General features: G+C 40.1%; 1 protein-coding gene across 3 annotated transcripts; it reads right to left on the bottom strand.

Moving 5' to 3' along the window:
• Positions 1-18615: 18615 nt before the first annotated feature.
• Positions 18616-50360, bottom strand: ZNF723 (zinc finger protein 723). Of its 3 annotated transcripts, none has more exons than XM_054465202.2 (4): positions 50024-50360; positions 29502-29628; positions 28620-28715; positions 18616-20646 (listed from the first exon to the last, which is right to left on the bottom strand). In XM_054465202.2, exons 1-4 carry the CDS (start codon positions 50051-50053, stop codon positions 19331-19333), a joined length of 1569 nt encoding a protein of 522 aa, XP_054321177.1. In that variant the 5' UTR covers positions 50054-50360; the 3' UTR covers positions 18616-19330. The 3 variants fall into 3 exon arrangements, with proteins under 3 accessions (XP_054321177.1, XP_054321178.1, XP_054321179.1); XM_054465203.2 differs by lacking the exon at positions 50024-50360 and adding an exon at positions 45475-45614; XM_054465204.2 differs by lacking the exons at positions 28620-28715; positions 50024-50360 and adding an exon at positions 45475-45546.
• Between the last annotated feature and the right edge of the window lie 21729 nt (positions 50361-72089).

The raw sequence follows: 72089 nt of genomic DNA, 5'->3' as shown, positions 1-72089 counted from the left end.
TCAGCCTTTTCATAAAGGCTGCAGGATTCTCATCTAGCTTCTGGTCTATCATGGACAGTTTAGAGTAACTAAGAGTATTGGCCTTAGTTCTCCATAGGCCCTTCAATATGCACATTAAAAAGTGTTTGAGTTTCCATTTATCTGTGGCATCACTGGGGATCCAATCAGGATTCTCAAGAGGTACTGTCTCTCTTTCAATTGAGAATAATGTTTCTCATATTTTTTCATTCACTATTTTCTTTTTTGACTAAGGTTCTGTCATGACATGGGAACTTGAGTGGATCCTGAATAAGGGGGATCCTCAGATGGTTCTCCTGGAAGTTGCTTCTCTAATTTTGGAGAATCATTCCTATAGACCTGCTTGATATGACTGCTAATAGAGCTGGGTTGATTTTGCAATGCTTGCAAAGGTCTAGTAAAAATGTCAGGCCCTTGTGCAATAAGCCACTTTTTTTTCCCCCCCCCAAACTCATGAGGTTACAGGAATGCCAATGCTTCTGAATGCACTCAAGAGGAGTGCAGGCCAAAAATGGCTTGTTACCCACCTAGAAAGAAAAGTGAGAGAAAGGCATCCTTTTAGTCTCCTTCCTTTCCCTTGAAGTGGCCCAAGGTGGAGAAAAAGACAGTGGTTTTGACTGTGGTGGGACGCTCTGCTCCTAAAAAATTCACAAAACCAGCAACCCCGTGAGCTATATTTCCAGTTACTATTGGTATTTTCTGATCTTGCCTAACAGGATTACTTTCTTGAACTGTAAAAATTCCTGTGACGTTACGTATGAAGAGAGGCTAGAAGACATGGTGGTCACAGATAGGAAAGGGAGAAAAATTGTGATAGGGAAAGCTTGGAAATCCTGTTGCCAACATCCAATCGAGCAGTCAGAGGCTGGGATCAGTCCAGAAGCCTTCAGGTAAAACCAGGGTGTGGCCCAGAAAAGAAATCCTCAATTACTTTAGGACCTCTTCCAGCCCCATGTGATGGCTAGGTCCTCCATAAATGAAAAGCAGTTTGAAAAATAGCCAACATTTGCAGCAACCTGAGGGCACTGGGGAATTCATTATGTTCTCCCCAGCAAGTCTGTCATGTGAGACTTGAGAATGGCAGCTCACCCTAAAGGTATTCAGCTGGCCATAGGACACCTGGTATTTCTGGTTTTATTTGATTTTAAAATGGAGTGTGAGAGCCTAAAAGGACAAGAGTTGGGGTCTGGTATTTTTTTGTTGTTGTTGTGTTTTGTTTTGTTTTTGTTTTTAGACAGAATCTTGCTCCGTCGCCCAGGCTGGAGTGCAATGGCGTGATCTCGGCTTACTGCAACCTCCACCTCCTAGGTTCAAACGATTCTCCTGCCTCAGTCTCCTGGGTAGCTAGGAGTACAGGCATGCACCACCACGCTTGGCTATTTAGTATTTTTAGTAGAGACAGGGTTTCACCATGTTGGCCAGGCTAGTCTCAAACTCCTGACCTCAAGAGATCTGCCCACCTCAGCCTCCTAAAGTGCTGAAATTACAGGTGTGAGCCAGTGCACCTGGCCAGCATTTGCTTTTATACTTACCCTTCCTATAATCCTGGACAAGCCCCCACAATGAAGCGGTGTCATTCACCTGGGGTAATACCTGAGGTTCATTGCCTCACAGCAATAAAATTAAGAATGCAAACACATGAGGAGTGAGTTTAAGAGCAGAGGTTTAATAGGCAAAAGAAAAACAAAACCTCTCTCTCCTGTAGAGAGGGGCTCTCAAGCAGGTCTTCCAGTTCTGTGGTAAAATGCATGGAGTTTTACAAATGAGCTTGAGGAGGTGATGTTTGATTTACATAGGGCCCAAAAGATTGGTCAGACAAGTTGTGCCATTTACATAGTGCATGAAGAAGCTGGCCACCCCACTTTAATTTTCTACTATACAGATGGGTTTTTTACCTGGCCAGTGCCATGTTTCCTGTTCCTTTATACACGTGGTTCACAAAAAAAGGGAATATGGTGCCTCCATGTTGAAAATGCTTGGCCCCAGGTAGCCTTTTCCCATTGGCACAGCTGCCAACATTCACCCATGCAAGCCTCCAGCTTGCTTATCTATATTTGCAGCTGGATTTTACAGGCTGCTCTTTGTTGAAAAAAAAATCAATTGGGGGCTGCTTCTTGTTAAAAGGGAAGCTTTGCCAAGGGCTCTTTTATCCTCACAATTTGCCTAAATAATTTCTTTTGTGCTCCTGTATCAATAACAGCAGAGCATGGAATGATGATTTCCTGGGCCTGGGGGTGGAGAAGATGTTGGCCATAAGCAGTAAGTATTCCCTACATTTTTTAACCTTAACAAATAAGTTATTCTCCTCTCAGTTTTGATTCACCAAGAAATTGAATCATATTCCGAAAAATAAAAACTGAAGGAATAATATGTTTGTTAAAGCAATACAGGTTTTATACTGAACTTTTTTTTTTTTTTTTTTTGAGATGGAGTCTTGCTGTGTCACCCAGGCTGGAGTGCAGTGGAGCGATCTCTGCTCACTGCAACCTCTGCCTCCCAGGTTCACCCCATTCTCCTGCCTCAGTCTCCCGAGTAGCTGGGACTACAGCTGCCCGCCACCACGTCCGATTAACTTTTTATATTTTTAGTAGAGACGGGGTTTCACCGTGTTAGCCAGAATGGTCTCGATCTCCTGACCTCGTGATTCACCCACCTCAGCCTCCCAAAGTGCTAGGATTACAGGTGTGAGCCACCGTGCCCGGCCTTTTATACTGAAATTTTAGAGGCTTAGCAAGATAATATATTTTCTGCTCATATCACAATTCCTTGAGGGTTTTTTATTTTTCTCGTTAAGAGGACTTCTAAATAATCTTTCAGGGATTATATTTTCTTTAATCTTCTATCTGCATTCTACTTTCTTCAGCCAACAAATGAAAAAAGAGATGCAGACAAGACACATTTGCTTCTTACCCAAACATAACTTTTACTCACTATTAGTCAATGCGGGTAGAGCTGAGAACAGCAGTTTCCTGGAAGGACAATAAAAAACACACTGAAAAACAAGTATAAATCTTTCACCAAAAGCTAGTGTATTTTAAGTAAAATAAGCATGTGCATCAATAATAAAATGCTTGTGGTAAAATATTTCTTTTGTTGATTTCTATTGAGCTCAGGTACTATTTGACTGAAAGCTAGCAAATATCTAGCAGAAAAAATATTATTTGAAATAAGAACATTGTGAATGAAGTTATCCTGTCAAGAGAAGTAAAAATATGAGGATCTCATACTAATAGTTTCATCTACAGTCATACAACATCAAATGCTACTTTTTATTTTTAAAGTATTTCATGTAAGTATTTCACTTGTATTTACTTTTATTTTATATAAGTATTCCATTTATATCAGCTTCCTTCATTATTTCAATGTCCTCTCTACTTTTTATCAGTGGAAAACAGTCCAGCTGGTTTCAGGAAAGCACGTGGTGCCGTTGCTATTTTAAGGGTGATGATGAAGAGCACTTGTTTGGGAGTACTTCTGTGCCAAACACTGTTATTTGGCCCAAAGTACTGGTTTTCTATTTGTCTCTAAATTTAGTAATAAAATACAATTCTCAGCTAAGAAAACTTTATCTTATTCAAATATGTTTTATAAAATTTGATTGAGATTTAAGTGTTTGTGACTTACCCAGAATATTGACATTTTTTATAAATCCAAATTGAGTACTTTAAATAAACAGTCTTTTACTAAAACGTTTTGTGATGCAAAGTAACATTCAAAAAATGTCTTTACAATATGAAAGAAATGTGTTAACCATGTTCCCAGTAATAACTCTGAACACAGCACTCTGTTTCCAGTATTCACCCCTAGTCCCAAAGGAGAAATTGGTATCTCTGTAAACAGGCCCAAGGAGGTGCTGAGTGGCGGTGCACGACACTGCACATCAATGCTTTCCACATGAACCAATTAGGGTTTTAATTTTATTGGATTGTCATTTGCATGGCTAGATACTTACTGAATCTAGTCATGCTATTTTTTGACAGCTAATGGCATCTGTTATCCATTAGTTTTATACAATTATTTGCCTAGCTGAAAAGTAAATCTTTTGTTAATTTACTCTAAATTGAGAAACTAGATTTGCAATCTTTAATCTTTCAATGTTAAAGCAAATCAGAGAAGTGCAATGTGTGTATGTAGAATGCATTTTCCTGCCTATTAAAATTCTTCTTGTATTACCTTGGAAACCCTAAAAAGCCACCTCAAAAATATTCTTTTTAAAATCTCTGGCCAGGCGCAGTGGCTCACGCCTGTAATCCCAGCAGTTTGGGAGGCCGAGGCGGGCGGATCACCTAAGGTCGAGAGTTCGAGACAAGCCTGACCAACATGGAGAAACCCCATCTCTACTAAAAATACAAAAAATTAGCCAGTCGTAGTGGCACATGCTTGTAATCCCAGCTACTCAGGAGGCTGAGGTAGGAGAATCGCTTGAACCCGGGAGGCAGAGGTTGTGGTAAGCCAAGATCACACCATTGCACTCCAGCCTGGGCAACAAGAGCAAAACTCCATCTCAAAAAAAAAAAAAAAAAAAAAAAAAAAAAAAAAAAAAAAACTTTAGCCAAGATTTCAGATATCAAAATGTTCAAAAACTTAATAATTGAGCAAAGCCAAAGTCTTGTGTTTGCATATTGTTAGTAATCTAGCCATTTTAAAAAGCACAGCAATTATGACCACTTATTGGAAAGATGTGGTTTTGATTAATTTTATCCCATTTCAAATGTTTTTGCTAATTGTTCTTTTATGTTAACCTACAAGAAACTATCTGCATAACTTTTCTGGATTCAAGAAACCTTCATATTAGGCTGGGCATAGTGGCTCGCGCCTGTAATCTCAGCAATTTGGGAGGCCAAGGTGGGAGGATCACATAAAGTCAGGAGCTTGTGACCAGCCTGGCAAAAATGTAAAAACTCCACTTCTACTAAAAATACAAAAATTAGCCAGGCATGGTGTTCCACGTCCATAATCCCAGGTATTTGGGAGGCTGAGGCATGAGAATAGTTTGTTTGAACCCGGGAGGTAGAGGTTGCAGTGAGCCAAGATCAAACCACTAAACTCCAGCCTGGGCTATTGTGAGCAAGTTGTTTTTCTCAGTGGCTCTTTTTGTTCCTCTGTAAAATCAGAATAATTATAATACCTATGGTATTAAGTTACTGGGAGAATTAAACTCATTAACATGTATATAGTGTTATGGTTAGTGCTCAGTACAAACCAGCTATTATTAATATTTAGTGCTGAATTACATTAATACATGCTTAACACAGAAATATCCTTTCATAACACAAGTTTTTCAACCAATAATAAATATATATTTAAATTAATTTTTTTAAAAATTTGACATAGATACACAATGGAATACTATCCAGCCTTAAAGACAGGAAAATCCTGACCAGGTGTGGTGGCTCATGCCTGTAATTCCAGCACTTTGGGAGGCCGAGGCAGGAGGATCATGAGGTCAGGAGTTCAAGACCAGCCCGGCCAACATGGTGAAATGCCATCTCTACAAAAAATACAAAAAATTAGGTGGGCATGGTGGTGGGCACCTGTAAATCCCAGCTACTTGGGAGGCCAAGGCAGGGGAATTGCTTGAACCCAGGAGGTGGAGGTTGCAGTGAGCCAAGACCATGCCACTGCACTCCAGCCTGGGTGACAGAGTGAGACTTTGACTCAAAAAAAAAAAAAAAAAAGAGGAAAATCCTATTCTTCAAAAACATATAGATAAATTCAGAAGACATTATGCTAGATGGAAGAAACCTGATACAGAAAGAATAATACTGCATGACCTCATTTATATGTAGAATCTAATAAATTTTAACTCACAAAAGTAGAAAGTGGAGCAATGGTTACCAGTTGTTCCAGTGGTGTGGTGGGAAGAAAATAGGGAGTCGTTGGTCAGGCTTGGTGGTACATGCTTATAATCCCAGCTATCCGGGAGGCTGGGGCAGGATAATCAGTTGAACACGGAAGAGGGAGGTTGCACTGAGCCGAGATTGCACCAATGCACTCCAGCCTGGGCAACAGAGCAAGACTCCATCTCAAAAAAAAAAAAAGAAAAGAAAGGAAGAAAAAAAGAAAGAAGGAAAGAAAGAAAGAAGGAAAGAAGAAAAGAACAGAAAGAAAGAGAAAGAAAGAAAGGAAGGAAGGAAGGAAAGAGGGAGTTGATCAAAGGGCACAAAGTTTCAAATAGACAGGTTAAATAGCTTTTGAGATCTATTGTACAGCAGTGTGACTATAGTAAACTATAATGTATTGTATATTTCGAAATGACTAAGAGTAAATTTCAAATATCTCACCACAAAAATGATAGTTGAGTTGATATGTTATTTAACTCGACTTTTTGATTCCATATTATATACATATATAAAACTTCATATTGTTCCCCATAAATGTATACAACTCTGATTTGTCAATCAAAAATATTAACACTTTTTTAAAACCAAAGACAGAAAAAAGCTTTAAGAAATTCGGCCAGAGAAGAAAGTGCTTGTTCATCTTAAAATTTTCAGGAAACACATACACACACACATATGTGAATATATAAGAATTTGCCAAGGATAGTATTAGAAACATTCAACTACTATATAGCCTCAGACTGACTGAGTAGAATGAACATAGGTTACAGTCCACTGATGTGGTCACCTGGTTTTTAGGCTTAACATTGATCACAATCTAACAGAATTGACAAACAAGAGCTAAAATTTCTGTACACTTGCTATATGTTGGATGCTCTTCTGGGACATTATTTGTATCACTTGCTCTAATTTTAACAAAACCTTAGGATTTAGGCACCATTATTCTCACTGTACAGCTGAAGAATCAAGCACATAGAGGTGAAGAAACTGTATTCAGGTTGTACAGCCCATAAATAGCAGAACTGAGATGCAGTGAAGAACCACTTGATGTCGAGTTTAACTCTTAATCATTATACCCAACACACTCTTATCCAATGCTTGTTTTTATTTCTAACTTAACATTTTGGCTTTGAATTTTCTAATTTAGTAGAAATAAAGACGAATTTACAAACCACTTCTTTTTACACTTAGATAGTATGTAGAACTTGATTTTTGGTTTAAAGTACTCATTACGAAGCCTAAGATAGACACTTTGGTAAATGGATTCTAACAATGATAGCTATCCCTCTCATGACTTAAAAGAGCCATTAATTTTACTTTTGAAATAATTTGAATTTTTAAATTAAAAGCTAGGATGAGGCCGAGTGAGGTGGCCCACGCCTGTAATCCCAACACTTTGGGAGGCCAAGGTGAGCAGATCACCTAAGGTTGGGAGTTCAAGACCAGCCTGACCAACATGGAGAAACCCCATCTCTACTAAAAATACAAATTAGCCAGGCATGGTGGCACATGCCTGTAATCCCAGCTACTCAGGAGGCTGAGGCAGAAGAATCGCCTGAACCCGGGAGGTGGAGGTTGCAGTGAGCCAAGATCGCACCATTGCACTCCAGCCTGGGCAATAAAAGCAAAACTCTGTCTCAAAAAAAATTTTTTTAAATAAAAATAAAAGCTAGGATGAGCCTATTATCATATAGAAAATTTGTTGTCTCCATGTACATCATCATCCATTAAGTGGTCCACAGTTTCTGAAAGTTTCAGAAACACTAATATAAGAATACTGTTTTTGAATAAAGTATTTTTTGAATAATTTAAGGATATTAGGGTTTTTTTGGTGACTAAAATGAAATAGATTGGAATTACTGAACAGTCACTTAAAATGTGGTTTTAAATCTTATTTAATGAACAAATGTGAAGTTTCTTTTAAACTTATTTTAAAAAATTAATTTTATTGACTTTTTTTTTTTCCTTTTTGAGACTGAGTCTTGCTCTTTCACCCAGGCTGGAGTGCAATGGTGCAATCTCGGCTCACTGCAACCTCCGCCTCCTGGGTTCAAGTGATTCTTCTGCCTCAGCCTCCTAAGTAGCTGGGATTACAGGCACCCGCCACTACATCCGGCTAATTTTTGTATTGTTAGTAGAGACAGGGTTTCACTATGTCAGTCAGGCTGGTCTCGAACTCCTGACCTCAGGGGATCCACCTGCCTCGGCCTCCCAAAGTGCTGGAATTACAGGCGTGAGATACCGTGCCCAGCCACTTTTTCTCTTCTATTAGAAAAAAATATTAAAATTTCTGCTACTGCAAGCCTATGAATTTTGTACAAATCTAAGCAGCACTAATTTTAAAAGATCGGGGCTGGGCACGGCGGCTCACACCTGTCATCCCAACACTTTGGGAGGCTAAGGCGGGCAGATCACCTGAGGTCAGGAGTTTGAGACCAGCCTGGCCAACATGGTGAAACCCTGTCTCTAGTAAAAATACAAAAATTATCTGGGTATGGTGGCACATTCCCGTAATCCCAGCTGCTTGGGAGGCTGAGGTAGGAGACTTGCTTGAAGCTGGGAGGTAGAGGTTGCAGTGAGCCAAGATTTGTTTCATTGCACTCCAACCTGGGTAACAAGAATGAAACTTTGTCTCAAAAAAAAAAAATCTGTATCCTTAGGATTATAAAAATCTATTCTCTATCTACTATTAGAAGATAAATAACTACTTTCCAGAAAACCCAATAGGGCAATTGTGACTCACCATCATAAGCTATTACAATTTTAATATTATCATTTAGATAAAACTTTTAGGTATCTTCATGTTCAAGTTGTTTAATTTATAATAATTCAGAAACTACAAATTTTTATAAACTATAAAAAACTAAATATACAAAGTATCAATTTGTTTCTATATTTTGAAATACTTTGGCATTATTTATTGTTGACCTAACACTACATTTCAGATGGTGTGGTTGTAGAAACTAGAAATGTCATGGTCAACTCTGCTTTATTTCCTGTCTTCTAATTTCACACAAACACAGCAGCACGAGGTAGGCCAGAAATGCTACACATTCATTGCAAACACACTAGTACTTTTCTAGGAAAAATATTTGTGTGAGCATATTAACATAAAATTCATGGCTTTTTAAGTACAGACTTATATAGGAGATAATAAAGACAAAAATTTAAACACTGCAATAGATTAAGAAAAGTACTCTGAAAACACCTTCTGACCCATTATTTCTATTTCTTGTGATGGAGTAAGCATTTGCAGCAGTGTGGTCTTAAATAAACCACAGTCTCTGTTTCATTATTCTTAGGCTATGGACATTAGACTTTTGTGCATTTTTTTAGAAAAATGTTTTCTTTTCCTAATAAAGGAATTAACCATGATTTTCACAACCTCACATTTTGTAAAAAACTTTTTAATGTGATTAAACCACTTACCATTTTTCCCCCAAAAGAGTAGACTAACAAATTAACTCTGTAGTCTAATGTACAGTTGATACATAAAAAATAAAGATGTAGAGTCTTTTATTTTATCTGCATACTTGGGAATAAAACACTTCGTGAGCTATAACCCAAGAGCTTTCAGAGAGACTAGCTTATAGAGTGTGGGGAGACCTGGTATAAAAACATTTACCCCTACGCCCTAAGGGGCAAATAATTCTCTCACCCCTAATCCCAACTACTAATTCAGAACTGGAGAAATGTAACATGCCATTATACCACAAAACATTTTATTATTTTTATCTTAGATGCAGGTGGTACATGTGCAGATTTGTAACCTGTATACATCAGGATGTTGAGGCTTGCACATTTAATAATTCCCTTGCCCACATAGTGTACATCATACCCTATAGTTTTTCAAGGTTTTTGCCACTGTAAATAGTGCTGCAATAAACATGTAAGTACAGGTGTCATTTTAGTAAAATACTTTGTTTTCCTTTGGGTAGATACCCAAAAAAGGGGTTAATGGGTCAAATGGCAATTCTATTTTTAGTTATTTAAAAAATCTAGAAACTGTTTCACCGTGGCTGAATTTGCATTTTCACCAACAGTTTATAAAGATTTTCTTCTCTCCAAAATTTTCCATCTCTCTGATTAGAGATCTTGTGCAATTTTCTGCATGTTTATTGGCAGCTTTTATGTCTTCCTTTGAGAAGTATTTATATCAGTTGTCTACTTTCTTATTAAATTTCTTATAGATTCCATGTATTAATCCTTTGCGGTATGCAGTATACAAATAATTTATTCCACACTGTAGGCTCTATGTTTACTTTGTTGATAGCTTTTTACTTTGCAAAAGCTCCTTAGTTTACTTAGGTGCCATTTAAAAATTTTTATTTTTGTTGCATTCACTTTTAAGGTGTTAGTCATAAATTATTTCTAGAGGCCAGTGTCTAGAAATGTACTTTCTAGATGTTCTTCTAGGATTTTTGTAGCTTGAAGACTCACAGTTATTAATCTATCTTGTTATATTTATGATATGAGGTAGGGATTCAATTTTCTTCTGCATATGACTAGCCAGTTTTCCCACTACCATTTATTGCATAGGAAGTTATTTTTCCTTTATTTCTGTATACTTTTTCAATAATAAGTTGGAGTAGTGTAGCTTTATTTCAGGGCTCTCTCATCTTTTCCATTGCTCTATATGTATATTTTTGTACCAGAACCATGTTATACTGATTACTGTAGCTTATAGTACACTTTAAAGATAAGTAATGGAAGGTCTCCAGGTTTGTCCTTTTTATCTAAAGTTGCCTTAACTATTTGAATTCTTTTATTCTTCCATATATATTTTAATTTTTTTTTTTTTTTTAGGAGTCTCACTCTGTCATCCAGTCTGGAGTGTGCAGTGGCATTCTCGGCTCATTGCAACCTCCGTCTCCCGGGTTCAAGTAATCCTCCCATCAGCCTCCCGAGTAGCTAGGATTACAGGCATGCATCACCATACCTGGCTTTTTTTTTTTTTTTTAAACTCTTAGAGATAGGGGTTCACCATCTTGGCCAGGCTGGTCTTGAATTCCTACCTTAAGTGATCTGCCCACCTCAGCCTCCCAAAGTGCTGGGATTACAGGCATGAGCCACTGCATGCAGCCTTCTTTTCTTAATTCTATTTTTAAAAAGTCATTGATAGTTTGATAGAAATAGCACTTAATCTGTAGTTTGCTTTATGCAGCATGAACATTTTAAGTGTTGATTCTTCAAATTCATGAGCATGAAATGCTTTTCCATTTATTTGCTTTGTCTCTGTTTTTTTCAGCAGTTTTACGTTCTCCTTGTAGAGATATTTCACTTCTTTGATTTAATACATTTCTATGTATATTGTTTTTACTTTGTGGCTACTGTAAATAGAACTATGTTCTTGATTTTTTTTTCTCAGCTTGAATGTTACTGGTGTACAGAAATGCTACTCATTTCTGTATATTAATTTTGTATCCTCAGACTTTGCTTTAGTCTTTTTTTAGGCAGAGGGGTCTTCTGGTCTAATCTTTAAAGGTTTTAGAAAAAGAATTATATCATCAGTGCAGAAAACTTGCATTCCTTTTCTTTCTTTTTTGGATTGCTCTTGCTAGGACTTCCAGAATCATGTTGAATAGGACGGTTTAGAGTGAATATTCTTGTATTATTTTTATTTTTAGAGAGAATGCATCCAGCTTTTTCCTGTTCGGTATGATGTTGGCTGAGGATTTGTCATAGATGTCTCTTATTATTTTGAGGTATGTTTCTTGAATGCCTGGCTTTTTGCGAATATGTTCATGAGTCAATATTTAATTTTCTTGAATGCTATTTCTGCATATATTGTGATATATACTTTTTTGCTTAAAATTACCTTCACATGGTGAATTACACTTATTGACTTGCATATGATGAAACATTCTTGCATTCATAGAATAAAGCTCATATGACTGTGGCAAAGTAACTTTATTTCCTTATGAACTCAGCTTCCTAGTATTTCATGGAGGATATTTGTTTCTATGTTCACCAGGAATATAGGCCTGTAGTTGTTTTTGTTGTTCTGTCTTCACTAGATTTTGAGAGCAACATGATACTAATTTTATGTAATAAGTTAGGGTGGAATCCCACCATGATTTTTTTTTGGAATACAATTAGTATGATTAGGACCAGCTCATCTTTGCATATGTGGTAAAATTTTCTGCGGATTCCTCTGATCCAGGGCTTTTTGTGGTTGGTAGGGTTTTTTTTATTACTAATTCATTATACATTTTATGCATTTTTGCTCTCAAGACTTCTGTTTATTCCTGATTCAAACTTGGAAGTTGTATGTATTCAGTTTATCTATTTTCTCTAAATTTTGTACTTTGAATGCATAGAGGTGTTCATACAAGTCTCTGAGAATGTTTGGTATTTAAGTAGAATTAGTTGTGATTTCACAACTCTACTAATAGATGCAGAATAAAAGTTTGACAAAATTCAACATTCCCTCATAATACATCTCTGAAAAAATTAGGTATAGCAGCATTGCACCTCAAGCTGATAAATGGTATATGAAACAAAAAAATGCACAGCTAACAACATACTAAATAAACAAAACAAGTTTAAGATTTTATTCTAAGAGCTAGAACAAGGCAAGAATGTGCACTTTTTTTAGTCTTACTAAATATAACAGAGAAGAGAATAAAACCAAAGGCATCCAAATTGGAAAAAGTAAGTTAAATTATCCCTGTTTAATAATCTTTTATTTCTATACATAATCTTAAGTATAGAAAAGCCTAAGACTTTACTAAAAGCTATTATAATAAACAAATTCATTAAACTCACAGAATACAAAAGCAATATCTAAAATTCAGTAGCATTTCTATACAGTAATAAATATATCAAAATGAAATTTAAAAACAATCCCATCTACAAAAACTCTAGTAACTATACTTTGAAATACATTTAACCAAAAAGTTGAAAGACCTGTACATTATAATCTAAAGAACATTAAAGGAAGAAACGAAATACATTTTACACAAATGTAAAGGTGACAACTTCTTAGGGAAAGAACAGTATTTTCAATAAATGGTTAAGGAAACTTTACACCCACATACAGAGCAATGAGATCCTAATCTCACACCATATATAAAAATCAACTCAAAATAAATTAGGTTCTTAAATGTAAGGCCTGAAATTCTAAAATTAGTACAAAAAATATAGAGTGAAAGCATAACATTGATTTGGGCAGTGAATTTTTTTATTTAACATCAAAATCCCAGATAACCAAAGGAAAAATGGATTACTCAGATTACTTTTAATTAAAAAGCTGCTGCATAGAATCTGATAAAACAGAATGAAATAACTAAAAAACAGACAAAATATTTGCAAATCATACACGACAAGAGCTTAATATCAAAAATATGTAAGAAACTCAAGACCGGGCACAGTGGCTCATGCCTGTAATCCCAGCACTTTGAGAGGCTGAGGCCAAGGCCGAGGACATGGTGAAACCCTGTCTCTACTAAATATACAAAAATTAGCTGGGCATGGTGGCGCGTGCCTGTAATCCCAGCTACTTGGGAGGCTGAGGCAGAAGAATCGCTTGAACTAGGGTGTCGGAGATTGCAGTAAGCCGAAATCACGCCACTGCACTCCAGCCTGGCAACAGAGCAACACTCCATCTCAAAAAAAAAAAAAAATCTCAAATAACTATACAACAAACAAATAACTACTAAAAATGAGCAAAAACCTTAAATATATTTCAAGACATATACATGTCCAACAAATATATTTTAAAAATGCTCAATGTCAATTATTATCAGAGAAAGGCATGCCAAAAAAACCTACAAGATATCAGCTCACTACTGTTAAAATGATTTTTATTAAAAATAAAAAAAGTGACCAAGCGCAGTGGCTCATGCCTGTAATCCCAACACTTTGGGAGGCCGAGGCGGGTGGATCACCTAAGGTCAGGAGTTCAAGACCAGCCTGACCAACATGGAGAAACCCTGTCTCTACTAAAAATACAAAATTAGCCAGGCGTGGTGGCGCATGCCTGTAATCCCAGCTACTCGGGAGGCTGAGGCAGGACAATCACTTGAACCTGGGAGGCGGAGGTGGCGGTGAGCCAAGATTGTGCCATTGCACTCCAGCCTGGGCAACAAGTGCGAGACTCCGTCTCAAAAAAATAAAAATAAAAATAAAGTGTTGGCATAGATGTGAAGAAAAGGGGATGCTTGCACACTGTTGGTTTTAATGTAAATGAGGACAGCCATTATGAAAAACAAAAGAGATCTCACAAAAAAACATAAGATCAAAACTATTATATAATACAAGAATTCAATACTGGACATATATCCACAACAAATAAAATCAGGATGAAGAAACATTTGCACTTCTATGTTGTTTGCAGCACTCCTCACAATAGCCAAAATAGAGTCAACAGTTTGACATCTAATGAGTAAATAAAAACAATGTGGTATACACACATAATTGAATACTATTCATTTTTTAAAAAAGAAAATTCTATTACTTTCAGTAACATGAATTAACCTGGAGAACATTATATTACTTTAAATAAGCCAGGCACAGAATGAATACTATCTTATGATATCACTTACACATTAATTCTTTTTTTTTTTAAGACAGAGTTTTTCTCGTTTCCCAGGCTGGATTGCAATGGTGCGATCTCGGCTCACTGCAACCTCCACCCCTTGGGTTCAAGCAATTCTCCTGCCTCAGCCTCCCAAGTAGCTGGGATTATAGGTGCCCACCACCATGCCTGGCTAATTTTTTTGTATTTTTAGTAGAGACAGGGTTTCACCATGTTGGCCAGGCTGGTGTCAAACTCTTGTCCTCAAGTGATTCACCTGCCTCGGCTTCCCAGTGTGCTGGGATTACAAGCGTGAGCCACCATGCCTGGCCTCACTTACACAACAATTCTAAAAAACAATCTCATTGCTGTAGAGAATAAAATGGTGAATACCAGATGCCAACGTGTTTAGAAGAAATGGGGAGTTGGAAAGAAAAGAATATATAATTATACTTGAATAGGAGGAATAAGTCCAGAAGATTTATTGTACAGCACAGTGACTACAGTTCATTAGAATGTATTTCTATTTTTGAAAAATGTTAAGACAATGCCATGTGATCTCACAACAAAAATGTTAACTACATGAGGTAAAGCATTAATTACCTAGAATTAAGCATGTGATGATATATATGTACTTAAAAATATTGTATTGCAGAATACACATTTTATCTGTCAACTTGAAAAATATATTTTTAGCTTGGCATGGTGACTCATGCCTATAATCCCAGTGCTTTGAGAGGCCAAAGTGGGCAGATCACTTGAGGTCAGGAGTTCAAGAGCAGCCTGGCTAACAGGGTGAAACTGTGTCTCTACCAAAAATACAAAAATTAGCAAGGAGTGGTGGTGCATGCCTGTAGTCCCAGCTACTCAGAAGACTGAGGCAGGAGAATCACTTAAACCTAGGAGGTGGAGGCTGCACTGCACTCCAGCCTGGGGGACAGATTGAAACCATCTCAAAAAAAAAAAAAAAAAAAGAATATATATATATATATATATATATATATATAAAAAATTAAATGGGTGCAGTGGCTCACACCTATAATTCCAGCAATTTGGGAGGCCAAGGTGGGTGAATTGCTTGAGGTCAAGAGTTCAAGACCAGCCTGACCAACATGAAGAAACCCCATCTCTATGAAAAATAGAAAAAGTAGCCGGGCATGGTGCCACCAACCGGTAATCCCAGCTACTCGAGAGGTTGAGGCATGAGAATTGCTTGAACCTGAAATGTAGAAGTTTTAGTGAGCTGAGACTATGCCACTGCACTTCAGCCTGGGTGACAGAGCAAGAATCTTGTCTAAAAATTACATATATATATATATATATATATGTTATATGTATATGTTATATATATATAACATGTTATATGTATAGACACACACACATATAACAATGTTTCAAATACTGTCTGTCATAAACAGATGAATAGTATCAAAAATAGTTTTTGTCATTTAGTTTGTCAGCCATGACCATAGGAACTCTGATATTTATTTATTTTATTTATTTATTTAGAGACAGAGTGGAATACAATGGCACGATCTTGGCTCAATGCAACCTCTGCCTCCCGGATTCAAGGGATTCTTCTGCCTCAGCCTCCCAAGTAGCTGGGACTACAGGTGCCCACCACCATACCCAGTTTTCTATTTTTGGTAAAGATGGGGTTTTGCCATGTTGGCCAGGCTGGTCTCGAACTCCTGACCTCAGGTGATCCACCCACTTCAGCCTTCCAAAGTGCTGGGGATTACAGGCGTGAGCCACCATGCCCAGCTTAGAAACTCTAATATTTAACAGCATTTTCTGGACCCAGCAGAGTGTATGGGAAGAGCCAATGTATGTTAGGGCTTTTACTTCGAGCATAGGGTACCTGGAGTTTCTGTTGTTGATGGTAATAGTATGAAAAACACTAAAAGGTGGAGTTGTTGCTTATGGTCCCATGACTAGCCACTCTGTGAACACAGTAAACTCGTTTTTTATGCAAAATAATGGGAAATATTTTAATCCAAAAGCAGCCATGTTTCCCAAAAGTTTTCCAGAGAAAATGACCAGGGAGTTGACTACAGTTAGGTGAAAAAGAGTAAAAACTGCAGACTAGGAAAAAAAGTAAGAAATTCCTCCAAATTGTAATCAACATGAAAATAAATTACATCAAATTTCAAATCCAGAGATCATTTTATTATTTTGCCAACTTTAACATTCACACTTAAAAGCGGAAGATACTGTATAGAAACATAAGTTATGCTATAAGTATATTATAAAAATTAAATTTGAAATTGTTCACTTGCAATCAACTTGCTCAAAAATAAAATTTCTAAGATACATATTTTAGCACACTATATTTTTCACTCTTTGTGAGAATCTAATAAGGTTTTTCGTTTATAAACAAACAAAACCGTGCTAACTTATTCTTCTCACTGATATATGATATATTCTATGTTAACTGATACATTCTTGTGGAAAGTGTATGTCTTTTATTTTAATTAATCTGAAAGTTATATTGATAAGCAAACTCTCTAGTTAAAACCAATTTTTCAATGCATTAAAAAGTACCAACTTTCTCATCAGAACCTACAAAGTACCATGTGAAATGATATGGCATGGAGATAACAGTGAGAAAACTGTAGCCATAACAGAGCAAGAAGAAAAAGGGCTGTGATGCATACATAGTTAGAATACACATAAAAAGTGAAAAGAAATCAAGATAATCAGGAAATTAAAGCAGCAGAATTTCTCTTTAAATTCAGCAAGATTCAGCTTTGCAGCCTGAAAAAGTGTCCTCTCCACATGAAAAAAACAATGTTATATCTTCAGCATTGATATTTTATTTTGTTTTTTTGTTTGTTTTTTTGAGACAAAAGTCTCACTCTGTCGCCCAGGCTGGAGTGCAATGGCGTGATCTCGGCTCACTGCAACCTCTGCTCCCGCATTCAAGCAATTCTCATGTCTCAGCCTTCCAAGTAGCTGGAGTTACAGGCACCCACCATCATGCCTGACTAATTTTTGTATTTTTGTAGTGCTGGGGTTTCACCATGTTAGCCAGGCTGGTCTTGAACTCCTGACCTCAGGCGATCTACCCACCTCGACCTCCCAAAGTGTTGGGATTACAGGCATGAGCCACCATGCCCAGCCGATATTTTTTATTTCTTTTTTTTTCTTTGAGACGGAGTCTCACTCTGTCACCCAGGCTGGAGTGCAGCAGCGCCATCTGGGCTTACTGCAAGCTCCGCCTCCTGGATTCACACCATTCTCATGCCTCAGCATCCTGAGTAGCTGGGACTACAGGCATCCATTACCACACCTGGCTAATTTTTTGTATTTTTAGTGGAGATGGGGTTTCACTGTGTTAGCCAGGATAGTCTCAATCTCCTGATCTTGTGATCTGCCCACCTCAAACTTCCAAAGTGCTGGGATTATAGGTGTGAGCCACCGCACCTGGCCCAATGGTATTTTTTATTTCTGAATCAAAGTTACAAACTAATTTTAGCATAAATATTTCTGCATTATGGAGCATCTGTTAGACAGCAAGCACTGTCATGTTTGTTTGATATATTTATATACAAAAACATCCTCAAAACTTATGAAGTTTCCCTAGTACTTACCTGAACAAATTGACTAAATAAATAAATGTACTTATGTCAATTATTAGAAAATTTTTTAAAAATAACTAAATAAAAGTTGGCTTGGCTGGGTGCGGTGACTCACGCCTATAATCCCAGCACTTTGGAAGGCCAAGGTGAGCAGATCATTTGAGGTCAGGAGCTCGAGACCAGCCTTGCCAACATGATGATACCCTGTCTCTACTAAAAATACAAAAATTAGCCAGGCGTGGTGGCAGATGCCTGTAATCCCAGCTACTCAGGAGGCTGAGGGAGGAGAATCACTTGAACCCAGGAGGTGGAGGCTGCAATGAGCCAAGATTGTACCATTGCACTCCAGCCTGGGTGATAAGAGTGAAACTCCATCTTAAAAAAAAAAAAAAAAGTTGGCTTATATAAGTTTCTGCACTTAAAAGAACAAAATGGAATGTTCTAACACTAAATAAAACTTAATACACTAATGGAATTACCTTTGAAAATTATTTTGTGTGCACTAGTAAATTTCATAAAAACAATTACTATAATCACTGACCAGCTAGTATAATGAATACTTTATAATCTATAAAACAAAACGAAATAAGAATCAAGAAAATTATAGGTCTAGTATGAGTACCAGAAAAGTAAAAACAGAATTTGCATGAAGAGATTCTTAACTGTAAGCCATAAGAATTTACAGCAATAAATTTAATACATTTTAAAGGCTTATATTTTCTGGAAGATCTTTTGACAGTAATTGCACCTTTAATGCTTGTATTAGCTCTCTGATGTTAAAATGTGAGCAGTTATTAATGGCTTCGTCATATTCTTTATATTTGTAAAATTTGTCTAAAATATAATTTCCTGTGCACTACAGTGTGAGCATTAGTCAAAAGTTTTGCCACATTCTTCACACTTGTAGGAGTTTTCTCCAGTATAAAGTATCTTACCTACAATCAAGTGAGACAACCATTTAAAGGCTTTGTCATATTCTTCACATTTCTACGAGTTCTCACCAGCACTTTTTTTTTTTTTTTTTTTTTTTTTTTGAGACAGAGTCTCGTCCTGTTGCCCAGGCTGGAGTACAATGGCGTGATCTCGGCTCACTGCAACCTCCACCTCCCGGGTTCAAGCGATTCTCCTGCCTCAGCCTCCCAAGTAGCTGGGATTACAGGTGCCCACCACTACACCCGGCTAAATTTTTTGTATTTTTAGGAGAGACGTTGATTCATCATGTTAGTCAGGTTGGTCTCGAACTCCTGACCTCAGGTGATCTGCCCGCTTCGGCCTCCCAAAGTGCTGGGATTACAAGCGTAAGCCACCGCACCCGGCCACCAGCATTTCTTTTATGTTTAAAAAAGTCTGAGATTTCGTAAAAAGCATTGTCACATCTTTAAGGTTTGTGATTTCTCTTTAGTATGAATTATCTTATGTCTGTTAAGAATTGAGGACTTGTTAAAGGCTTTGCCACATTCTTCACATTTGTAAGGCTTCTCTCTACCATGAATTATCTTATGTTTATTAAGGGTTGAATATTGGTTAAAAGCTTTGCCACATTCTTCACATTTGTAGGGTTTCTCTTCAGTATGAATTATCTTATGTTTAGTGAGGGTTGAGGATTGGCTAAAACCTTTGCCACATTGTTTACATTTGTAAGGTCTTTCTCCAGTATGAATTATCTTATGTGTAGTAAGGGCTGAGGATTGGTTAAAGGCTTTGCCACATTCTTCACATTTGTAGGGTTTCTCTCCAGTATGAATTCTCTTATGTGTAGTAAGGTGTACAGATACTTTAAAAGCTTTGCCACATTCTTCACATTTGTAGGGTTTCTCTCCAGTGTGAATTCTCTTATGTGTAGTAATGTGTGAGGACTGGCTGAAGGCTTTGCCACATTCTTCACATTTGTAGAGTTTCTCTCCAGTATGAATTCTCTTATGTGTAGCAAGGTGTGAGGGCTGGTTAAAGGCTTTGCCACATTCTTCACATTTGTAGGGTTTCTCTCCAGTATGAATTCTCTTATGATTATTAAGGCTTGAGAACACATTAAAGGCTTTGCCACATTCTTTACATTTGTAGGGTTTCTCTCCAGTATGAATTCTCTTATGATTATTAAGGCTTGAGAACATATTAAAGGCTTTGCCACATTCTTCACATTTGTAGGGTTTCTCTCCAGTATGAATTCTCTTATGATTATTAAGGCTTGAGGACACATTAAAGGCTTTGCCACATTCTTCACATTTGTAGGGTTTCTCTCCAGTATGAATTCTCTTATGATTATTAAGCTTTGAGGGCACATTAAAGGCTTTGCCACATTCTTCACATTTGTAGCAATTCACTCTAGTATGATTTCTTTCATGTTTAGTTAGGTGTGAAAGCATGCAAAATGATTTGCCACATTCTTTACATTTGAAAGAATTATTTCCAGTATGTCTTATCTTATGGCTATTTGAACTTGAAAATTTATGAAAGACTTTTACATATTTATCACATTGAAATATTTTGCCCGGGGTAGTTGTCAAACATTGCTTAAGTTCATCATAACCTCCTTTGTGCATCTTACACTCATCCACACTTTCACAGCCTTTTCTTAATTGTAAATTGTCATTTCCATATTTTCCATAGCTTCTCAGTATTACTTTTTTGAAAGAATCTTTTATGCCCTGCTCTGGCCAAAGGTCTTGGACAAAATGAGAACACACAACTGAAAAAAACAGAAATAACAAATTACTTCACTTACTAGACTCAGATGGATATACTTTACAAATCTAAGCTATAAAATTATACAAACTACATAAGCAAGACGGCATAGCAAAATACCATAGGCCGTAATTACTTCATAGACATATAAATGTAACAAAAACATACAGACCAAAATACATTTGTGGAAAATGTATAAATGAGTTAAGTATGTGCAGTGCCACAAAGAGCCTCATAGAATGAAAAGTTTATTGCATCTACCCAAAACAGCTCTTCCTGCTCCCCAATATAGCAAAGAGCCTTTACAAGTAAATTGTAAGCTCCTGAATTCTTTTTTAAAAGACAAGTAAAATACTGGCACATACATCTTTATTTCTGTCTTTGAGGGGCTTTTCCAGACACTTGGTTTCTGTTTCCAATGACATAAAGTGCTAAAAGAACTGGTCATATACTTTGAAGTGACACTTTGAGTTTGCTGAGACTAAACGTAAATGTTACAGCAGCAGAGAAACTGCAGTACCACAGGCAGGGAACAGGTGTAGCAAGTGATGAATATAAAGAAACATGAATAAACTCCTTTAACTAGAAAGTAAAAACTAAATTCAGACAAGACACATCATAAGAACCTGTTTGATAGACTCCCAAAATCTCTAACCAAGACAATTGTTTTCAGACTATGCCATAAATTATGTAACAGGTAGCTTTTAATAATGTCCAAATCTCAAAGATTACAAGGTATACAAATTGATAGGGCACTACAATCCCATCAAATATATTATAAAGTTTTCAGAAAGAAATTATAAAAAAGATGTTTATATTAATTTTAAAAATTGAAAATAAATTGAATAATACTCAATGAGTGAAATGGAAACAGACAACTACAGAAAAACAGAAAAAGGAGGGTAACAAAAGTATGAAATATCAAAAAAACAGAAATTGTGGAGGTAAAAAATACAAAAAGAAATTATAACTAAAAAATTCTGGCCAGGCACAGTGGCTCATGTCTATAATCCCAGCACTTCAGGAGGCCAAGGTGGGCAGATCACGAGGTCAGGAGATAAAGACCATACTGTCTAACATGGTGAAACCTCATCTCTACTAAAAATACAAAAAATTAGCTGGGTGTGGTGGCAAGCACCTGTAGTCCCAGCTACTCAGGAGGCTGAGGCAGGAGAATTGCTTGAACCTGGGAGGTGGAAGTTGCAGTGAGCCAAGACCATGCCATTGCACTCCAGCCTGGGAGACAGAGCAAGACTCTGTCTCAAAAAACAAAAACAAACAAACAAAAACATTCTAAAAGAAAGATAAAATAAAAATGAAGAAGCTCAACAAACAAACTAGGAAACACACAAAGATAATTATAACAAACACATATATAAGCACACTTTTAAAAGTCACAGACAGACAAAAAGAGAATCTTGGAAACTGCAAGAAAAAAGTGATGTATCACTTACAAGCAGGCTTTCAGATAACCACTGAACTGTCAACAAAAATTTTGGAGGCCAGAAGAGAACTGTGTGATATAGTCAAAGTCCTGAAAAAATAGCTATCAAGTGAGAATAATACCATCAGCAAATCTGTCCTGCCAAAAATAAAACAAAAAAACCTTCCAAAGTAATCAAATTCTGAAAAAGTATATTGGCACTGCATGTGCCCTATGCATAAAAGATACTGAAAGCAGTTTCTTCCATTGAAAATAATATGATTCAAGAAAATAACAGGCCAGGTGTGGTGACTCACACCTGTAGTACCAGCACTTTGGGAGACCAAGGCAGATGGATCACCTTAGGTCAGGAGTTCAAGATCAGCCTGGCCAACATGGCAAAACCCCATCTCCACTAAAAATACAAAAATTAGACATGTGTGGTGGTGTGTGTCTATAATTCCAGCTATTCAGGAGGCTGAGGAAGGAGAATCACTTGAACCTGGGAGGTGGAGGTTGCAGTGAGCCAAGACTGCACCACTGTACTCCAGCCTGGGTGACAGAGAGAGACTCCATCTCAAAAAAAAAAAAGAAAATAACACATAATCATATAACAATACATTATTTTCTAGGAAAGATATGCACATACATAAAAATGAAATTTCCTACCATTGTTATAATGGTGCAGAAAACATTTGTAATTGTTCTATACAATTTAAAGAATTCCAGAGAATAATATACAAATAAAAAATTTGAGGAAGAATTTTTTTTTTTTTTGAGATGGAGTTTCAATCTTGTTGCCCAGGCTGGAGTGCAATGGCACAATCTCAGCTCACTGCGACCTCCGCCTTCTGGGTTCAAGCGATTCTCTTGCCTCAGCCTACAGAGTAGCTGGGATTACAGGCATGTGCCACCATGCCTGGGAACTTTCATATTTTTAGTAGAGACAGGGTTTCTCCATGTTGGTCAGGCTGGACTCGAACTCCCGACCTCAAGTGATCTGCCCACCTCAACCTCCCAAAGTGATGGGATTACAGGTGTAAACCACCAAGCACAGCCAAAGAAACATTTTTGTATTCAGCTGAAGTTCATTTTTTACTAGATTAAAATATATTCTTATATCTTTTAGAAGTTTTGTGTAATCCCCAAGGTACCACAAAGAATATATGTTTAGATGAACAAAACAAAATAAGAAGTAAAAGCATATTAATACAAAAATGAAACAGATACAAAAGAGGGCAGAAAGAGAGAAAATGAGGGACAAAGATATAAGAATCAAATAAAACAATAAAAAATTAAGTTTTTCTGTTTCAGAAAATTATTTAAATATATATACAATTAATTTTCCAATCAAAAGACATATTTTCAATAAAAGGATTTATTTAAAAAATCTTAAAACCCAAAATCCAGCTTACTTTCCTGCAAGAGTCAGCTGAGATTTAATGATTAAAAAAGACGGAAAGTGGCAAGACGGACATAGACATTCTATGCAGATATTAACCAAATGAGAGAAGAAGAGGTCAAAATAATATTACATAAGCTATATCTGAAGTCAAAAACTGTCATATTTTATAAAATGTATTCTAAGTCAAAACTATACGGAGACAAAGAAGGAAATTAACAATAATAGAGTCATTTACTGTAAACATAACAAATGTGTGTGTGTGTGTGTGTATCTCACATTTGGCTTTCAAATATATAAAGCAAATATTGACAGAATTAAAGAAACACATAGAGAGCAATATAATTATAATAGGATATTCTAATACCCCACTTTCTATAATAAAAATAAAACAAGATAGAATATTAGTAAGGAAAGAGAAAATCTGAAGAGAGTATAAAACATTTATTTCTAAAAGAAGTATAAAGAACACTCCTCAACAACATCAGGATACACACCCTTCTCAACAGTTCATATGGCCAGTTGCGATGACTCAAGCCTGTAATCCTAGCACTTTGGGAGGCCAAGGCAGGTGGATCACCTGAGGTTAGGAGTTCGAGACCAGCCTGGCCAACATGGTGAAACCCTGTCTCTACTAAAAATACAAAAATTAGCTGGGCATGGTTCAGGTGCCTTTAATTCCAGCTACTTGGGAGGCTGAGGCAGGTTCACCTGGGAGGAGGAGGTTGCACTGAGCCAAGATCAGGACATTGCACTCCAGCCTGGGAGACAGAGCAAGGCTCCGTCTCAAATAAATAAATAAATAAATAAATAAATAAATAAATACTCACACAATCTTACAAGATTCTCCTTGAAAAAAGTCTTAACAAATTTCTTAAAACAAAATTTTTATGCATTACTTTATATGACCAAAATGGAATGAGGGTATAAAACAATAATAGAAAAAAACCTGAAAACTTTATAAATATATAAAAATTAAACAGCACACTCTTGAGAATGCATCTATTCAAAAACTGAATATTTTGAAGATGTCCATGCTGCTCAATGTAATCTACAGATTTAATGATATTTAACTAAATTTCTAACTGCATTTTTGAAAAAATGTAAACAGCAATACCAAAAGTATATGCAATCTCAAGAGAAAATAAAATACTCAACAATCTTCAAAAAAAGAAACAATGTTGAAGGCATTACAGTTCCTGATTTCAAAACACATTACAAGCTACAGAATTAAAACAATTTACTATGAATATAAAGGTTAAAAAGTAGAATAATAAAAGAGAATGCAGCACATATATAAACTGTCATATATACGGTTATATAAAGAGCTATTTGCATATCTATAATTATTGCACTGTTTTTACTGAAAGCCAATAACTAAAAGCAATGCAAATTTCTGTCACCAAATCATTCAGTAGAAATAATTTGAAATATAAAAATACTGGAATATCACTCAGGATTTATAAGCAGAAAATATTCTTAACAACTATAAAGATAAAGCTTGATGATATTATGCAAAATGAAATGAGCCAGTCACACAAAGTCAGAGATAGAATGAGATATATGTAGCAGTTACACTGTTAAAAACAGAAAACAGAGTGGCATTTGAAAAGCACCAAGAAATGAAAAAAATTGGTAGCTGTTCAATGTGTCTTGAGATTTAGCTTTGTGAGATAAACACTCTAGGGATATGTTGCATAGCATTGTCAATACCATTAATATGACTAAACTGAATATTTTAAAACATTTGACTGTAAAGATTCTGTGTTTTTGACAAGTAAAAATGAACAATAATACCTAATAAAGTTCTGATAAGTTTTTAAATTATTGTCAAGTCCAAAATTTTTCCCCACACAGAAATAATATGGATTCACAAATAGATGCTAAAACTAGTAAAATGTTTATGACTGCTTACCTAGAAAAGATTAAACAACCATTCACAACAAACCTACACAAAAAATATACAGTCATAAAAGATACAGAGATAATATTTATACAGGGAAACAAACATAAAGATAACTATATTGGAAACAGATATATGAATGACTAATATTTGATCTTGCTCTATCCATTCTTAAATTGTACAGACTTTAATACTGTCATATAAAATTATAATATAAACTAAAACATCAAAACACAATTAACTGCTATGAGGTGGCATATTCTAAAATATATAACACAGAAACAAAATTGTAAAACAACACTAAACATGCAATGTAAAGCTTATTGGACAGTATAAAGTAGATCAATATATTTATGAAAGAAATCTTAAAAGAAGATTATAAAGAAAAAGTAATACAGAGATTACTTGAAGAAACAAAAACTGAGAACTTTACCAATTTTGATTTTATAAAAAAAATTCTAGCTGGGCGCAGTGGCTCACACCTGTAATCCCAGCACTTTGGAAGGCTGAAGGGGGCAGATCACCTGAGGTCAGGAGTTTGAGACCAGCCTGACCAACATGGAGAAACCCCATCATGACTAAAAATACAAAATTTTAGGTGGGCGTGGTGGCGAATGCCTGTAATCCCAGCTACTCCGCAGGAGAATCGCTTGAACCCAGGAGGCGGAGGTAGCAGTGAGCCCAGATTGCACCATTGCACTCCAGCCTAGGCAACAAGAGCAAAACTCCGTCTCAAAAAAAAAAGTCTAACAAGTAATACTTTATTCAAAATTATTTTACTTCAAAAACAAGACAAAAATAAAGACTTTCCAAAATGAAAAGTGACGGAGTTCATCACCACTAACACAGTCCTATAACAAATGCTACATGGTGACCAGGCACAGTGGCTCATGCCTGTAATCTGATAGCATTAGGAGGCTAAGACAGTCAGATAACTTGAGACCAGGAGTTCAAGATTAGTCTGAGCAACACAATGAGACTGCATATAAATAAAAAGAAATCCTAAAATGAGTCCATTATGTTGAAAAATAAAATCATGCTGGACAGCATCATGAAAATGTATATAGGCTGGGCGCGGTGGCTCACGCCTGTAATCCCAGCACTTTAGGGGGCTGAGGCAGGCAGATCACCTGACATCAGGAATTCAAGACAAGCCTGACCAACATGCTGAAACCCCGTCTCTACTAAAAATAGAAAAATTAGTTGGGTGTGGTGGCTCGTGCCTGTAATCTCAGCTACTCAGGAGGCTGAGGCAAGAGAATTCCTTGAACCCATGAGGCGGTGATTGCAGTGAGCCAAGATCGTGCCACTGCGCTCCAGCCTGGGCGACAGAGCAAGACTCCATCTCAAGAAAACATAGTAATAAAATAAATAAATAAATAAATAGCTCTCTGTTAAATGTAAATATAGAGACACATATAGAATTCTATTACAATGATGGTGCATAAAACCCCTAAACTTCTTCTGTAAATACAAAAAACAAGACTTAAATCTGCCTACATTTGTTAATAGATACACAATATAAGATAATATTTATAATATCAATAACAAACTGGAAAATATCAAGGTATAGGTTTTGTATTCAATTGAAGTTATGATATTAAAATGTATTGTTTTAACTTTAAGATGTTTTATGTAATCTCCATTTTTCAAAATGATCACATTATATTTCAGGATGACTGCATTGTATTTGTAGAAAGTATGTGAAACAGAATACAAAATAATCAAGGCATGTCACAACAAAATTAAACAAAAATTAAGGCAGTAAAACAGGAAATGAGAAAAAACATATCTACAAAAAACAATAATAAACTGTTAATAGTAACTTCATATCTCTAAGCAATTATTTTAAATATAAATTAAACAACTTAATAAAAAGAAATGTAGCTGGGCACGGTGGCTCATGCCTAATTCAGCTAGTGGGGAAGCTGAGACAGGAGAATCACTTGAACCCAGGAGGCAGAGGTTGCAGTTAGCCAAGATCATGCCATTGCACTCCAGCCTGGGCGGCAAGTGCAAAACTCCATCTCAGTAAAAAGAAAAAAATAAAAAGACCAAGCGCCTGTGATCCCAGCACTTTGGGAGGCCAAGGTGGGCAGATCACCTGATGTCAGGAGTTCGAGACTAGCCTGGCCTACATGGTGAAACCCCATCTCTACTAAAAATACAAAAATTAGCTGGGCATGGTGTCACGTGCCTGTAATCCCAGCTACTCGGGAGGCTGAGGCAGGAGAATCACTTGAACCCGGGAGGCGGAGGTTGCAGTGAGCCAAGATGGTGCCATTATACTCCAGCCTGGGCAACAAGAGCGAAACTCCATCTCAAAAAAAACCTCCAGTGCTATCTTTTATATAGTAATGTAAAATACAATCCTAAAATTTATATAAAACTTCAATAAACTTTGAATAGCCAAAGCAATCTTGACAAAAAAGAACAAACCAGGAGGATGTCATACTTAATATAATAATTCCAAACTGTATTTCAAGACTATACTAATAAAAACAGGATGAATTATGCAGAAAAATGAAAAAACAAATGGAACAGAAACCACTACTCTCACATATTTTAAACATGATAAAACAAGAAAACATGAAAAATAGTTTAACATAGGTTTTTGGTTTTTTTTTTACTTTTGAGACGGACTTTCATTCTTCTCACACAAGCTGGAGTGCAATGGCACGACATCAGCTCACTGTCACCTCTGCTTCCTTAATTCAAGCCATTCTCCTGACTCAGCCTCCCAAATAGCTGGGATTACAGGAGTGCGCCACCATGACCAACAAATTTTTGTATTTTTGGTAGAGAAGGGGTTTCACCATGTTGGCCAGGCTGGTCTCGAACTCCTGACCTCAGGTGATCCACCCGCCTCGGCCTCCCAAAGTGCTGGGTTTACTGGCGTGAGACATTTGCCCAGCCTAACAGAGTTTTATAAAATTATGCAGATATTTATAGTTCCTCTGAAAATATGAAAAAGTAGATTGTGCAGTCCCTTATATGCCATGAAGAAGACTTTGGCTGTCACTATAAACTTCAAGGAAGATCACAAAAGGGAAAGTAGAATCCTTAGAGAATTTAATAGCATAATGCAGAAGATGCCCCTATGTGAGAGTAAAATTTTTTAAACTCTCAGGCTTTCCTGAAACTATTTTCTTTGGAACACAGCTTCCCAAAATCTATTTTAAGGACTGGCTTTCTCCTTGACCTTTGGACCTCTTATCTGTGTTGTCCATTGTGTTCACTCTCACCTACCTGGGGGCTTGGCTACCATCTTGTGTCTCTTCATATTCCAGGGCTCTTTTCCTTGCTCCAGACAGGTGATTAAATCTGGCTTAGACACACCAACACCTGTTTTATTAAAAATAAATAACATGTATGTTCCTCATATTCTTCAAATAATGTGCTCAGTAAAGAGAACATAATAGAATATTCTAGTATATTAATCCCAAAACACTAATTTATAACAGTAATTTCTAAATATTTAGAAAATGGGCTGGGTGCGGTGACTCATGCCTGTAATCCCAGCACTTTGGGAGGCCAAGGAGGGTGGATCACTTGAGGTCAGAAGTTCGAGACCAGGCTGGCCAACATGGTGAAACCCCATCTCTACTAAAAATACAAAAATTAGCTGGGCTTGGTGGCACACGCCTGTACTCCCAGCGACTCAGAAAGCTGAGGCTGGAGAATCTCTTGAACCTGGGAGGTGAGGATTGCAGTGAGCCAAAATCGCACCATTGTACTCCAGCCTGGGCAATAGCAACATTCCATCTCATAAATAAATAAATAAATAAAATAATTTCACTACTCAGTACCACTGAATCAAAAGCTGGTGGTGACAATTAGATGTTAAGGTGTGGGCAACAATATTTTATGTCACTAAATTTTGAAATGATCACTAATGTAGAGTAAAAACTACAGGTCTGCTCAGGAATGTGAAAAGTTCAGATCAAGGTGAATTTCAAGATGTTTATCTTGAAGAAATTCTTTTCTACACTGACAAATTCCCAAGATTTTCTTCAAAACAGTGATATGAAACTCACTTATGCAAAGCATCAGTTACCAAAAAACATTCTACAACACCAAAAAAAGAAACATTTACAGTATCTGAGGATTGTGTATTGAAGTTATTCTCACCCAGGAAGACCAGGTTTCTGTAGTTCTCTAACATCACATCCCTATATAAATTCTGCTGTGCAGTGTCCAGGAATTGCCACTCCTCCAGAGAAAATTTTATTGCCACATCTGTGAATGTCAATGGTCCCTGAAAAAAAAAAAACACACACACACATACACACACATTTACCGGGTGGCCAAGGGCAGAATTTTTAATTTGACTGAAGGTGAAATGAGAGAGTAAAGAGAACAGGTTCTGACTTATAGGAATGACTGAAATCCTCCAATAATTTTTTTTTTTTTTTAAGACAGTCTTGCACTTGTTGCCCAGGCTGGAGTACAATGGTGCGATTTCGGCTGACTGCAACCTCTGCCTCCTGGGTTCAAGTGATTCTCTTGCCTCAGCCTCCCAAGTAGCTGGGATTACAAGACACCCGCCACCACGCCCAGCTAATTTTTGTATTTTTAGTAGAGATGGGGTTTCACCATATTGGCCAGGCTGGTCTCGAACTCCTGACCTCGGATGATCCATCCGCCTTGGCCTCCCAAAGTGCTGGGATTACAGGCGTGAGACACCACGCCTGGCCGAAAATAATTTTCAACACAGAAATATTCTCTTATGTATTCTCTAACTCTGAAAAAAGAGTGGAATAAGATCCACAACATCAGTGTATATATACTTTTCTGGATAATAAAGTATAAAATTAAAGGCATTAACAAAAGCATGTATATTTTTGAGTGCTATATTAAAATCATAGAGAATGAGTTCTGTGTATTTTTGACATGGAAAAGACATGTTGAGTTAGAAGGTACCTAGCAAATTTTAATGTGTACAATAAACTGGAGATCTTGTAATGGAGATTTTTTTTTTTCCAGAACATCTGGAATAAAGTCTGAGTTTCTGAATTTCTAACAAGCTCACCAATAGTGCCAATGATTTTGGCCTAAGAAGAATATTTTATCAAACATCTAGTATATGGAAGAACCTGTGTTTTTTCCAGTTTTTCTGGACTATAAAAGAAGATGAAACTCTTCATTTTCCAAGGACAGATATATGCAAAGAAACTCTAAGAAAGAGCAGCTGCCAAATTAAATTTGATAGTTTACACACATCAGCTGCATAAAGACACTTTAAAAAAAAAAAAAAAAAAAGGCCTTTACAAAAATTAGCCTGGCATGGCAGTGGGCGCCTGTAGTCCCAGCAACTTGCAAGGCTGAGGCAGGAGAATCGCTTGAACCTAGGAGGCGGAGGTTACAGTGAGTCGAGATCACACCACTGCATTCCAAGCTGGGCAACAGAGTGAGGCCCTGTCTCCAAAACAATAATAATAAAATAAAATAACAAAGAAAAAAATTAATTCTATAGTAAAAAAAAAAAAATCTGTCAGAGAGTGCTTATCCAAGTGAATCATAAACATCAACCGCAGTAGGAAAAATTTTTATGATGTGCTGATACACACATAACACAGCATCACTGCTGAAATATTGTTCCCAAAAAGTAAATTATAGGCTGGCCAGGGGCAGTGGCTCATGCCTGTAATCCCAGCACGGCATCAAGAGCAAAACTCCACCTCAAAAAAAAAAAAAAAAAAAAAAAAAGGAAATTATAGGCTGAATGCAACCATACAGAAACATCAGTTTTATGCAAAATTCAAGATACAGATATTTCCCATTTTCCGTCATTTTTAGTAGTGATTTTAAGGAGTCTTTTTTGAGCACCGTAGAGAGCAGTAATCTCCTGATAATTATCTTTCGAACTTTCTGGGTAATAAATCTCATTGTTTTTTCTTGAGACAGAGTCTCATTGTGTCACCCAGGCTGGAGGGCAGTGGGGCAATCTTGCCTCAGTGCAACCTCCGCCTCCCGGGTTCAAGCGATTCTCCTGCCTCAGCCTATCGAGTAGCTGGGATTACAGGCATGCGCCACCATGCCCGGCTAATTTTTGTATTTTTAGAAGAGACGAGGTTTCGCCATGTTGGCCAGGCTGCTCTTGAACTCCTGACCTCAGGTGATCCACCCTGCTCAGCCTCCCAAACTGCCGGGATTACAGGTGGGAGCCACCGCACCCGGCCCTCATCTTGTTTAAATAAGCATTTCCTTAATCCCGTTCTGCATGGTGCTAATGGGGAACACAAATGGAGCCTCAACAGTACCTGTTCTCCATCTTTACTAAGGATTCCAGCTTTTCCCCAACAGGAATCTTGAGTTATCCCCACCCTCCCATGTTCAACAGCCACAAAGGAAGCATTTTTAATACTGCAGATCATAAATTAATGGTGAGAATCCTCCATGGCATATAAAAAGCCATGATGTGGAGAATTTAGAAAAGGCTCTAAAAAGAAATATTTTTCAGAGACCCTTGACTATCAATAAAATTTTCAAAAGTAGTTAAAACAAACTCATTAGGGAGGAAAAACACAAGAGAAGTAAAGGTTTGCAAGTACTAAATGCATGGAAATCCACGAGGCAGAGTGGATGCAGTTCTTGATCTGAGATGTGTTTAGATAAAAAAAAAAAAGGCATATTTTTTTCCCTATCTCCTCCTTCTCTGGGATTCCTTTTCGGTTGAGATTCTCTGGACAAATTACACCCGCATCTTGAGAACATGCCTTTAAAGGTGTCAGCACCACCTGTTTACCTGCTACCACCACACCCACAGGCAGAAGTACCAAGACCCGCTGAAAAAGTCCACCCATTTCTGTCCTTTATAACATGAAAAATTCGGGAACAATGAGTTTCCCCATGAAGAAGAAATATAAGTTTCTCCTTTCCTCTCTTTAGGTGCCCTCCCCTGCTACAGACACCAATAATCTCTGCTACAGTAATAAAAATATGGGCCACACTGCCCTGTCCATACCAAACCCAAACAGAACAGGCCCTATAATCACCCTGTAGTAAACAGGTGAAAATGAACTCTCATGAGTGTATCTTCAACCCCTCATAAGTGATTCTGGCCTCACCTTAGAATCACACAAGGCTCTTAATTAAAACAACATGGATGTGTCCAACAATAAAAAGAACCTGTGGAAAGGGCACGAACAAAGATATTTCTGTGAATTGGCAATGTAATTTGAGTATCCATATCTAAGTAATCCACATTAATTACAATGGCAGAAACTGTAATAACTTTTGCACCAAATTAATAGAACCCTGGGTTTATAACCACTTAGCTAAGCATTGTCTCTCAAGCTCTAACAAGCTTATAAACCACTCAGTAATTTTAGTCCCTCTTTATGTAATGTGATTCTGCAGGTTTTCAAAGGGTACATGAATGTTTTTGTTTTGTTTTGTTTTGTTTTTGAGACGGTCTCGCTCTGTCACCCAGGCTGGAGTGCAGTGGCGTGATCTCGGCTCACTGCACCCTCCGCCTCCTGGGTTCACACCATTCTCCTGCCTCAGCCTCCCAAGTAGCTGGGACTACAGGCGCCTGCCACCATGCCCGGCTAATTTTTTTTCTATTTTTAGTAGAGATGAGGTTTCACCGTGTTAGCCAGGATGGTCTCGATCTCCTGACCTCATGATCTGCCCACCTCGGCTTCCCAAATGGGATTACAGGCATGAGCCACCACACCTGGCCATGAATGTGTGTTTTAAATAAGTCCCCTGTCAATGCTGATGATGCTCCCCGTGGGCTCATTATTAGCATTAGTTAGAGAAAGCAGGCACAGCACAGAGTCCCTTACACTCCGTACTCTTGTCACAACACAATCACTTCTGGCACAAATGAAGACAACTAATCTCCATCCTAAAGCATCAAATTCTTTGCCAGTTCTTTAAAGTTTACAGAGACAATAAAAGGTAGCAGTGCCTGAATAAGCCTACATTTGGAAAACAACACATACACACGTACTAATGCAATGTTTAAGCAGGTACTATGTGCTCAAGAGTATGTTGCAGAACACTAATACAAATAATACATTATGTGATTTAATCCTCATAACACACTGCGATTTGGTACTAAGTATTTAATAACTCCCAGCATTAGGTTAAGGGCCCAGCACGTGTATTTCATCTTCTATTTCTGTTCTTGGTTTTTTAAAGAAAATGTATAGAATAAAAGCTAAATGTAGACAAATTACCTGAATAGAGAAAAGTTTAACGCAGTTTAGAGAAATTTTATTGTGTTTATATTTTTTTGTGTGTGACTAGTGGAGCAACTACTGAATCTGCAGGAATAGAAAACAAGATGCTAAATGGAATCTGCAAGCACTGATTTAATAGAAAATTTAAAAATTAAGATCTTAAAATACATACTTTATTTTTCCCTTTATCTCCTTTGGGGTTCAGAAAATTGTAAGCACCAGCTTTAGAAAGGCAGCAGGATTCACCAGCCAAAACCCTCATCTCTTCTAATCAGTTCTGTGAGGTAAGACTCCAGAGTGGGGCCAGATCTAAATAAGACGCCAAATAGAGTGAATCTGAACAGAACTGGGGCAGGGAGTGGACCTTATGTAGAATTCTGTTCTCTGTGCCACTGGGGTATTTCCAGTTCTATTTTCCTAAACTTGCCTAAGAGAAACTTAAATCTCAGAGTTTGTATAATTTTTTTTAGCCACTGCCCTGTCAATTATATAATGCATACTAATAAGCAATTTAAATAAATGTCTTAAGGTTCTCTAGGGTAATTATTAGAAGATAAATATGTATTCTTAGCAGGTAATAGAAACGCATATAATAATAGCAACTCTTCTGTTCATAAATATCTCTTCAGGTGATGACATAAGAAGTCACTACAATATAAAGAAAGGGGCCCAAATAAAGGCAAATGTTTTTGCACACATCTGTTCAATGAATCAACCATATGATGCTTAATTCAACCCTTTATTCAGTTGCTAGTCTAGTCTAAAATTTCCTGGATGGTTCCTGGATGACTGCTTCATCTATTTTTCTAATGGCCATATAAAATAAAAGCAATTCGTTTATTTGTTTGAGTCTCCAGACATCCTGGTTGTTTTTCACACAAGTATCTGAAAACTGGAGAAACATTCATCTGGGTACTCACCAAAGTCATCTCTTGTGTGAGGGGAGGAGCAAACACAGGATGACTCAATTTTTTACACTGAGACAGAAGCAGAATTAACCACTTTTGTTACCCTGGCACAATTCTGCTCTGGATATCCTCAGATGTCTCAAAGACACCCAGCTGATTGTGAGAATTCCCAGTGACCCTGGGCTGATGGCCCAATGATAAAACAGACAGGAGAGACTCAGGCTAATTCTAAACAAAAAATTAAACTGCCCTGGGGAAGCTCCAGAACCTGGATCACCTGTCCTGATTATCCAGCTCCTAGGTAAGAGGAAGAACAGGAATATTCTACTCCAGTCCCACATTTTAGAGACAGGTGTAGTTGTGGTTATGGCTCTGGATACATTATCACCTTTCTATAACTCTGAAGATGCTTGTTCACACTTACGTATTCTGCCATCAGATTCTATTTACACCTGGTGCCCCTCACATAACTGTAGCAGGTCACTGGACAAGATCTGAGGAGCTGAAAGAATCACATTCTCAAAGAGGAACTTTAAGATGTCTATGTTGACATCTGACAATGCAGAAAATGTCTCGTTAGTTTTCTCTACATTCTCAATTCAAAGTCTGGCCTTATCTTGTAAATTCCAGGAAGAGAATACACCTTATTTGCAGATTCTAGGTCGGATCAACCTGGCTCTTCATTCTTGGGTGTTACAGCAAGCAGAGTACAATCAAAGGAAAGATCCCCTTATATAGGCTGCTTTAGCACATTCTGAAAGATATGTCTACCTAAAAGAAAAAAAGCTAAGGCAACATGAATGTAAGTAGACAGTTTATTTGGGCAAAGCCTGAGGATTGTAACCTGGGAGCAAATCTTCAAGTTGCCTGTCATCTACACTTTGATTAGGAGCAGTTACAAGTTGATCTGAAAAGGCAAAAAGAGAGGGGGAGAGAGATGGTTGATATAAAGTTGTTTACCAGAAATTTTTATTGTATTTACAGAAATGACATTGATTATTGATTGGATATACATCATTAAAATTTAGAGTATGGGTTATAGTGTCCAGTGTGTCATTATTAATTTATAACTAGTGGCAACAGTTAACAGTTTTAAGAGATTAAAAAAAACTCTTAGTTCAGGACCAGGCGCAGTGGCTCATGCCTGTAATTTTCCAGCACTTTGGAAGGCCGAGGCGGGTCGATCACCTGAGGTCAGGAGTTCAACACCAGCCTGGCCAACATGGTGAAACCCCTTCTTTACTAAAAATACAAAAATTAGCCAGCTGTTATGGCACATGCCTGTAATCCCAGCTACTTGGGAAGCTGAGGCAGGAGAATCGCTTGAACCCGGGAGGTGGAGGTCCCAGTGAGCAAAGATTGCATCACTGCACTCCGGCCTTGGGGACAGAGCAAGACTCCATCTCAAAAAAACAACAACAACAAAAAACATAGTTCAAAGGTGGGAGAAAGACAAAATTGTGTTCTCATTTTAATGTCTCTCTGAGTTTGACAACTAAAAGGACTTGCATTCCTCAGATGAAAGGTTTGTTTTTTTTTTTTGGTTCCCAGATCTCAAGACCTAGATTCAGAATTTGGAGCTGCAGCAGGTGTTACTTGCATATTTGTGGGTATTTTAGCAACAGGAGGAAGGAGAAAGCGGAGATTCTCATGTCTACATGTCTACTCAACACTCACATGTTACTCTGATTGGGTTTCTGGTCCCCCTGGCCTCTGAATCAGTTTCAGGTCTGAAGACCCAACAGTCACTGAAAGAGGTGAAATGGTTGATTGCTACCCTGTGAAGTTTGTACAAATCTGTGAGTTGACTGGAAGGCTGAGAGGAAAAGTCTCCTCTAGAGTAAAGCTGGGTTGGCATCCTATGAGTTTATATAATGTCTGGTAATTCTAGACAGTGTGTGGAAAACATAATTAAAAGAAAATTTTTCTCCAGCCCCAGAAAAACTCCAAAATGATAGAACAGAAAGAAAACTGTTTTATTACACAATTTAACCTGAATGTGACACACATCACAGTCAATCTGCTCAAGAGATCGTCAAGACAGAAAGTCACCACAGTTAGTCCACAAGTGGAAAAATTTACAGCACCATGTCATATGTAGTTCATCCTAAATTCACCTGGCAATTGGCAAGGCCATTGGTGTATGCTTATTGGTTATATTCAATGACAAAATAAACTTTTCACATCTTCATAACAGGAGGTAATTCTGCAAGATGAAGCCAGGTGCCTGCTGAAGGTAGGCTCCCACTCTCCTACAGAAATGGTTGAATAGGGTGTTATCTTTTTGGCTATTTATATTTTAAAGCAATGGCTCTTTAACTCCTTTAGCACTGGGCTAGAGCACCCTGCCTGCCCTCTCCTGATGGCCAGTGTCCTCTCTTGACGCCTACCATCTGCCACTGACGCACAGTCCACAACACAAAGCTCATAGCTGGCAGCTCATATCTTACATGAAACCCAATTGCCACAGCAGCACTCCAGTGTCACATCAGACAATGAAGCCTGAGCTGCAGGAGGAGAGCCTGCAGGCCTCCTGGGTGAAATTGCACCTTCACAATAATGGGAATGGGAGCACTGTTTCAGCCTCAGCTTCTGTTTATAATGGTGACATGAAAAAAATACTGCTGGATTTCCAGCATGAGTCCGGATAAAGATAGGTCTAAGAGTTCTCCCTGTGACAGCCCACCTCATTCATAGATACCATGGGATACTAACAGGGCTTCTGAAACAGAAACCCAAAGGATTCGAGCAAAAAACAGCTCTCTATCTGAGCAAGATTATATCAAGAGAAAATAAAAGTTAAAAGCATCTTTAAAAACAAAACTCAGATTAGATATAATATTGATCAAGTCCACCAGAAAATATTCCTCTAAGAAAAAAATTTCTCTTTAAATACCCAAAGTGCACAACTATTCTCAGCGTGAGAAACATGAGCATTATAAAGAAATGGGACAGGCCAGGTGCGGTGGCTCATACCTATAATCCCAGCACTTTGGGACGCTGAGGCAGGTGGATCACCTGAGGTTAGGAGTTCGAGACCAGTCTGACCAACATGGTGAAACCCTGCCTATACTAAAAATAAAAAATTAGCCAGGAATGGTGGCGCATGCCTGTTATCCCAGCTTCTTGGGAGGCTGAGGCAGGAGAATCACTTGAACCCAGGAGGCAGAGGTTGCAGTGAGCCCAGATCATACCATTGCACTCCAGCCTGGGCAATGAGCGAAACTCCGTCTCAAAAAAAAAAGAAAAAAGAAAATATTAAAAACAATTGCAACAAAAGCAAAAATTGACAAATGAGACCTAACTAAACCAAAGAGCTTCTTCAGAGCAAAGGAAACCATCAAGAGAGTAAACAGACAACCTACAGAATAGAATAATATATTTGCAAACTATGCTGCTGACAAACAACTAATATCCACAATCCATAAAATACTTAAATAAATTTACAAGGAAAAACAAACAACCTTATTAAAAAGGAAGCAAAGAAGATGAACGGATGCTTTTCAAAAGGAGGCATATGTGTGGCTAACAAGCATATGAAAAAAAAATACTCATTAATCATTAGAGAAATGCAAAGAAAATACACAATGAGATACCTTCTCACACAAGCCAAAATGGCTATAATTAAAACATCAAAAAATTACACATGCAGGGCCAAGCGCGGTGGCTCATGCCTGTAATCCTAGCACTTTGGGAGGCCGAGATGGGTGGATCACTTGAGGCCAGGAGTTCGAGAGCAGCCTGGCCAACATGGTGAAACCCCATCTCTACTAAAAATAAACAATATTAGACGGGCATGGTGGCAAATGCCTGTAATCCCAGCTGTTCAGGAGGCTAAGACATGAGAATCGCTTGAACCTGGGAAGCAGGAGGTGGAGATTGCAGTCAGCCGAGATCGTGCCACTGCACTCCAGCCTGGGCAACAGAGTGAGACTCTGTCTCAAAAAAAAAAAAAAAAACAAAAACACAACAGATGCTGGCAAGGTTGTGGAGATAAAGGAGTGCTTATACGCTGCTGGTGGGAGTGTAAATTAGTTCAGCCATTGTGAAAAGCAATTTGGTGATTCCTCAGAGAACTAAAAACAGAATTAGCATTTGACCCAACACCCTCATAATTGGGTATATGCCCAAAGAAATATAAGTTATTCTGCCATAAAAACACATGCACATTCATGGTCACTGCAGAACTATTCACAATAGCAAAGACATGGAATCAACCTGAATCCTTATCAATGGTAAACTGGATAAAGAAAATATAATACAGAAGGGCGGTGGCTCATGCCTGTAATCACAGCAATTTAAGAGGCCGAGGCAGGCAGACTGCCTGAGTTCAAGAGTTTGTGAACAGCCAAGGCAACATGAAGAAACCCCATTTCTACAAAGTATACTAAAGGAAAATCAGCCAGGTGTGGTGGTGTGCACCTGTAGTCCCAGCTACATAGGGGGCTGAGGTAAGAGGATTGCTTGGACCCAGGATGTTGAGGCTGAAGTGAGCCAAGATCACACCGCTACCCTCCAGCCTACATGACAGAGTGAGACTCTGCCTCTCCTTAAAATAAAATGAGAAGAAGGCCGAGCGTGGTGGCTCATGCCTGTAATCCCAGCATTTTGGGAGGCCGAGGAGGGCAGTTCACCTAAGGTAAGGAGTTCGAGACCAGCCTGGCCAACATGGAGAAACCCTGTCTCTACTAAAAATACAAAATTAGCCAGGCATAGTGGCGCATGCCTGTAAGCCCAGCTACTCAGGAGGCTGAGGCAAGAGAATCATTTGAACCCAGGAAGCAGAGGTTGCAGTGAGCAGAGATCGTGCCATTGCACTCCAGCCTGGGCAACAAGAGTGAAACTCCATCTCAAAAAATAATAATAAAATAAGAAGAAAATAAAGTAAAATATTTATATGAAAAGAAAAATATAGTATATAAATATGGAATACTGTGTGGCCATAAAAAAGAACAAGATCATGTTTTTTGCAGCAACATGGATGGAACTGTGACCCATTATCCTTAGAAAACTAATGCTGAAAGAGAAAAGCAAATGCATGTTCTTTTTTTTTTTTTTTTTTGAGACTTTGTCACCCGAGCTGGAATGCAATGGCTAGATCTCGGCTCACCACAACCTCCACCTCCCGGGTTCAAGCGATTCTCCAGCCTCAGCCTCCTGAGTAGCTGGGATTACAGGCGTGTGTCACCACGCCCGGCTAATTTTTGTATTTTTAGTAGAGACGGGATTTTACCATGTTGGTCTCCAACTCCTGACCTCGTGATCCACTCGCCTCAGCCTCCCAAAGTGCTGGGATTACAAGTGTGAGCCACCGTGCCCGGCTCCATGTTCTCATTTCTAAGTAAGAGCTAAATAATAAGAACCCATGGACTCAAAGGGGAAAACAACAGACACTGAGGCCTACCTGGGGGTGGAGAGTGAGAGAACAAAGAAGATTAAAAAACAAAAATCTGTTTGGTGTTATGCTTAGTACCTCAGTGACAAAATAATTTACATCAAACTTCCATGACACAATTTTACCTATATAGTAAACCTGCACGTGTACCCCAAAACAAAAATAAGAGTTAAAAGAAATGAACTCAATGGGTGGGGAAGAGTGCAGTGTAGGCAGGACTGGCTTGTGCTGCTTATTTCTGGGTCCACGCAGGCAGATGAGATTATGAAGAGGTGGCCCAGAACCCCAAGCTGGTGGAGAAAAGAGGTTGCTGCTGCAGATTCAGTGTCTGGGGGTAGGGATATGCCAAAAATTTGTAGACAATTTTGTGGGATTTTGGCAAAAAACACTAGGATCAAAAATGCCGTGGTTAAATTTTTGAGGGTGGTGCCTAGTCCTGGAAGGAGTGTGCACATGTCAACGTCCAGTGGGCATGATTGTGAGTGGGTGGGAATCCTGTGGTGGCAGCTGTGGAAAAATGGGGTCTGTCATCAGAACTCCTTTTCTCTAAGTTTTCAGTCCTCTCTCACCCTAAGAGGAGATCTGGGATCACAGAACAATGAGCAGTGTGACGGCCTGTGTACAGGAAAGCAGAGCCTCTCCTTTCCACACACCTAGAGTTTTATTCCAGGCCAGGCCTCCATATTTTTTCTGGCACCAGATTGTTTGTTAACACCAAACAATTCTTCAACACCAACTCACTGTCTAACATTTGAATTCTGAAACCACCCAGAGTCAGCACAGACCTTGGTTCAGGGCTCAGTCCCACAATATTGTCCTTACTGCAGATGCCAGTCACAAACTCCATGGGCTCATCTATATTTCTTTCTTTCTTTCTTTTCTTTTTTCTTTTTTTTTTTTTTTTGAGCCAGAGTCTCGCTCTGTAGCCCAGGCTGGAGTGCAGTGGCGCGATCTCGGCTCACTGCAACCTCTGCCTCCAGGGTTCAAGTGATTCTCCTGCCTCAGCTTCCCAAGTAGCTGGGATTACAGCCACACACCACCACGCCCAGCTAATTTTTGTATTTTTAGTAGAGACAGGGTTTCACCATGTTGGCCAGGCTCGTCTTGAATTCCTGACTTCAAGGGATCTGCCTGCCTCAGCCTCCCAAAATGCTGGGATTACAGGCATAAGCAATTGTGCCATCCCCATGTGTGTTTCTGAGCTACTGTTTAAAAATTGGGGACTTCCGTAATCTCCCTTGATAGAGCTACTCACAGACCTCAGTAAAACACTGTAGTTATGCTGACCAGTTTATAATAAAAGATACAACCCAGGAAATGTCAAATGGAAGAAAGATGAAGCATAAAGATAATCCTGGTAAATAGCTACAATTAATAAAATTCTCTATCCTTTTTGTGCTTACCTATCACAGCCAGACATAGACTCTGCAAATCTTTTTCTCATAGAAAAATCGGCTGAATTTGTCTTCAGTGGTCAAAATAGAATACTTGTTAATCAAACTTCACTTAAGTTTATCTTCTTCCCACAGCTCCTGAACTTTGAGCTATTCTCAGTCTGAGCCAACATAAACCCCATTTTATGTCCCTTCTAAGAACATGCTGACTTCAGGATAAAATATTCTCCATCTAGAATCTGATTTTTCACCCTCCATTTGCCATTCCCCTATCACCTTCTTTCTAATCTTATTTGCTCCTTCCTATGAAAGAAAGCCCTTGTCTGCCTATCCTCTGCAATCCTTAAATATCTTATGGTTGGTACTTCCTCTTGCTGCAATACTCCTTTAGAATTTAATTTTTTTTACATAAATCTCACTTTGTTTTATTTCTAAAAGTCTAGAAACTGCCTCAAAGCAAGAATAACTTTATCTTCAGTGAGATCCTTTCAGTCCCATTCCATCTCAACCTTAACTGCGTCAGCCTGAGGGTCCCCAGCTTTCCAGGGCTCTGTAGCTTCTCTCGGAATAAAAGCTTCTTCCATGGCCGGGGTGAGCAGGATGGGAAATCCCCAGGAAGAACTAACGGTGCCTTTAATAACCTCCTTTTGCAGGCTCAATATTAGCCTTAGCTTGGAGTCCCTGGGCTCAAGCTTCAATTTTTATGTCAGAGTTATTTACTCAGTTTTTAAAACTAAGTGTTTGAAACATCTAGCAAAATTACTGAAACAGTGTTCATATGAGGGAAAAAAAATTTAAGGTGCTTACATTTCATACCTCAACAAGAAAACCCAAAGTATCTATTCCTTTCAGACAATAAATGTATTATTTTATTATTTGCACTAAAAATTATGTAGTAAACAATTGGTCATATGGGAACATTCCTAAGAGGTACCAAGTTTCATCTTGTAATATTTAGCATTAAAATCAGAAATCAAGATCACAGGCTATAGAACAAAAATATTCACGTCAGAAATTTACCATACAAAAAGAAAAACTGTTGTTTTCATGAATCTATGCAACTCATCAATTATCTACCACATTTTCTTGTGGAAATGTATTTATTTTCTACAGCCAAAATAAAAGAGAGATTTCCCTATTATTTTCCTTGATAGCATTACAAAATCTAAGCCTTGGAATTCTGTTTGAAATTACCCATAAAAACACACCTGAGAACTTTCCTAAACTCATTCTGGGAAAAACAAACAAAAACAAACAAACAAACAAAAAACGGTAAATGAGAACTCTTAACAAATGGAATATATTTTGAAATCCACCTATTTTATGCCCTTTGTAAACATTTTCTTTTTAACCTTTCAAGCTCTACTAATAAAATGCAATTTTCAGTTAAGAAACTGAAGTCAATATAAGTGCACAAATCTCAAGGTGGCAAACCCAACACTTTGGGATGCTGAAGTGGGTGGATTACCTGAGGTCAGGAGTTCAGGACCAGCCTGGCCAACGTGGTGAAACCCCGTCTCTGCTAAAAAATACAAAAATTAGCTGGGTGTGGTGGCAGGCGCCTGTAATCCCAGCTACTCGGGAGGCTTAGAAAGGAGAACTGCTTGAACCTGGAAGGCAGAGGATGCAGTAAACCGAGATCTTGCCATTGCACTCCAGCCTGAGTGACAAGAGAGAAACTCTGTCTCAAAAAAAAAACCAACCAACAAACAAAAAAAACCACACACACAGATGTGTCTCAGTCATGTGTCAAGTCAGGTCATCCAATCACTTAGATTCTCCCACCCCACCCTGCTCAGTTAAATGCTCAATGACCCTCTCAGGAGACACTGCACTATGCCCCAGTGAGTGCCTCAAGTGCAATTTACTGTGCAAATTCTTGCACTTTCTCACTGGGGTCAGGTTTTTTTCCTGTCTTTGGGGATACTACTTTTTTTTTTCACAAATCTTAGAGAATCCAGGTGGCAGAAATTATTTCTGTTTTGCTCTCAATACCAGCATCTGATTGGCTGACCAGCAACGTGTCTCCAAGAAATGGAAGATGGGTTAGGTGAAGACAATCTTAATGTCTAAATGTTAGCTTTTCAAAGGAAGAGTATGCCAGGAGATGCCTCTCAGCCCCAGGGCATCAACCTCCTCCCTGGAGAGGCTATACTCCATACCTCAGGTTGTCCTATGGCAGAAAACGACCCAGGAGCTGATATTACCTAGACACTCTAGCAGACATAGACATAGTGAGTATCTTCGTTTATTCACAGAGAGTACTAAAATCCAAGATGAGAAAAACACTAAATGGTGGCTGCGGACACAAAACCCCATAAAGTTTCCAAAAAAAAAAATGACCCCAAAACGTTCTCATAAGATCTCTGTGCCTAGGGAAGATAAAGAGAAAGACACACAAAGATTTATTTACAATACATTGCAAGGGGATTATCCTTTGCATTCTTCTAAAGGAAAAGACTTAAAAATAGAAAACGAATCTCTTTAAATGTTCCATCCAATGCACTGTAAAAAAAAATCATTAATTAAAATACTTTATCAAGAATGTACACCAGGCTGGGCGCAGTGGCTCACGCCTGCAATCCCAGCACTTTGGGAGGCTAAGGCGGGCAGATCACCTGAACTCAGGTGTTCGATACCAGCCTGGCCAACATGGTGAAACCCCGTCTCCACTAAAAATACAAAAATTAGCCGAGCGTGGTGGTGTATGCTTCTAATCCCAGCTACCTGGGAGGCTGAGGCAGGAAAATCACTTGAGCCTGGGAGGCGGAGGTTGCGGTGAGCCACGGCACTCCAGCCTGGGCAACAGAAGGAGACTCGAAAAAAAAAAAAAAAAAAGTACACTAAAAAACAAATAGCGGCTGGGCACTGTGGCTCACGCCTGTAATCCCCGCACTTTGGGAGGCCGAGGCGGGTGGATCACCTGAGGTCAGGAGTTCAAGACCAGCCTGCCCAACATGGACTCTACAAAACCCCGTCTCTACAAAAAATAGCCAAGCGTGGTGGTACGCGCCTATAATCCAGCTACTCGGGAGGCTGAGGCAGGAGAATCGCTTGAACCCGGGAGGTGGAGGTTGCAGTGAGCCGAGATCGTGCCATTGCACTCCAGCCTGGGCGACAGAGCGAGACTCCGTTTCAAAAAAAAAGTTAATAATCTGACTTACGGAGGAAAAGTTAGCGTTTGGAATTGGAATTGTCAGAAGGAGCTGGAAATTTAGTATTTTACTTTAAGCCAGTTAGGCTAGAGCAAAGGAGGATTGGGGGGTACATTTGAGACCCTTCTTGAAAAACATGTAAAAAAATGCAGGACATAGCCAGAAGCGGTGGCTCACGCATGTACTCCCAGCACTTTGGGAGGCCGAGGCGGGCGGATCACGAGGTCAGTTCGAAACCATCCTGGCCAACATGGTGAAACCCCGTCTCTACCAAAAATACAAAAATTAGCCGGGTGCGGTGGCAGGCGCCTGTAATCCCAGCTACTCGAGAAGCTGAGGCAGAAGAATCGCTTGAAACAGGAAGGCGGAGACTGCAGTGAGCCGAAAAAAATTACTACATTAGAAGAAACGAAATTCAGTCTTAACCAAATATAAACAGCTAATTAAGCTCTGATTACATAATCAGGAAATTTGTAGGCTCAAGGTGGAAACTAGGAAACTACGTAACTGTACCTGATTACAGAATTTGGGTTTTTTCATCATGCATCTTATAAAAGTCTTTTCTTCAAGCCCCTCTAATGGACCACAAACTACAACCCATAGGGGTGCTCTATAATTTTTGAACAACTCTTTAAATTCTTTAATATTTTTGCGATTACTCCCATAAATATTTAAAAGGAGAAAAGAGGAACTAGGAACCCCACGGACCAAAGTTGTTTACATTCAGAAACTCCTCACCCGAGTCAGGATTCTCCCCTGACGACCCTCCCCTGGTCCCTGCACAATCTGGGAGAGACTCGGCGCTGCGGGTGCAGAGCTGCCCAGAGAGGGCTCCAGGCCCGGGCACCGTCACTGCCAGGGAAGAGACAAGACGCTCGGGCCCGGCTGTCAGTACAGCCGCCATCTTATCGCTGAAGGGGTCTGAGGCCGAGCCAGGCTAGAACTCCGGGCACAGATTGTGGGGCTGACTGCAGGGAGGCCTGAGTCCCGCCACAGCCACTTCCCACTGGTTCCAACCAGCCCGTCCCCTCTCTCGGGATGTCAGACCCGGCACTCTCACCATTTCTAGGCTTCCAGGGAGTCCTGGCGTCTTAGCTGTGGATCTCCCAATGCGTGTAGGTCAGGAGGCCACAGAGACCAGGAACTCAAAAGGCCGCGCCAAATCCCGGAAGCTGCCCTGTCCGCTCTAGCTGCGGGTCTGATTGGACGGCTCTTAGTCAAGCATCCCTGATTGGATGCCGTTTAAGGCCCCGCCCATTCAGGCCTGGAGTGACAGAAGATGTAATCAGATGCTGGGTTCAATGAAGAAAGAGTGACAGCCTAAGCTGCAGCCTTTTCAGGCAGGGCCTCCTCCCTGAAATGAGCGAGGCCCACCCCAGAGGGGATTTGCCATTAACTTTGTGTATAAGGTCATACGCATTTATAAATAATGTACTATATGGCTATTCATAAAGGAAAAGAATATAATAACAGTTATTTTAAAATTTCGGCTTTTGTGACCTTCCTGGCTTCAGTTCTTTAAAGAGGCAGCCTAAGATTTTATTTATTTATTTATTTATTTATTTATTTTTTGAGACAGAGTCTCGCTCTTGTTGCCCAGGCTGGAGTGCCATGGCACTATCTCGGCTCACCGCAACCTCTGCCTCCCGGATTCAAGCGATTCTCCTGCCTCAGCCTCCTGAGTAGCTGGGATTACAGGCGCCTGCCACCATGACCGGCTAATTTTTGGACTTTTAGTGGAGACGGGGTTTCACCCTGTTGGCCAGACTGGTCTCAAACTCCTGACCTCAGGTGATTCGCCTGCCCCGGCTTCCCAAAGTGCTGGGATTACAGGCGTGAGCCATCGCGCCCAGCCAAGATTTTTTTTTAAAAAGGCAATCCTCTGAAATAAAATGTGAGCCACATGTGAGTTTTAATTTTTTTTTTTTTTGATACGGAGTCTCGCTCTGTTACCCAGGCTGGAGTGCATTCGAACAGTCTCGCCTCACTGCAACCTCCGCCTCCCAGTCTCAAGTGATTCTCCTGCCTCAGCCTCCTGAGTAGCTTGGATTACAGGCACCCGCCACCACACCCAACTAATTTTTATATTCTTATTAGAGACAGGGTTTCACCATGTTGGCCACGCTGGTCTCGAACTCCTGACCTCAGGTGATCCGCCCGCCTCGGCCTCCCAAAATACTGGGATTGCAGGCGTGAGTCACTGCACCCGGCTATTGCCAAACTTTAAAAAGAAAAAGGTAGTATTCAGGACCATTTCAGCCGTTCACCAAATTAGCACACTGTCAGTTCATAGGTTTCTACTGTCCTGAGCAAACAAGGTCAGTCAGATTTAAGCTTTGTAAAACAGATTCTGTATCTCAATGGGAGCAGCTGTAAAAGCACCTGGCAATGGGCATGGATATAGGAGGAATGAGAAATTGCTATGGCTGGGCACAGTGGCTCACGCCTGTAATCCCAGCACTCTGGGAGGCCGAGGTAGGTGAATCACCTGAGGTCAGGAGTTCAAGACCAGCCTGGCCAACATGGCGAAACCCCGTCTCTAAGAAAAATACAAAAATTAGCTGGACATGGTGGTGCACACCTATAATCCCAGCTACTCAGGAGGCTGAAGCAGGAGAATTGCTTCAACCCAGCAGGCAGAGGTTGCAGTGAGCCAAGATCGCACCACTACACTCCAGCCTAGGCGACAGAATGAGACTCCATCTCAAAAAGAAAAAAGAAAAAAAGAAAAATTGCTGCAATTTTTACAATCAATATTATTCTGCCTTTTTTGCATATGTGGTTTATACAACTCTTTTACATCAAGAAAGTTGTCCAAAGACCCACACCTGCTAAGTGGCTGGGCTGAAACTCAGAATAAACTGAATTTGTTGATTTATGCTCCCCCATAGATCAAACTATTGGCTTCTGCAGACCCATGACATACTGGAGAATTATACTTTTACACTAGAAGCTGGATTTTTTTTTTTTTTAGATTTGTGCCCATGTAGTACTCTTTATTATTGAGAATAATCCTGTCAAGAAATTGCAGAAGCACATGGTGCCTCACACTTGTAATCCTAGCACTTTGGGAGGCTGAGTTGAAAGAATCACTTGGGTTCAGGAGTTCAAGTACAGCCTGGGCAACATAGTAAGATCCTATGTCTATGAAAACAATTTTTAAAAATTAGCCAGGCATGATGTTGCATGCCTGTAGTCCCAGGTTGCTGAACCAGGAGGATTGTGTGAGCCAAGACAATTAAGGCTACAATGAGAAATAATTGGTTACACCATCACACTCTAGCCAGGATAAAAGAGTGAGACACTGTCTCAAAAAAATTGCAGGAGCATTTTGAACAGACATAGAATAATTTGAAAGAAAAGCTGAGAGATGAGTTTAGAAAGTCAAAGCCCAAGAATATTATTTATTTTTCATCATAGACATAATTTCAAAACTTGTAAAAGAAAAAAAAAACTTTAGAGAAATTAAATTTAACAGGCTTAAATTGAGCAAAAAATGATTTGCAAATCAGATACCCTGTGGATCCAGAGTAGGCTCAGAGATACTCCAGCATAGCCACATGGTGGAAAAAGCAAAGTGACATACGGAAAATGCAAGGCATGTACAGAAAGAGCCAGATTGATTACAGCTTAGAATTTGCCTGATTTGAACATGATTTGAACAGTTGACATTCTTATATTTGCCAATACAATGTGGCTGGTACAAGAATGGGTACAGTCTATTTATATATCAAGTTAGGTTTCAGTTTAGTATGTAAAAAAAACCTATTGAAAAAAATTAAATGTGAAAGTGGCAGCATTAGAATATAATTAATTTAACAATTTCTCCCTTTTGGTCATCTTCTCAATTTTGAGAGATATATCAAAACTTTAGACATTGATATCACTCTGTTGTCATCAAAAATGTACTTATTGGCCAGGCATGGTGGCTCACGCCTGTAATCACTTTGGGAGGCCGAGGCAGACAGATCACCTGAGGTCAGGAGTTCAAGACCAGCCTGGCCAACATGGTAAAACCCCGTCTCTACAAAAATACAAAAATTAGCCAGGCACGATAGCAGGTGCCTGTAATCCCAGCTACTCTGGAAGCTAAGGCAGGAGAATCGCTTGAACCCAGGAGGCAGATGTTGTAGTGCACGGAAATCTCGCCACTGCACTCCAGCCTGGGCCACAGAGCAAGACTGCATCTCAAAAAAAAAAAAAGAGTACTTACGTAGTGTCAAATCCTACTGTAAAATAGCAGAACTGTGTTTTTTTTTTTAAAGTGGAAACGTGGGCTTCCGGTTATTTTATTATGTTTGTTTGTTTGTTTGTTATTGAGATGAAATTTCACTCTGTCACCCAGGCTGGAGTGCAATGGCACAATCTCAACTCACTGCAACCTCCGCCTCCCAGGTTCAAACGATTCTCCTTCCTCAGCCTCCCAAGTAGCTGTGATTACAGGCACCTGCCACCATGCCCGGCTAATTTTTGTATTTTTAGTAGAGACGGAGTTTCACCATGTTGGCCAGACTGGTCTCAAACTCCTGACCTCAGGTGATCCACCCGCCTCAGCCTCCCAAAGTGCTAGGATTACAGGTGTGAGCCACCACGCCCGGCCCGGGAGACTACTATTTTGACTAGCAGGAGGATAATGCCAAAAGTTGAAACAGGCTGGGCACGGTGGCTCACAACTGTAATCCTAACACTTTGGGAGGCTGAGGCAGGCAGATTACCTGAGGTCAGGAGTTCAAGACCAGCCTGGCCAACAGGGTGAAATTCTGTCTCTACTAAAAATACTAAAAATTAGCCAGGTGCAGTAATGCGTACCTGTAATCCCAGCCACTCTGGAGGCTGAGGCAGGAGAATCGCTTGAACCCAGGAGGTGGAGGTTGTGGTAAGCCAAGATCATGCCACTGCTCTCCAGCCTGGGCTACAGAGCAAGACTTTGTCTCAAACAAACAAACAAACAAACAAAAAAATAGTTGATACCATGCTTCCTAGCCAAGGTCCCCATGAACAACCAACTAAAATTAAATAGATTAAATAATTAGCTAGATAATGATCTACTCATTTCAACCAAGCAGCCTGTTCATTAATCCCCTACAACTGCATCTCTGTAATGCCCAATGTATTCTACCATGTGCAACTACAAGTATTAGCAACTGCACAAGTAGTTCTCTGTTTATCCAGTAAGTAATCAAAAGAAATTCTATTATTTAGCACAACTTTAGTTAGAACATTTAATACCTATTGTGTAACCACAGCCTTTACATTAGAATCTGCTATAGAGCCCTATTTTGGGGGATAAATTCCTAACCATTGCTTCATTTATGCTAAGCCATGGAAAAAATGATCTAATAAATGATGCCCATTCAGAAGAGTAATGGCCTGCTGGCAATGCTCTTTAACCTATTCTGAAGAAGTTATTTTTGACTTATGAAGTAGGTTAAAAGCAGTGGATCAATATTCTGTTTCTGATATTATGAGGCAACAAATGTTTCTTTAAAACTTCTCACTCACATTAGCCCTTCATCTTTTACCTATCAAGGTGAAAGTTTTGTTATATATAAGTTGGCAGCAAAATTCTCTACATATAAGTATACCCCATAAGTGCACACAAGAGATACCTTTTTTATTTCTGTTGTTCGTAGAGCCATTAGAAAACTGTGAATGAACTCTTATTGGCTGGATCCAGGTATGACGGTTATCACCATTCCTGTGAGCTGAGTTCATACACGAGTCCACATTGGACTGGTGGCTGTATCCGCATATGATAGTCACCATTCCAACTGTGGACGGTGTTCATGAGTCAGATTCAGGATCTTACCAGTGGGCTGTGTCCATGTGAGAGAGTGACAGTTATATCTGTTGCCTGGGTGTGCATATAAGAGTCACAATCTCACCTCTGTGCTGACCCCTGTTATAATACTCTCTGTACACTCGACTGCTTTATGTAATATGAGTAAATGATGTAGTCCTTTTTGATATTTATACAATTAGGAAACACAGGACATTACTGGTTGCCCTAATGTTGGCTATGAAAGTTACAATCTCTCCTATTAGCTGAGTCCAGGTACAAGAGTCATCCTCATCCCTGTTAGCCGGGCATAGGTATATGTCACAATTCCACCTGGGAGCAGAGACCAGGCTAGAGCATCACATCCCCTGGGCACTGGACCAGAAATATGTCACAGTTCCCCTATGGGCAGGACCCAGGCAAGAGAGTCACATCACCTAAATGCTGAGCCTAGTGAAATGTCACAATGACCCCTGTGGGCAAAGCTCAAAAACAGAATCACATTACCTGGATGCTCAGCCCAGTGATATGATCCAAGCTTTCCTGTGGGTAAAGCACAGGCAGAAGAAGAGAGTCACATCATCTAGGTGATGAACCCAAAGATATGTCAAAATGTCCTCTGTGAGCAAGGCTAAGGCAGGAGAGTCACATCACCTAGGTGCTAGACTCAGCAATATGTCGTAATTTGCTCTATAAGCAGGGCCTGGGCAGGAGAGGAGAGTCACATTATCTAGGTGCTAGGTCCAGTTATATGTCACAATACCCTCCTGTGAACACTGCCCATGCAGTAAAATCACATTATCATAATGTTGGACACTGCAATATGTCACCATGCCCCTGTATGCAGAAGCCAAACCGGAGAGGATATTCACTTCACCTGGGTGCTGGGCCCAGTGATATGTCACAATCCCTAATGTGGGCAGGGCCCAGACATGGGAGGAGAGTCATATCACCTAGGTGTTGGGCCCAGTGATATGACACAATGTTCCCAGCGTGTAGGAACCAGGCAGGAGAAAAGAATCACATCACTAATGTGCTGGGCCCAGCAATATGTCAAAATCTCCTTTGAGGGCAGCACCCAGGAAAGAAAGTTACATCACCTAGATTCTTGACTCAATTCATGTCACAACACCATCTAAGGGCTTGGCCTACACAGACGAGTAGAATTACTCAAATGCTAGGCAAATGGGTCTGTAAAAATCACACATTCATGAAGCTTCTGTGGTTAGATTTATAATTCTGCACATGTCTCAGCTTTAGGTATGAGAGTCAACACCTCCTGTGAGTTATGTGCAAGTACAGGACTCATCATTTCAGTGATATATTGGATCCGTGCATGAGAGTCCCAATCCCACCCAAGAACTGTGTCCTGGTATGAAAGTCACAGGCTCACGGGCATGTTGAATTCTTTCTCAAGAGTCACTACCCCACCTGTGGATGGGATCCATGTATGAGAGTCACAATTTTAACTTTCGATTGCCTCTCAGTGTCAGATTCAGAACCTCAAGGTAATCAGTGTTCCTGTGGGAGGGTGACAACTTTTACTTTTGGGTGGGTGTGCATATAAGAATCACAATGTCACCTCTGTGATTGGTACTGTTATGACACTCCGTGTACCACTCAAAGGCTTTGTATAATATTCCTGAGAGTCACAATCTGCTCTGAGACTCTTGTGCTGTTATGACCCATGATTGTACCCTTGCCCTAAGCACAGGTCTTAGAGTCAACCTCTCTCTAATTTGCTGCATCCGGGTATTAGAGTCATCATTACACCTGTCAGCTGGGTTCAAAAGTGAATTACCATCCTACCTGTGGCTAGATCCACATATACCAGTCACAGTTCCAACTGTGAACAGCATTTACATGTGAGATTTGGGACCTTAACTGTAGGCTAAAAACATGTGTGTGGATAAAAATTCTAACTATTGGCTGGGTGTGCATTTGAGAGTCAAAATTTTACCTGTGTGCTGGGCTTTGTTATGACACTCTCTGCACCAGCTGAAAGCTTTATACAATTTGCATGAGTATTGTAATTTTCTCTGACCTTTCATGCAAGTAACAAACGAAGACTTTACCTGTTGCCCAAAGCCTAGCAGACAGAATCAATATTTCTCCTGTTTTGTGTGTTGAAGTATGACTGTCATCATTGTACCAGTGACCACATCCCAGGCGTATGTCACAATCCCACCTGTAGCTAGGAACCAGGCAGAAGGGTCACATCACTTGGATGCTAGGACAGGAATATCTCAATCTGCACTATGAGCAGGATCAAGAAAGAAGAGACTCACACCAACTGGGTTCTGGGCCTAGCGATATTCCACAATCTTTCATGATGCAGGTCCCAAGCAGAAGAGGACAGTCACATTACTTAGAAGATGGGCCCAGTAATATGTAACAATGCCCACTGTGGGCAAGGCCCAGGCAAGAGAGGATTGTTGCATTATCCTGGTTTCAGCAATATGTTGTAATTCCCACGGTTAGCAGGGCTTAGCAAAAGAAGTGAGTCACAAAATTTATGTGCTAGTTTAAGCAATAGTTTAAAATTCCTTCTGTTGGCAGAGGCCAGGCAGCAGAGAAGACTCAAATTACCTAGGTGCCAGTTATGCATAAATTTTATAAACCTCTGTGACCTTTCTAAACGTAGGTGATCCAGGACTCTACCCACTGTCCAAAGTCTAGCTAAGAGAGTCAAAATTACTCTTATTGACTGGGTTCCCATATAAGCTTGACTATAATGTCTAAGAGCTTGAAAATACATATGTCTAAATTTAACCTGTGTGAATGGACCAGGCAAGGGATTCAGATCACCTGAATGCTGCACCAAAAATATGTCAATGTCCACTCTATGGGCAGGGCTGTGGCAGTAAAGTCACATAACCTGGGTACTGGGCCCAGGATTATTTCACAGTGCCTTCTGTGGGCAGGGTTCAGGCAGGAAAGTCACATTATCTGCATGCAGGACACAGCAATATGTCACAATCCACCCTGTGTAAAGGGCCCAGGCAGGAGAGAATATATAACCTAGGCAATGGGTCCAGCAATATGTCACAATTCTCCCTGAGGACAGGGTCTATGCAGGAGAGTAAAATACCTTAGAAGCTTGCACCAGGCATGTGTCACAATTCCATTTTGAGACTTTACGCAGGTAGGGTAGTCAAATCACTCAGGTGCTGGACCAAGGTATATGTTACAATCACGCCTGCAAGCAGGTCCAGAAATGAGATTCAAAATTCCATACATTTTCTGGGTCCAAGTATGAAAGTCAAGACCTCCTTTAAGTTTGGTCCAAGTACATGAGTCACAATCTTAATGGTGGACTGTATTCCTGCATGAAGACACAATTTCAAATGCAAACTGAGTCTCAATATCTGAATCACAGCTTCACAGCTGTGCTGAATCCTGTTCATTGAGTCACCATTCTACCTATGGGCCAGATCCATGTATGAGAGTCACAATCCCAACTTTTGACTACCTGCACGTGGGAGATTCACAGCCTCAACAGTGGATGGTTTCCATTTAGGAGGGTGACAATGTTTAGTGTTGGCTGAGTGTGCATAGGAGAGTCACAGTTTTACCTGTGTTCTCAAAAGTGGGCTCTGTTCATATGTGAGGGTGACAATTCTAATGGTTCACAGAGTGTGCATATGAGAAACACCGTATCACTTGTGTGCCATGCTGGGCCATATGATGACACTTTCTGTACCATCCAACTGCTTTATACCATAAGCAAGAGAGTGGTAATTTGATATTATTTTTATGCAAACAGGAGACCCAGGATCTTACCTGTTTCTCTAAGCCTAGCTAGAAGAGACAGTATATCTCTTATTGGATGGTTTGAGGTATTAGAGTCATTATTGCATCTATGATCTGAACAAAGACATATGTCACAATCCCACCTGTGGATAGGAAGGAAGCAGGAGAGTCACATTACCTGGGTCTTGAGTCAGGAATATATTACAATATTCTCTGAGAGAAGGGACCAGGAAGAAGAGTCACATCATCTGGTTTTCTGCCAGGGATATGTGACTATCCTCTAATGAAAGCAGGGCACAGGCAGCAGAGTCAAATCACTTGGGTGCGGAGTCCAGTGATATGTCACAATTCTCCCTGTGAACAAGGCCTAGGCAGGAGAGACATACCACCTGGTTTGGGGGCCCATCAGTATTTCACAATCTTTCCTATGGGCAGCGTGCAAGCAGAAAAGGGTCACATCTTTTAAGTGACACGTGCAGAGATATGTCACGAGGTCCACTGTGAGCATGGCAGAGGCAGGAGATTTCCAACCCCTAGGTGTTGGGCCCAGCCATATATCAGAATACTAAAAATATGCAGGGGCCGGATAAAATAGGAGAGTCACATCGCCTAGGTGCTTGGTCCAGTGATATGTTACAATCCTCCCTTTTGGCATGGCCCAGGCAGAAAAGGAGAGTCACATAACACAGGTAATAAATGAAAAGACATGTCATAGTACCCTGTATGAAAGCCCCATGCAGAAGAGTCGAATCACCTAGGTGTTTGACCCACACACATGTCACAATACACAATGTATGCAGGGCCTGGGAAAAAGAGGAGAATCACTTCACTTAGGTGTTGACCCTAGTGATACATCACAGTCCCATTTTGCTCAGAGCCCATGCAGTATGGGACAGTCACATCACCTAGATGGTGGGTCCAGCAATATGTTACAACACCCCCTGAAAATAGGTTTTAGGCAGGATAGTTACATATTGTACGTCAGAGGCCAAGAGATATGTTGCAATGCTTTCTGTGGTTAGGACTCACAAAGTAAAAAAGAGTGACATAATTTAAAAACTGGGATCAGCTGTATGTCAAAATCATCCTAGATGACAGGGGTCAGTTATGAGAGGAGTCACATCACCATAGGTGATGGGCCAAGTGACATATCACAGTCCTCTCTGTCAAAAGGTCCTAGGAAGAAAACTATAGTCATATCACCTAGGTGATGAGTCTAAAGATATGTCATAATAAACCCTGTGAGCAGTGATCAGGAGGAAGAATTACATCACCTGTGTTCTGGGCCCAGTGAAAAGTCACTCTCCCTTTTGTGAGCATGGCCCAGGCAGAAGAGGACAGTCATGTAACCCACGTCATGGAGATATATCACAATCTCTCCTATGCCAAAAGCCCAGGCAAAAGAGTAAAGTTACATCAGATTGTTGATGGACCCAGAGATAAGTCACATTGCCTCCTGTGGGCAGGATTCAGGCAAGAACTGGGCATCACCTTGGTGCTGGGCTCAGCAATACATCACAATGCCTTTCGAGGGCAGGGCCAAAGCAGAAGAAAAACATCACCTTGGTGTTGAGCCCAGTGATATGTCACTATCTCCCCTACAGGCAGGACCTAGAAAGAAGGTCATATCAGCTAGGTGCTAGGCCTAAGAATTAGTCAAAATCCCTCTGGTGTGCAGGGACTATGCAGGAGAAGAGTCACATCCCCTGAGTAATAGATGCAGAGATATGTCACAATTCCCTCTGTAGGCAGAGCTCAGGCAAGAGAGTTACATGACCATAGTGTTGGATGCAGCAATATAGCACAATGGCATATCTGGGCAGGGCACAGGCAGAAGAGTCTCATAACCTGGGTGCTGGGTTCAGTGATACATCACAAAGCCCCACTGCAAACAGCACCAAGGGAGAAAAATATAATTGCGTCACCTAGGTGCTGGGTCCACTGATATGTAACAATCACATCTATGGGCTTGGGTCATGCAGGAAAGTAAAATCACTCAGGTACTGGGCAGAAACATATGCCAAAATTACACCTGCAAGAAAGTCCATAGATATGACTAACAGTCTCCCAAATGTCCTGGATTTAGGTATGAGAATCAACATCTCCTGTATGTCAGATAAAAGTACATGAGCCACAATTTCAATTGTAGACTGGACCCTTGCATGGAAGACTCAATCCCTCCTGCAGACTGCGTCCCCTTGGTGAAGTTGCAGCCTCTAAGGTGTGTCTATCTTGGTCTTAGTCATCAATACACCTGTGGACTGGATCCATGTATGAGAGTCAATTATTCAATTTGTGAGTTCTTCTAGGTGTGAGGTTTAGAACCTCAACTGAGGGCTGTATTCATGTGGAAGGATGACAATTTTTACTGTCATCTGTGTGTGAATATGTGTGTCACAATTTCACCTGTGTGCCGGGCCTTGTTAGGGCAATCTGTGTACCACCTGATGAGTTTATATGATATACATGAAAGTGGCATTCCACTCTGAGACCTTTATGCTGCTATGGACCAATGACAGTACCTGTGAAATTAAGCCCAGGTATGAGAGTCAACATCTCTCCAAGTAACTGGGTTTACATAGAAGAGTTCTCCCCTTCCTATTAGCTAGGTTTAGAAATGAGTAACCATCTCAACTGTGGCTGGATGTTTACATATGACCATCACAATTCCAACTTTGAACTGCATCTGTGTGTGAGATTTAGGACCTCATAAGTGTGCTGTTTATTCATGAGAGTATCAATCCTAATGGTTGGCATGGTGTGCACATGAAAAACACAATCTCATCTGTGTGCTGGGCCTTGTGATGACACTGTATGCCACCCAAAGGCATTATATGACAGGTGAGACAGTGGTACTCATCTACAACCTTTGTATAAAGAAGAGACCAAAGGATTTATCCATTTCCCTTAAGCCTTTCTGTGAGAGATAGTATTTCTTCTATTGGCTAATTCAAGGTATCAATCATAATCATACCTATGAGCTGGGCAAAATACATGTCACAATCCTACCTGTGGTTATAGAGTAAGCAAGAAAGTTTCATCACTTTGGTTTTGGGCTAGCAATATGTCACAATTCTTCCTAAAGGCAGGGTCCAGAAAGGAGAGTCACATCACCTCAGTGATGGGCCCAGCAATGTGTCACAATGCTCCCAGTGGGCAAGGTCCAAGCAGGATAGACACCTCGCCGAATTGCTGGGCCCAGTGATGTCATAATCTTTCTATAGAGAGAGTGCAAGCGGAAGAGGAGAGTCACATCTCATACATAATGAATTCAGAGATATGTCACAAGGGCCACTATAGGCATAGCCTAGGCAGGAGCTTCTTATCTCTTTGGTGTTTGGTGCAGTGATATGTCACAATACCCAAAATATGTAGGGCCCAGGCAGCAGAAGAGAATTACATAACTTAGGTACTGGGTCCAGTGATATTTCACAATTCTCAAATTAGGCAAGGCCAAGGCAGAAGAAGATAGTCACACCACCTAAGTAATAAATAAAAAATGCATCATAATACACCTCTAGGCAGGGCCTTTGTAGGATAATTGCATCACCTAGCTGTTGGATTCAGCCATATTTTCAAATACACAATGTATGCAGGGCCCAGGAAAAAGAGGAGAGTCAAATCACCCAGGAACTGGGCAGAGAGATATTTCACAATTCCTCATTGGGCACAGCCCAAGCAGTGGAAAATAGCCACATCACCTAGGTGCTGGTTACAGCAGTTATGTCACAATATCCCTTGAAACAAGGGTGAGGCAGGAGAGTCACATCACCCATGTGAGGGAGCCAAAGATATGTCACAGTGTCTTGTGTAGGCAGAGGAAAGGCTGGAGGATCATATCACCTGGGTGCTGGACTCAGCAATATGTCACAATGGCCCATGTGGGCAAAACACAGGCAGGAGAGTCACATAGCCTATGTGCAAGGAGCAGTGATATGTCAAAATTCTCTCTATGGTCAGAACCAAGACAAGAGTGTAGATTCGCATTGACTAAATGCTGGATGCAGCAAGATGTCACTATCCAATCTGTGGGCTGAGCCCAGGCAGGACAGTAAATTTGCTCAAGTGCCAGGCTGAGGTATATGTCACAATCACAGCTGCAGGAAGGTCCAGAGAAGAGATTAACAATCCTGCACATCTTGGTTTTATGTATAAGAGGCGCCACCTCCTATATGTTGGGTCTAAGTGTATAACCCACAATCTCAACAGTTTACTGAATCTGTTCATAAAAGCCTTAATCCCTCCTGCAGACAGTGTCCCTTTAGTGAAGTCAATGCCTCACAGATATGCTGAATCTTGGTCTGAGAGTCACCAACCCATCTGTGAACTGAATCCATTTATGCACCAATTTTTCAATTTCAACTTACTTTGGGTGTGAGATTCAGAACCTAAACAGTGGCCTGTGTTTATCTGGAAGAATGACAATATTTACCGTCAGCTTGGTGTATATATGAGTGTCATAATCTCACCTGCGTGCTGTGCTCTGTTAGGACACCCTCTGTACCACCATAGGGCTTTCTACAATATACATTAAAGTCACAATATGCTCTGAGACATTTGTGCTCATATAGACCCATGATCCTACCTGTGGTCCCAAGCCCAGTAATGAGAGTCAACATCTCTCCAGCTGGATATGTCCAGATAGAAGAGATCTAACATGCCAGAATTAGAAATACATCACCATCCCAGTTGTAGCTGGGTGTTCACATATGACAGTCACAATCTGAACTGTGGGCTGTGTCAACATGTGAAATTCAAGACCTCTCCAATGGGCTCTGTCCTTGTGTGAAGGTGACAGTCTTAACAGTTGATGGGATTTGCATACAAGAAACACAATCTCACCTTTTATTGTGCCCCATGATGACATTTTCTGTACCCCTCGAGAGCTTTATATGATATGTACAAGAACAGTAATCCTTTATGGCCTTTACGCAAAGAGGAGACCCATGATCTTACTCATTTTCCTAAGTCTAGCTATGGGAGGTAGTATCTCTTCTATTAGCTGGTTTGAGGTATGAGGTAACCAATGCACCTGGTAGCTGGCCAAAATATATGTCACAATTCTACCTGTGGCTAGGGAGCAAGAAGGAGAGTCACATCAAGTAGGTTTTTGGCAAGGATATGTCAAAATCTTCCCTGAGGGCAGAAACCACGCGGGAGTCATATCACCTAGGTACTCAGCCACAGATAGTAAAATCCCCTCCTGAAAGCAGAGCACAGGCAGCAGAGTCATATCACCTGGGTGCTGAACTCAGTGATATGTTACAATGCTCCCTCTGGGCACAGCCTTAGCAGGAGAGACACATCACCTGGTGCCTGGGTCCAGCGATACATCACAACATTTTCTGTGGACAGGATGCAGGCAAAAGAGGAAACTCACATATCTTAGGTGTCAGATACAGAAATATTTTACAAGGCCCCTTGTGGGCAAGCCAGAGCATCCCAGCCCAAAGGAATGACACCTAGCAATATGTAACAATACCTAAAATATGTGGAGCTGAGATCACGCCACTGCACTCCAGCCTGGGCGACAGAGCAAGACTCCATCTCAAAAAAACATAATAAAATAAAATAAATGAAAATAAATTATCTGGAAGAGTTGATAAAATAATCTCATTTTATGTTTTGTGAGTGAACATATAAATATCTAGACAATGTAATAAACTAACTTTGATAATACATTTCAAATGCTTTTTTAAATCACTCTCTATTTTAAATCCATCCTTTTTATACATTCTATAAATGAATGGCTGAAGAATACATAGACAGATACTATATAAATCTATGTGTAGATAAATGTAGATGCAAATTCACATCTGTTTGGACAATGCTGCTTTCAAAATCACTGAGAATGGCCACTTTTTTTTTTTTTTTTTTTGAGATGGAGTCTCGCTCTGTCACCCAGGCTGGAGGGCAGTGCCGCAATCTCGGCTCACTGCAAGCTCCGCCTCCCAGATTCGCGCCATTCTGCTTCCTCAGCCTCCCTAGCAGCTGGGACTACAGGCACATGCCGCCATGCCAGGCTAATTTTTTGTATTTTTAGTAGAGACTGGGTTTCGCCGTGTTAGCCAGGATGGTCTCGATCTGCTGACCTCAAGATCCGCCCGCCTTGGTCTCCCAAAGTGCTGGGATTACAGGCGTGAGCCACCGTGCCCAGCCACATTTTTTTTTTTTTTTTGAGACAGTCTTGCTCTTGTCACCCAGGATAGAGTGCAACGGCACGATCTCGGCTCACTGCAACCTCTGCCTCCCCGGTTCAAGTGATTCTCCTGCCTCAGCCTCCTGAGGAGCTGTGATTACAGGCATGCACCACCATGCCCAGCTAATTTTGTATTTTTAGTAGAGACCGGGTTTCACAATGTTGGCCAAGCTGATCTTGAACTCCTGACCTCAGGTGATCCGCCTGCCTCAGCCTCCCAAAGTGCTGGGATTACAGGTGTGAGCCACCACGCCCTGCTCACTTTTTAACCTTTTTAAATAAAAAAAAGATTTTCTATTTTTAATTACATTTACAGTTTAATAACACAATACATAAATATACAACATATTATTTTTTAATAAAATTCTGGATTCCATTTAATATTATATTATTAGAACTTCTGTATCTATTCTGACACTTGAGATTAACTTTAAATTTCCTTTTGCTGCTGGGCGGGGTGACTCATGCCTGTAATCCCAGCACTTTGGGAGGCTGAGGCAGGCAGATAACCTGAGGTCAGGAGTTTGAGACCATCCTGGCTAACACGGTGAAATCCCATCTCTACTAAAATACAAAAAATTAGCTGGGCGTGGTGGCGGGTGGCTGTAATCCTAGCTACTTGGGGGGCTGAGGCAGGAGAACTGCTTGAACCCGGGAGGCGGAAGTTGCTGTGAGCCAAGATCACTCCACTGCACTCCAGCCTGGGAGACGAGAGCAAAACTCCATCTCAAAAAAAAAAATTTCCTTTTGCTGAGTTTGCCCAGTTTTTATGTCAAGTAGTACTACATACCTTAGAGGCTTTCTATATTTATATGTTTTGCATCAGTTTCTAAAACCTGGAAATTATCTCGTTTTGAATTTCTTATGGAAATAGAATCTTCTCCACTAAAAATATCCCATTGGTAAACTCCACTTCGAAGTCATGAAAACTAAATGTTTCTCTTTCTGGTCATATTATCTATACAATATTTAGTTATTTTTTATTTATTTTAATTTGCTTTTAATGTTAGTATTTGCTTTTGAAATTACTTTTTAAATTTGCATAATATTCTCTTGGAGTCTATTAATGAACGTCAATGCTCTTTTTTATATTTTGATATAAAAAATAAACCCTCGCTGTGGATGTGATGGCTTATGCCTGTAATTCTAGCATTTTGGGAGGCTGAGGTGGGAGGATTACGTAAACCTAGGAGTTTGAGACCAGACTGGGCTACATACTGTGGCTGCCTGTTGTCTAAGTCATCTGAACTCCCTGGTGGAGGGGCAGCAGCTATCCCTGCAGCTGCTAACTACCAAAGACACTAAGCCCCTGGGGTGTAGGGGAGGGTAGCAGCCATCGCTATAGCTCCAGGCCATGCTATTTCCCTGTTGGAGCCAGGGAGGCTAGACAACTTGGTCCCAATTTGCAGACAATGGCCAGACTGCCTCTTTAGGCCAGACCCTGATCCATCCCTTCTCACTGAGTGGGGCCTCCCTGCAGAAGCTCCAACAAATCCAGCTAGGAGCTCAGGAACAGAACCCTGATCTTCCTGGGCCTGACCCCCTATGGGGAGAGGTTGCCATAGCCTCCATTGACCAGCAAACTTAGTCTTTCCTCTTGCTAGCTCTGCAGAATCCAGGCAGCCCAGACAAATGGGTTTCCCTCCGGCACAGCACACACCCTCCACCAAGGGACAGCCAAAATTCTTCCTTAAATGGTTCCTGGTTCCCATGCCCTCAACTGTGTGAGACCCCCAATGGGAGTCTCCAGATACTTTATACAGGAGCGTTCCTACAGACATTAGGTCACTGTTCCTCGAGATCAGAAATCCCAGAGGAAAGAGGAGGCACCTATCTTTGCTGTTCTCCAGCCTCCTCTGTGGGCATCTCCAGATGCAGGAGTGACCTGGATAAATAGGCCTGAAGTGAACCCCCAACAAACCACAGCAGCCTTACAGAAGAGGAACCTGACTGTTGAAAGAAAAACAAACAGAAGGTAACAGCAACAACATCAACAAAAAAAGTCCTGACAAAAACTTCATCCAAGGGTCAGCAGCCTCAAAGATCAAAACCAGACAAACTCATGAAGATGAGAAAGAATCAACCGAAAAATGCTGAACACACAAAAGGCCAAAGTGCCTCTTCTCCAAATGATCACAACACCTCTCCAGCAAGGGCACAGATCTGAACAGAGAAAAAGATTGATGAATTGACAGAAGTAGGCTTCAGAAGGTGGGTAATAACAAACTTCAAGGAGGTAAAGAAGCATGTTCTAACCCAATGCAAAGAAGCTAAGAACCATGGTAAAAGACTACAGGAGTTGCTAACTACAATAACCAGTTTAGAGAGAAACCTAAATAACCTAATGGAGCTGAAAACACAGCATGAGAAATTTGTGAAGCATACACAGGTATCAGTAGCCAAAGCAATCAAGCAGAAGAAAGAATATCAGAGCTTAAAGACTATCTCACTGAAATAAGGCAGGCAGACAAGATTAGAGAAAAAAGAATAAAAAGGAATGAACAAAACCTTTGAGAACTGTGGGACTATGTAAAAAAGACCAAACCGGCTGGGCGCAGTGGCTCATGCCTGTAATACCAGCACTTTGGGAGGCCGAGGCGGGTAGATCACCTAAGGTTGGGAGTTCGAAACCAGCCTGACCAACATGGTGAAACCCTGTCTTTACTAAAAATACACAAAAAATAGCCGGATGTGGTGATACACACCTGTAGTCCCAGCTACTTGGGAGGCTGAGGCAGGAGAATCGCTTGAACCCGAGAGGCAGAGGTTGCAGTGAGCTGAGATTGCGCTATTGCACTCCAGCCTGGGCAACAAGAGTGAAACTCCATCTACAAAAAAAAAAATCAAACCTATGACTGATTGGAGTTCCTGAAAGAGACAGGGAGAATGAAACCAAGTTGGAAAACACACTTCAGGAGGTCATCCAGGAGAAATTTCCCAAACTAGCAAGACAGGCCAACATTCAAATTCAGAAAATACAGAGAACCTCAGTAAGATACTTTATGAGAAGATCAACCCCAAGACACATAATCATCAGATTCTCCAAGGCTGAAATGAAGAAAGAAATGTTAAGGGCAGCCAGAGAGAAAGGTCAGGTCATTTACAAAGGGAAGCCCATCAGACTAAAAGCAGATCTCTCAGCAGAAATGCTACAAGCAGAAGAAAGTGGGGCCAATATTCAACATTCTGGATTAAAATAATTTTCAACCCAGAATTTTTATCCAGCCAAACTAAGCCTCATACGCAAAGGAGTAATGAAATCCTTTTCAGACAAGCAAATGCTGAGAGAATTCATCACCACAAGGCCTAGACTCATTTCACATGCAAAGACACATTTATGCTCAAAATAAAAAAGATGAAGAAAAATTTACCAAGCAAATGGAAAGCAGAAAAAAAGCAGGGGTTGCAATCCTAGTTTCCTACAAAACAGGCTTTAAACCAGCAAAGATCAAAAAAAGCAAAGAAGGGCATTACATAATGGTAAGGGAATCAATTCAACAAGAAGTCCTAACTATCCTAAATATATATGCACTCAATACAGGAGTACCCAGATTCATAAAACAATTTCTTGGAGGCCTACAAAAAAACTTAGACTTCCACACAATAATACTAGGAGACATTACCACACCACTATCAATATTAGACAGATCAATGAGAAAGAAAATTAATAAAGATATTCAGGGGACGGGCGCAGTGTCTCACACCTGTAATCCCAGCACTTTGAGAGGCCGAGGCAGGTGGATCACGAGGTCAGGAGTTCAAGACCAGCCTGACCAACATGGTGAAACCCCGTCTCTACTAAAAATACAAAAATTAGCCAAGCATAGTGGCATGCACCTGTAATCCCAGCTACTCAGAAGGCTCAGGCAGGAGAATCGCTTGAATCCTGGAAGCGGAGGTTGCAGTGAGCCAAGATTGCACCACTGCACTCCAGCCTGGGTGACAGAGCAAGGCTCCGTCTCAAAAGAAAAAAAAAAAAAAAAAGATATTCAGGATGGGAACTCAGCTCCGGACCAAGTGAAACTGATAGATATTTACAGAACTCTCCACCCCAAAACAACAGAATATACATTCTTCTCAGTGCCACATGGAACTTACTCTAAAATTGATTGTATAATTGGAAGTAAAACACTCTTCAGCAAATGCAAAAGAACTAAAATTATATCATACTGTCTCTCAGGCCACAGTGCAATCAAATTAAAACTCAAGATTAAGAAACTCACTCAAAACCACACAACTACATGGAAATTGGACAACCTGCTTCTGAATGACTTCTGGGTAAATGATGAAATTAAGGCAGAAATCAAGAAGTTCTTTGAAGTCAGTGAGAGCAAAAAGACAATGTACCAGAATCTTTGGGATGCAGCTACAGCAGTGTTAAGAGGTAAATATATAGCACTAAATGCTTACATTGAAAAGCTAGAAAGATTTCAAATCAGCACCCTAACATTATAACTAAAAGAGCTAGAGATGCAAGAGCAAACAAATTTAAAAGCTGACAGAAGACAAGAAATAATTAAGATCAGGGCAAAACTGAAGGAGATAGAGACACGAAAAATTCTTCAAAAAATCAATAAATTCAGGAGCTGTTTTGTTTGTTTGTTTGTTTTGTTTTTGTTTTTGTTTTGGGATGGAGTCTCACTCTTGTTGCCCAGGCTGGAGTGCAATGGCGAGATCTCGGCTCACTGCAACCTCTGCCTCCCAGGTTTAATCAATTCTCCTGCCTCAGCCTCCTGAGTAGCTGGAATTACAGGAGTGCGCTACCATGCTTGGCTTTTTTTTTTTTTTTTTTGAGATGGATTTTGTTCTTGTTGCCCAGGCTGGAGTGCAATGGCGTGATCTCGGCTCACCACAACCTCCACCTCCCAGGTTCAATTGATTCTCCTCATTCAGCCTCCTGAGTAGCTGGGATTACAGGCATGTGCCACCACTCCTGGCTTATTTTGGGTTTTTAGTAGAGATGAGGTTTCTCCATGTTGGTCAGGCTGGTCTCGAACTCCCAACCTCAGGTGATCCGCCCGCCTCAGCCTCCCAAAGTGCTGGGATTACAGGCATGAGCCACTGCGCCTGGCCCTAATTTTTATATTTTCAGTGGAGACGGGGTATCACCATGTTGGTCAGGCTGGTCTCCAACTCCTGACCTCATGATCCACCCACCTGGGCCTCCAAAAGTGCTGGGATTACAGGCGTGAGCCACCGTGCCTGGCCTAGAATCTGTTCTTTTTAAGAAATTAACAAAATACATACACTAAAGGAGGTGACCACCCCTCATATTGTCTTATGCCCAATTTCTGCCTCCAAAGAAAGAAGAAGTAAAAACTAAAAGGCAGAAATAAAATCCACAGACAGACAGCCCAGCGCCATGCCCTGGGCCTGGTTAAAGATCCACCACTGACCTAACCAGTTATGTTATCTATAGATTCCAGACATTGTATGGAAAAGCATTGTGAAAATCCCTGTCCTGTTCTGTTCCGTTCTGACTTCCTGTGCATGTATCCCCCAGTCATGTACCCCCTGCTTGCTCAACCGATCATGACCTTCTCAGGCAGCCTCCCTTAGAGTTGTAAGCCCTCAAAAGGGACAGGAATTGCTCACCTGGGGAGCTCAGTTGTTGGAGATGTGAGTCTTGCTGAAACTCCCAGCTGAATAAAGCCCTTCCTTCTTTAACTTGGTGTCTGAGGGGTTTTGTCTGCGGCTTGTCCTGCTACAACACCACTAGCTAGAGTAATAAAAAAGAAAAGAGAGAAGAATCAAATAGACACAATAAAAAATGATAAACGGGATATCACCAGTGACCCCACAAAAGTACAACCTAACAGAGAATATTATAAACACCTCTACGCAAATACACTAAAAAATCTAGAAAAAATGGATCAATTTCTGGACACATACACCTTCCCAAGGCTAAACCAGGAAGAAGTCGAATGCTTGAACAGACCAATCAAGTTCCGAAATTTAGGCAGTAGTAAATAGCCTACCAACTGAAAAAAAAACAACAAAAAAGGCCCAGGACCAGATGGACTAACAGCCGAATTCTACCAGAGGTAAAAAGAGGAGCTGGTGAAGCAGCATCGTTGTCTGGGGTAAATACCTGGGGTTGATTATCTCATGCTGAGAAGATTAATGACACGGACACACACCCTTGGAGTGGGTTTTAAGAGCAGGAAGTTTAACAGATGAAAGAAAGAAGAGCGGGAGAGAAAGCGGGACGCCCAAGAAGTTTTTCCAGGTTTGGAACAGGATGCAATTGATTTTTTAGAAAGGCTTGAGGAGGGGGTGATTGACTTACATCGGGCTCGAAGGATTGGTTTGACCAGGTGTACTATTTACATAGCCCGCAAAAAAACTGGCCCTCCCATCCCAATCTTTTATTATGCAAATGTGGCCTCTACCTGGCTGGCTCCACGAAACTGCATACGTGGGGACAAAGAAAAGGAAGGGGGAATTGCCATACTGGGTGGTCCTGGCTTTTAGTACAGCTGCCCACATTCATCTATGCAAACTTCCAGCTTGCTTATTAATGCTTGCAGCTTGACTTTTCAGGCTGCTTTATGTTAGAAAAGAAATGGTTTTTGGCTGCTTTCTATTAAAGAAAAAATTCACTGAGAACTTTTTTACCCTTGCTAACTGCCTAAAATAATTTCTTAATAATTCCTATACTACTGGTACCATTTCTTCTGAAACTATTCCAAATAATTGAAAACAAGAGACTCCTCCCTACTCATTTTATGAGGCCAGCATCATCCCGACAACCGAAACCTGGCAGACACAACAAAAAAGAAAACTTCAGGCTAATATCTCTGAAGAACATTGATGTGAATATCCTTAATAAAATACTGGCAAACCGAATCCAGCAGCACATCAAGAAGTTATCCACCACAAACAAGTCACCTTCATCACTGGGATGCAAAGCTCACTTACCATATGCAAATCAATACATGTAATCTATCACATAAACAGAAACAATGACAAAAAACACATGATTATCTCAATAGATGCAGTAAAAGTCTTCAATAACGGCCGGCTGGTGACTCACGCCTGTAATCCCAGCACTTTGGGAGGCTGAGGTGGGCGAATCACGAGGTCGGGAGTTCGTGACCAGCCTGACCAATATGGTGAAGCCTCATCTCTACTAAAAATACAAAAATTACCTGAGCATGGTGGTGCATGCCTGTAATCCCAGCCACTCGGGAGGCTGAGGCGGGAGAATTGCTTGAACCCGGGAAGTGGAGGTTGTGGTGAGCTGAGATTATGCCACTGCACTCCAGCCTGGGTGACAGAGCGAGACTCTCTCTCTAATAATAATAATAATAATAATAAAGTCTTCAATAGAATTCAACATTCCTTGGCCGGGCGTGGTGGCTCATGCCTGTAATCCCAGCACTTTGGGAGGCTGAGGCAGGTGGATCACGAGGTCAGGAGTTTGAGACCAGTGTGATCAACATGGTGAAACCCCGTCTCTACTAAAAATACAAATATTAGCCAGGCGTGGTGGCAGGTGCCTGTAATCCCAGCTACTGGGGAGGCTGAGGCAGGAGAATCCCTTGAAACCAAAAAGCAGAGGTTGCAGTGAGCTGAGACTGTGCCACTACACTCCAGTCTGGGCAACAGAGTGAGACTCTGTCTCAAAAAAACAAACAAAAAACAAAATTCAACACCCCTTCATGTTAATAACTCTCAATAAACTAGGTATTGAAAAACCATACCTCAAAATAATAAGATGTATTTATGACAAATCCACAGCCAATATCATATTGAATAGGCAAAACCTGGAAGCATTCTGGAAAATCAGCACAAGACAAAATGCCCTCTCTCACCACTCCTATTCAACATAGTATTTGAAGTTCTGGCCAGGAAAATCAGGCAAGAGAAAGAAATAAAGGGTGTTCAAGTAGGAAGAGAGGAAGTCAAATAGTCTCTGTAGATGATATGATGCTGTATCTAGAAAATCCCATTGTCTTAGCCCAAAAACTCCTTAAGCTGATAAGCAACTTCAGCAAAGTCTCTGGCTACAAAATCAATGTGCAAAAATTACAAGTATTTTTATACACCAACAGTAAACAAGCAGATTTTGAAATCATGCATGAATTTTCATTCACAATTGCTACAAGAGAATAAAATACCTAGGAATACAGCTAACAAGGGATGTGAAGGACCTCCTCAAAAAGAACCACACACCAGGCTGGGCATGGTGGCTCATGCCTATAACCCCAGCACTTTGGGAAGCCGAGGTGGGCAGATCACCTGAGGTCAAGAGTTCAAGATCAGCCTGACCAACATGGAGAAACCCCGTCTCTACTAAAAATACAAAACTAGCCAGGCGTGGTGGTGCATGCTTGTAATCCCAGCTACTCGAGAGACTGAGGCAGGAAAATCGCTTGAACCCAGGAGGCGGAGGTTGTGGTGAGCTGAGATCGCGCCACTGCACTCCAGCCTGGGCAACAAGAGCGAAACTCTGTCTCAAAAAAAAAAAAAAAAAAAAGAACTACACACCACTGCTCAAAGATATAAGAGAGGATACAAACAAATGGAAAAACATTTCATCCTCATGGATAGGAAGAATCAATATCATGAAAATGGCCATACTGCCCAAAGTAATTTATACATTCAATGGTATTCCCAACAAACTACCATTGAGATTCTTCACAGAACTAGAAAAAACTACTTTAAAATTCATATGGAACCAAAAAAAGCCTGCATAGCCAAGAAAATTCTAAGTGAAAAGAACAAAGCTGAAGGCATCATGCTACTTGACCTCAAACTATACAAGGCTACAGTAACCAAAACAGCGTGGTACTGACACATTGACCAACGAAACAGAATAGAGACCTCAGAAATAAGAACACACATCTACAACCATCTGATATTTGAGAAACCTGACAGAAACAAGCAATGGGGAAAATATTCCCTATTTAATAAATGATGCTGGAAAAACTGGCTAGCCATATGCAGAGAACTGAAACTGGACCCCTCTCCTACACCTTATACAAAAATTAACTCAAGATGAATTAAAGGCTTAAACGTAAAACCCCAAACCATAAAAACTCTAGAAGAAAATCTAGGCAATACCATTGAAGACGTAAGCATGGGTGAAGATTTTATAATGAAATGTCTGAAAGCGATTGCAACAAAAGCAAAAATTTACAAAGAGATCTAGTTAAACAAAAGAGCTTCTGCACAGCAAAAGAAACTATCATCAGGGCGAACAGGCAACTTACAGAATGGGAGAAAATTTTTGCAATCTACCCATTTGACAGCAGTCTAATATCCAGAATGTACAGGAAACTTAAACAAATTTACAAGAAAAAAACAACCCTGTCAAAAAGTGGGCAAAAGACATGAATAGACACTTCTCTAAAGAAGACATTCATTCAGCCAACAAACATATGAAAAAAAGCTCAACATTACTGATCATAAGAGAAATGCGAATCAAAACTACAATGAGATACCATCTTATGTCAGTCAGAATGGTGATTATCAAAAAGTGAAGAAATAACAGATGCTGGTGAGGCTGTGGAGAAATAGGAATGCTTTTACACTGTTGGTAGGAATGTTAATTAGTTAAACCATTGTGGAAGACAGTGTGGTAATTGCTCAAGGATCTAGAACCAGAAATGTCATTTGACCCAGCAATCCCATTACTGGGTATATACTCAAAGGAATATAAATCATTCTATTACAAAGATACATGCACACTTATGTTTATTACAGCACTATTCACAATAGCAAAGACATGGAACCAACCCAAATGCCCATCAATGATAGGCTGGATAAAGAAAATTTGGTACATGTACACTATGGAATACTGTGCAGCCATAAAAAAAGAATGAGATCATGTCCTTTGCAGGAAGATGGATGAAGCTGGAAGCCATCATCCTCAGCAAACTAACACAGGAAAAGAAAACCAAACATTGCATTACTGACTCAGATGTGAGAGCTGAACAATGAGAACACATGGACACAGAAAGAGAAGCAATGCACACCCGGGCCTGTCAGAGGGGCAAGGGGAGGGACAGCATCAGGACAAATAGCTAATTAATGTGGGGCTTAATACTGAGGTGATTGGTGAATAGGTGCAGCAAACCACCATGGTACATTTACCTATATAACAAACTGCAGGTTCTGCACATGTATCTTGGAACTTAAAGCAAAATAAAATGTAAATAAATAAATAAAGTCAGGCTGGGCGTGGTGGCTCACACCTGTAATCCCAGCACTTTGGGAGGCCGAGGTGGGCAGATCATCTGAGGTCGGGAGTTCGAGACCAGCCTGACCAACATGGAGAAACCCTGCCTCTACTAAAAATACAAAATTAGCTGGGCATAGTGGCACATGCCTGTTATCCCAGCTACTGGGGAGGCTGAGGCAGGAGAATCACTTGAAACCAGGAGGTGGAGGTTGCAGGGAGCCGAGATCGCGCCATTGCACTCCAGCCTGGGCAACAAGAGTGAAACTCCGTCTCAAAAATAAATAAATAAATAAATAAAAGAAATTAAATAAAGTCAAGAAAACTAAACGTCTTTCTTTCTGGTCATATTATCTATATAATATTTAGTTATTTTTATTTCAATTTGTTTTGAATTTTAGTATTTGCTTTTGAAATTATTATTTTTTTCTTTTGAGACAGTCTTGATCTGTCTTCAGGTTAGAGTGCAGTGGTGCGATCTTGGCTCACTGCAACCTCTGCCTCCCGTGTTCAAGTGATTCTCCTGCCTCAGCCTCCCAAGTAGATGGGACTACAGGCACAAGCCACCACGCCCAGCTACTTTTTGTATTTTTAGTAGAGACAGGGTTTTGCCATGTTGGCCAGGATGGTCTCTATCTCTTGACCTCGTGATCCGCCCACCTCGGCCTCCCAAAGTGTTGGGATTACAGGCGTGAGCCACCGCGTCCGGCAAAATTACTTTTTTAATATGCATAACATTTTCTTGAATTCTATTAATGGACATCAATGCTATTTTTCATATTTTGATATAAAAAATAAAACCTCAATGTGGATGTGATGACTCCTGCCTGTAATTCCAGCACTTTGGGAGGCTGAGGTGGGAGGATTCCTTTAGCTCAGGAGTTTGAGACCAGCCTGGGTTATATAGTGTGACCTCATCTCTAAAAATAATAATAATAAATTAGCTGAGCATGGTGTGGTCCTAGCTACTCAGAAGGCTGAGGTGAGAAAAACTGCTTGAGCCCAGATTGTTGAGGCTGCAGTGAGCTGCAGTCATGCCACTGCATTCCTGCCTGGGTGAGAAAGAATCTGTCTCAAAAGAAAGAAAGAAAATGAAATTCAAGTCAGGTGGATCACTTGAGGTTAGGAGTTTGAGACAAGGCTTGCCAACACGAAAAACCTTGTTTCTGCTAAAAATACAAAAATTAGCTGGGCATGGTGGCATTTGCCTGTAATCTCAGGTTCTCGGTAGGCTGAGGCATGAGAATTGCTTGAACTCGAAAGGGGGATGTTGCAGTGAGCTGAGACTGCGCCACTGCACTCCAGCCTGGGCAGCAGAGCAAGACTTTGTCTCAGAAAAAAAAAGAGAAGAAAAGAAAAGAAAAGAAAAAGAAAACCACAGATAATAAACTACACATTTTTTTTTTAATGTTTGTAAAGCTCTAATTGCATAGTAGATTTCTGGAAGTCAGTTTCCAGAATCCAAGGCTAATGCCTAAGTATTTTATACATTTCTTTCTGCACTGATTATATAATTCGGGTTTCCCAACAGAAATGGAAAAAAATAAAGCATGAATAACGAGATCACACACAAATATGATAATGGCAATCACAAAAAGAAAAATTTCAAAGACAGTGTGGATGAAAATTTGGGTTAACTAGAACTAGAAATATGAAATGATATTGTAACTTTGGAAAACACTTTAGTGGCTTATTATAAAGTTGAACATACACTTATTATGTTACCATGACATCCCACTGCTAGGTCATTACTAAAGC

Source organism: Pongo pygmaeus, chromosome 20 (genome assembly GCF_028885625.2).
Source record: "Pongo pygmaeus isolate AG05252 chromosome 20, NHGRI_mPonPyg2-v2.0_pri, whole genome shotgun sequence".
Taxonomy (NCBI): domain Eukaryota; kingdom Metazoa; phylum Chordata; class Mammalia; order Primates; family Hominidae; genus Pongo; species Pongo pygmaeus.
Note: the sequence above shows the minus strand (reverse complement) of the source record. Positions and strands in the feature narration are given on the sequence as shown.

Bases quoted from the DNA above. Each gene is read 5' to 3' on its own strand.
- ZNF723 (XM_054465202.2), bottom strand. From the start codon at position 50,053: ATGGCTCTACGAACAACAGAAATAAAAAAG. The intron at 29,629-50,023 runs GTATCTCTTGTG...TTTTTTTTTCAG, and splicing joins GAACAACAGAAATAAAAAAG to GGACCATTGACATTCACAGA. The intron at 28,716-29,501 runs GTGAGAATAACT...TTAATAAAACAG, and splicing joins CAGAAACCTGGTCTTCCTGG to GTGTTGGTGTGTCTAAGCCA.